Consider the following 72,089-nt stretch of genomic DNA (forward strand, 5'->3'; position numbering starts at 1 on the left):
CCCCAATACTACTACATAACTGTCCGGGTTTAACCACGATGCTCAATTTCCTCCAGAGACTTTTAGTGTTATTGTATTAATGCACACCTAGGTATGTATTTTAATTATTTTGTTCAGAGTAGTTTAGTCCCATTGTATCTATAGTTGCATATCTTGTATGATTAGATATGCCATTTCACTATAAACAATGCTCTGATACCAATCTGTCACACCCCCGAACCAGACGGCGAAAACGTCCGGGGGTTGGGTGACTTCATCTTGTAATATCATCATAGTGAATATAAATGAAATATAACAAACAACATCATCATACATACCAATTACAACCATCATTGTTTACATCAAGTATTGTATTAAATGTTACATGCCCATATAGTTAATGTATGATGATACAAAATATTAAATTCCACATGTGTCGACCTTTCTGCTTAACGATTTCCTGAGAATACAAGTTAATTTGGAAAACGTCAACACATATAATGTTTGTGAGTTCATAAGCATGTTTGAGTAAAACGTTTTGTATTACTTTATAAACACCAGAAAATCCGATATTTTCTAAAAAACGATTTGAAATGTTTGTGTCCGATCTTGTATTAATGCATGCGTGTTAATGTTTGAGAATGTATAAAATGAATGATCCCATACAATCCGATATTGTCTACTTATAAAACATTGTGATCTTAACACCCTAAGATTGAGTACCAATGCGTATATGTTACCGTGTTATCAACAGAAATTGTATTCTGTAAATTTTATAATGGAGTTAATTCCTCTAAGTGAGTCATTATAGTCATACTTAATAATGACTAATCCGCATGTCATGACTTTTTTCATACGCCAACTTCTTTAAGGTAAGGTTTGTCACCCTAGACTGGCCTAGTCTAAATGTAGCGAACAGCTCAGGTGTGGGGTGTCAACCCCGTATAGATCTATACACAAACTCCCGCTCTCCCTCCAGGAGACTCTCGTTATAACTACAAGCTACAGTTGTACACTCGATAGGTGCCAAACGACGTGTCTCACAAGATCCTTAACTGAATTTACGCGAATAATGAATTGCACAATGTATATTGTTTCCGTGTAAGTTTTAAGTTTACAAAGCAAAACGAGTATATACGTGAATGAATGAAGTCAACAAGTATGTAGATGGATATTCCAGACCCAACAAGCATGTAAATGGACCACTAAGGCCCAATAAACATGTAATGATATTCCAGGCCCAATAAGCATGTAAATAGACCACAAAGGCCCAATAAACATGTAATGAACATTACAGGCCCAACAAGCATGTAAATGGACCACTAAGGCCCAATAAACATGTAATATATATTCTAGGCCCAATTAAAGTGTAAATGACGTAATTAATCCGTTTGTTGTTACGTTTGTTGGTTAAGCTTAATTGTTCACCAAAATAACATAAAAGGCCAACTTTTTGTAGAAAGATGTTTTGGGTCCTTAAAACCGAAAATTTACAACTTAGGCACTTTTTTGGTAAAAATGACACTTTAAGTCTTTTAAACCAAAAGTTTACATTTAAGGCTAGTTTCAAATAAAATAACATTTTTAACCCTACTTTTGTCAAAAGGATCATTTTTGGCCCAAAAGTATAGAAATTATTCCTTTTGGCCCAAATTTGATAAAATTATCATTTTCAGCCCTTATAACCGAAAAATAACACTTTTGGCTCAACTTTGTTTAAAATGAAACTTACGCCCACAAAAGTCCAAAAATTTACAAATTTAGCCCAAAAACCGTGGAAGCCCAATATGAGGCCCATTTATGAAAGTTTAACTTTTAGCCCTTCTAAATCATAAATACCATAAGGATCCATATTTATCCAAGTAAATCTTTTCAAAACCATGCGTTATGCATAATAACCCCACTTTTTGATTTTTTTTGACATTTTTGGTCCTCTTATGCAATTTTCTTAGTTTTAAACAATCTTGAAATGTTTTAAACCTTTTCTTTGCATAATAAGTTGTATCAAGTGCCATGTTCCACAAATATCATCATGTTTTAGCATATTTTCGAGTTCATGAAGTCTATAACACATAATCACACTTAGAACATGAAAAACACACAAAGTCATGCATATACACATAGATCTACACAAAACAACTTGTATTCTCCCCCAAAACGTAGTAAAAACCGAAAATAGGGGGGGGGGGGTATGAACTCACATTGGTTTGATGATTTCGATTTTGGAAGGAGATTTGGAAGAGTTTTCGGCCTAGCTCACTTCTTTGAAGAGATCTTCGAATTCTAGGAGATTTCATGGACATGGATCATGAAATGAAGTGTTAAGAAGATTAAGTTTAACATAAACATGAAGTTAAACCTTTTAGATGGAAGTAGCCTACCAAGATGAGTGGATTTTTGGATGAAGTGTTCTTGGATTTACACACAAACACACACAAAAATCTTGGAGGAAATGAGAGGTTTCTTGAGAGTTAAAGAGGATTTTTGTGTTTGAAAAATGAGAGAGGTGTGAGTGGTGTTGGGGTTCTCGGCCAAGGCTAGAAGAAGAGGAAGGGAGTGATTTGATGTGTAACATACCATTTAAAACATAATGATTAAATAATAAACCTGGAGCCCGAGAAGCAATTTGTATTATTATTATTATATGTTATTATAACCCAAAACCAAATAATAATTAGTTGGGAGTTGGTTTCGGGAAGCCAAATGACAAGATCTGAATCTCCAGAGGTTAAAGTGAAATTTTTGGACTTAATTTGTAAAGATTTTCATAAGTAAATGGGCGTTTGGTATTATTTGGATTTAATATGTAAGGGTTTGGATGGCTGGGGTTAAAAGAGTAATTACGGATTTGATTTGAAAAGAATTCTTGAAGCCAGGGTAGAAATGGTAATTTCTGGACTTTAACTGAAAGAGAAAGGATAAGGGGGGACTAATAGTGTCAATATGGATTATACTTTGAATGCACGGGTATAAAACCCGTCATCTTGCACATCTGATTAAACCCTAACCCTAAGTAGTCTTGCAACCGCCACCACTCCATACGTGACCTACCAGCCGCCCCCTCCTCCTCATGGTGCTGCTCCGATTAATAACCAAGGTCACCGGCGGATGTTGCTGCCGGAGGAAACGCCCATCGCCTATATTTCATTGGCGAGATAACACAAATCATGGCTGTAGCTGCCGCCGTTCGTGGTTAGAAAGGAATGATTCCTCCTCCTCCTCCTCCGTTTATGTTCAGATGCCACCTCGCTGCGGTGACTCCGATGGCGGATGAGGCCGACACTGCGGCGACTGTGCTGTTCTAAACCACCTTTTCTTCTTCTTCCATTCGCCGGTAACACACCGCCTTGAGGCCGCTGCCGTGGCTCCTACCATCTGATACATCTCCGATGCTCCTCTCACCGGTGTAGTCGGGGCTAAAGTCGTTGATGCAACGTCAGGCGTCGGAAGAACGATAGTGGTGTCATTGTCGTCAAACACCACCAACCGCCGCCAAGATTTCGGATGGGTGGGTGTTTTCCGGGTTCTGCTCTTGTGGTTGAGTGTTTTGGTGTTGTTGTATTGAGTGGGTGTGCCTTTAGCGGGGAACCACGGAAAAACTGTTGGATTAATGTCTAAGTCCATAACTATATTTGGTATGTACTTGACCCGACCCGGCATGGTCCATTTGGGTTGCACTTCACCGGCACAATTTATATGGATAGTCTTTTGAGAATAGTATATTTATGATTTATATTAATATATTATAAGTTCTAATATATTAATATGGAATCATATTATTTAATTAGTATTGATCAAGAATTAATTTAGAATTAATTAAGTAATCAAAAAGAACTAATTAAATATGGACTCTTATATATATGGAATGGGCCAAGTTCATTTAGGTTGGGCTAAGCTTTCATGGATGGTCCATGGAGCTTTTAACCCATGGATCCTATGTAAATGAAAGGTCATGGGTATTAGGGTTTACATGGATGTAACCCTAATCCTCCATAATATATAAAGGGGTCCTTGGCTCACAAAATTGGCACAAGTGTGTGAAAATAAGAGTGGGCCGATTTTAGTGTGCATACATATTCTCTCAAGTTCTTCCAAGGTGTTTTGGTGATTTATGATTCAATTTGAGGCTTCCACACTATTGGGGCTAAGCTCTTAAAGGTTGAAGACATCAAGCTACATCAAAAGGTATGTCATCTAACTAGAACTTTGTAGTATAGGTGCTTCATAATATGCTAGTTAGGATGAAACCTTGGAATAGTTAATATTTGCATGTATAATAGAGAAAACATAGATCCAAGGTTTATAGGGTTGCATGTACACCATAGGAATGTTAGAATGCTCAAAACCCAACAATGGTATCAGAGCCAGGTTGTTTTCTGTTATATTGATGCAAATGTTTTATTTTCAAGTTGAAAAAAAAAGGAAAAAAAAACATGACGTTTGTCAAATTTTAAGATAATTACTTGTTTTGTGAAAAATGAATTATTTGTAAAATTTGAATCATTTGTTATATGAGTTGAATTAGGTCAAATTTAGTAAAAGATAAAATGATATGATTATTTTATTAGTTTTAAAAGTTTGATCTAAATGTTTTAAGGAGTTACATATTTTGTCATAAAATTTTGGAGCTCAAAGTTTTTTTTAAAGTTGTGATCTTAAGGGTTTTTGAAACTTCCATAAGTTATGGATATGAAAGTTTTTTTTTTAAAAAAAAAAAATTTGATTCAAAGTTTTTATGGAGTTACAAAATTTGGTGTTAATTTTTTAAAGAATTGCATAACTTGTTCTTAAGTTATGGAACATGGGAAGTTTCATCATAAAACACCATTAATTCCATAAGTTATGGAATCCAAAGGTTTTCAAGAATTACAAAACTTGCCCTCAAGTTTTGGAATTTGAGAAAAGTTTTTTATGAAAAAAAGAATTGAATTCTAAAACTCTTGGGTTCATAACTTAAACAATTAATTAAATGGTTTTAATTTTGAGTTTAATAATTGGAATTATGATGTTTTGTTGAATAGTTCAAATTAACTCTTATGGACTTTATTAATAGTTAATTAAAGTGTTTAATTAAAAGAGTATTATTAAATCCATAAATATATGGTTTGAGTTTAATTAAATTAAAAGTCTAGTTTAATTAATAGATTAAACCACCAAGTATTTTAAATGTCTAAAATACACCCTTATACTATTATAATATTAAAAGTTTAATATATTATATGTATAAGAGCAAGTCGTCTTACCATTAGTAGGCCTCATTCACGAAGCCGGTCTATAAGGGGGGGTATAAGGTTACTGCCTATAAAATGGCAGTTTAATGGGTGTCCACTCTCACTCACCGCTTCCTTGACCGGTGGAGGGTCGTTAGCCGAACAGGTAGGACAAGGACTATAATTCTCCCTTCATTATAAGTATAATGATAAATACTAAGTAACTAAACACTTATAAATTCCCAATCTTAGTTACTTATGAAAATGTGAATAAGGTGCTAATCCATGAAATTACACTTTGCACTTTGTTTAAGCTGTTAGTGGAGCGTGTGTGGTTAACCGGCACACTAACATGGACTTAACAAGGTAGACAAAGGGTAACTTAATGTTTATCATAGTATCATTGGAGCGTGTGTGGTTAACCGGCACATCGATTGAGGGGTAAATATTCAGGGTACCAAGTATATTTGCATGGTTACTTCACACCTTGTTTTGTGATCCTCGGCATCCCAGTCACAAAACCTGAAGGGCACACTCGAGATTGAAACATGCCATTGAAAAGTTCAATGAATCTCAAAAGAATCTAGGAGTTTCAAAACCAATTAAAACCTAATAATACATTTCGTTTATCTTGGTGGAAATTGGTGAATCGTCATTCACCTACCTTCAAATATTTTATAGCTTGGATTACGGCATCCCTCTTCCAAGTTATAAAATATTTGTTGGGTCCTAGCCTTAATATATCATATTGGGTGTTATATTAAGGACTTAAATCAACTTTACGTGAATTTCTCCCTTTGTTGATGTCTGGTTTAGACAACAATGATCTTCCCAAACCAAGCTTTCCTAATGAATATTACTTCCCGAGTTTGGCTCATGGAAGTCATACTTCTCTTCCTCCACCTCCTCCAATTATTCTCCCTAACCCACAAGTTCAAGTTCACTCAAGCCCTAATGGCAAGCAAGGTCTATGTGTGATCACATCTTAGAGATGAAGTCACATATTGACAAGCCGGGAGAGTTGGGTGTCAAAGTCTTGAGAAAGTTGGATGTTCAATCACTTTCTAAGTCACATAGTGAGTTCCTTTGGGACTACTATGAAACAGACTATGACATGAACCTTAATGACCATATCTATTTGCTTGGTGCTGCTGAATCAGCAATGATTTGGAACGATAGTAAAGCAAATTTGAGTAGAAGATCAACTTCCCAAAAACTTTATGGACAGTGACAATGGTGACACTGGAAATCCAGAAAAAGCATTCTCTTCCCAATGGAAAGGGATTGGCCATAGTCAACCCGGTTGACCAAATGGTAAAGAGAAAGGCTAAGTCTGAGATAGTCTCATTACCAAAGGGTCCATATGTTTATTTTGCCAAAGGAAGGGGCGTTGATTGCAAAGCTGCCAAATTTACCTAAGGATGTTAAAGTCAATAAGTTTGACTCTACATCAGGTAGAGCCCATTATCTAACTCTGTTAAGTTCTATTCTGAGATCCTCATTACATGATGTGACTGGGTCACATGTTGATGTTTTAAGAATCAAAGAATAGAGAGAAATCTTAAAGGAAGTATATACTGATTCTGATCGCGAAGGTGGATTTCGACCGCATCCGAATTTTGAGCAGTTGCTTAAGAAGTTATGATATATTGCTAAGGAATAGATAACAACAATTTTCCATGTGGATTGTAAGGATAAGTTTTTCCGCAAAGTTTTAAAATAAAAGAAAATTGTTTAATTTTATTTATTTGAAGTATCCTTATAATGGCATTTGTGGAAAATTGTTTCTTATATGATTCCACTGACAGCAATATTGGAAAATGGATTTGATTCTTTCATTTGTGGTAGTGTCTAAATTTACCAAATCAGGAAAGTTCCTCATCACCCAAGTTTCAATTGGACCGAAACTTGGAATCATGCAAGTTGAATAGTATGATGAATGAGAACTTTCAAGCATTGGAAAATCAAGACTAATTACTTGTTCACATGGATGTGTGAGTCAAGTGAAGGACTAAAGGGATCGAGTACACATTCTTGTGCACTGGTCATGTCCACCACAAAGCTCGTTAAGACTATTTGATTTACTAAAGTTTAGTAAATATGGTTATACTTACAAGTTTAAGTATAATTCTGAAACATTGGAAAAGTCTCAATGTATGGCAGAACGAATGGGAAGAATCAAATTAGGCAGAAAGATAAAAGTTTCTCAAATCTGAAAAGATGGGAGAGTACTTTAGTATCATGTTTGTGATCATCTTAATGATTTAGAAATCATATCACAATTAGTCCTCTAAAGGTCATCTTAGTGCATTCTTATGACTAAGAAGAGGAGTCATTAATTGTTGAAATGGTTAGATCAGGAAGATGAGTCATACTTCGTTCCAAAACAATTCTTAGAGTCATACTCCAAGATTGTAACTTGAGTGACATATCTTAAAGAAAGGTTTAAAACACTTGTCAAATGTAAGAGTAAAAGTGTCCTACTCTTGTACATTTGAAATTGGTAAGTTGTGATGTTTTGGATAAAACAAAGACCAACTAAGGCCAATTGTGTGAAGTGTTTGTCTTGATAAAGAATCCACACTATCTCTTGAATATTTGGCAAGATAGTCTTATATGTCAAGAGGATAGTGGGAGTCTTAAAGATCCTAAAAAGAATTTCAAGAACTAATCAAGAATAAAACCTGAGGTTCTTCACTAGCACACGACTTGAGGTTTATAGCCTATCGTGTTGACATATTCTGTGCCCATTCCAGTTTAAGTTGGCTTTGCATAGGAGTTCTGAAAGTTCTCAATTGGTTGCATAACAACTTGGAAGCAATGGCAGGCCCTGTACTGCCAGGTGGCAAGAAGTTAAGATTGCATAAGTTCAGTCCATATGAGTTTGGATTTGTCATTATCCTTGTCTTGTGACTATGGTTTTGACGATTCACATGGATAAGAACACATACACCATAAAATCTAAGGTTCATAAGGTTTCTCTCCGATTCATGAAAATGATGGTGAGGAAATACTTCCACCAAGTAGATTTGAAGCAGATGGCAAAAGGTCTAAACAATTGAGACTATGATTACGTCATCCCTTTTCATAGTTCTGAAATTGTTTAGACACACATGCATGCTATCTAAGGAAAGGTGTATGATTTTGATAAAGTTTTATCAAAGCATCTCGTATCAGAAATCTGAACTTTGGTAAGAAAGTCAATAAAGTATTGATTTCTAGAAGTCCAGCTGATTTCTGAGTATATGTCAAAGCTAGTGGGAGCATAAGTATTATGCTAATAATCATCATGTTAGTGGGAGCATGATAATTATTGTTAGTGTTGCAAGTTAGCAATGTTAATTATAGAAAACAAAAGTTTCAATTCGTGAGGCTGCAGGGATTGAAAAAGTTGTTTTGCTATAATTAAGGGAGAGGATATACTTCATTTCAGTTCTAAAGGCTTAGATTGAGACCTTAATCATCCTTAGTCAAGAATATATATATGAATTTCATGTTGGATTGGTTCAACTTAAGGAAATTCTATATATTGCGTTCTCAAAATTCGATTATGATTACGGCATCCCTCTTCATAGTCAAATTTTGAAAACATGGCAAATAAAAAATATTGTAGCAAAAGACTGGTCTAGAATCATGTCTTTATGTGAGACATCATGAATCGTGTACCATTTGCTTTGGGTACAGGATCGATTGCATGTGCTATAATATTTGTCATTTCTAAATTTTTCCAAATGCCCAGAGGCATTAAGAAGGGAAAAGGTCTAGAATTGGATATGACTAAAATGATTAAGCAATTGTCGAGGACAATCTGAGGTTTACCAAAGATTGGTTGCTCAGGGACAGTTGGAAGTATAGTGCTAATTTTGGAAGGACCATATTGACATATTCTGAAAAGAGGCATCTCTTATTCAGAAGTGATAGTCAAAATGAGAATATGGAGTTGTCTCCATAGGTGGAAGTTATCAGTGTAAGATTAGAAAACTTAATGCAAGAAGCATGTCCAAAGCAATGTACTTTGAATATGAGACTTAGTTTCCATGGAGTTGATCTCCATTGGAATACCTTATAATGACTGTTGACAAGTCTTTGTGACTTTGTACATATTCATTACAGGAGGGTCAGTGCATATAAGTTTAAAATCTAAACAGATTTCGATAAATGATAGGAATTTGAAATTCTCACATTTTTCGATAAGGATTTGGGAGTGTGAAATTAGAATCATTGAAATTATGTTCAATTGGTTTATTTCACAAAGTAAGGATCATAGACAAAGATAGAGTGCATACTTGGTGTATGGCAAAGCTATTGTTTAAGAAAAACATAGTGTACATGCTTGGAGCATGGGACAACTAGTGTTTTTAATTCAAGTATAAAGTTGATAAAACCGAAACAATGAATAATGAGTAATCAGTATGGTGATAAATAAAAATGTTTATTTATATTCAATAGGGTTTGATACCATATTTGATTCATTTATTCTTGTGTTTCACTTTGCATGTTTTGACTTCCAGAATAACTAAGTCGCTCTTCCTGAATGATTAAGTTATTCAAACCATCCACAGTCGGTCATATGTTGGAAGTAGATACGAATCAAGACTGTCATGGATTGGTTTGTAGAGGTCCAAGTTGGTGGACAAAGTGGTGCTACAACACTCATGAGTGTTCATAAGTTCTGAGTATTGGATTCAACCCACACTCATTTGAATCACTTCATGGATTTTATCACGAGTGATCATGAGACGATAATATCTTATATTCTTCAAACCTAGAGATATAAGTTGTTACTATGAGTTGGTTATACATTGATTGCACGAAAACGCATTTGGTAACTCGATGTTATAAAACGTGCCTTTGTGTATGATTTAACAAGTAGTAGAACAAGCCATATGAGTCAAAGTTTATCCATTCCTTTTACCTTCGGGATAAAAGCGATATCTGTGGGCCCCTCGATGATTTAGCGATGACACATGTGAGTGCTTGGCCAAGCCAGGACTGATTTGATTTGTTCAATCAGTCAGTCATCATAAATCGAAAATCGGGAAACAACAAATGGACAGAGAGAATGATTGATAATCCATGTCTCAGTCCATATGATATCTAGAATGGAGGAATATATGATCCCTTATCTAATGGACAAGTCATTGACAAGGTCAGAGTTCGACAGCGGCTTTAAGAGCTACGATTGCCAGTTAGGTTTTGAAGTCATACTCAATAATAGTTTTAGACTTATCCAAGTGGGAGACTGTTGGATTAATGTCTAAGTCCATAACTATAATTGGTAAGACTTGACCCGACCCGGCATGGTCCATTTGGGTTGCACTTCACCGGCACAATTTATATGGATAGTCTTTTGAGAATAGTATATTTATGATTTATATTAATATATTATAAGTTCTAATATATTAATATGGAATCATATTATTTAATTAGTATTGATCAAGAATTAATTTAGAATTAATTAAGTGATCAAAAAGAACTAATTAAATATGGACTCTTATATATATGGAATGGGCCAAGTTCATTTAGGTTGGGCTAAGCTTTCATGGATGGTCCATGGAGCTTTTAACCCATGGATCCTATGTAAATGAAAGGTCATGGGTATTAGGGTTTATATGGATGTAACCCTAATCCTCCATAATATATAAAGGGGTCCTTGGCTCACAAAATTGGCACAAGTGTGTGAAAATAAGAGTGGGCCGATTTTAGTATGCATACATATTCTCTCAAGTTCTTCCAAGGTGTTTTGGTGATTTGTGATTCCATTTGAGGCTTCCACACTATTGGGGCTAAGCTCTTAAAGCTTGAAGACATCAAAAGGTATGTCATCTAACTAGAACTTTGTAGTATAGGTGCTTCATAATATGCTAGTTAGGATGAAACCTATGAATAGTTAATATTTGCATGTATAATAGAGAAAACATAGATCCAAGGTTTATAGGGTTGCATGTACACCATAGGAGTGTTAGAATGCTCAAAACCCAACAAAAACCACCATGGCCGCCGACCATGGTGGCTGCCGCCACGTACCACCGCCGGCCACCACAAGGGTGGTTACGGGTGTGTGTTTTTAGTGTAGTGTGTGTGTGTTTATTTCATGAGTTCATTGTAATTGTCAAAATTGGAATAATGAAAGGAAAGTCAAACCACCACCGTTAGGTGGTGGTTGCCGCCTCCTGCCGCCACCGGCCGCCGTGTCGGGTGGCGGTGTTCTTGTCTCGTCAAGTTGATTCGTTTGGGGTGTTTGAAACCCTAATGGGCCTTGTAAGCCCTAATGGGCCCAATGAAGCCTAATGGGCATAAGGAAAACCCTAATGGACTTAATGATATTCTAGTGGGCCTAATAGGCCCAATAAAGCCCTAATTGACCTAAAAGTCCAACAAGTTGGTAAATAGGCTAGAAATTGGGTTGGAAACCCTAATTAGGGTTTGGAAAACCCTAATGCCAATAAAACCCTAATTTTGGGATTATGGACTTGGACTTATCGGGACCCACATTTGGGCCATTGGAATGGAATTGTGTATTAAGCCCAATCACACCATATGACTTATTTAGTAAAGTGAGAGACTTAATGAATTAAGTCCTTAATGGGTTGAGTGAGAAACACTTAACCCTAGTTGTCATTTTATGTGAAATCCTAATTTCACTTGGGCCTTGATTTGGGCCTTCCTATAGGGTTTTGGTGGTTAGGCTATTGATGGACCATCCAAGAACAAGTTAATGGACCAAAGTAATTAGATGGGCTTTAGGATAAGGCCCATGTGAGGACTTGGACGTAATTTGGAAGATTGGGCCATATGTTGGGCCTTGACCCATTACTTGACTTTTGGGCTTTTGGAGTGTGAGTTGGACTTTGAGCTTGGAACCCAATTATTAATTGGGTATTGTTTGATGTTCACAGTTCGGGAATCTGTCAATCTGCAGCTGGAGCATACCTGCGGGACTTCAGCAGTGCCAGGTGAGTTCTCCTCACTATATCAACAGGGTCTAAGGCACCAAGGCCGGCCCTTTATGGATTGTATTCGGATTATTGCATGTTATGCATACTGATTTATATCCTGGTAGTTAGGATGGTGATATGCTATGCTTTAGTGACCCGGTTGGGTCGGTATCCTGGTATATAGGATGATGCTACGTTAGTGACATGTTAGGTCGATATCCTGGTTATAGGATTGTTGCTATGCTTTGTGATCTGTTAGATCGGTTTGACTGTTATATATATACATGCTAGTGTTATATGATGTCTATGTGCACATGATTGTCCTGGTTATAGGATGATGTTATGTTAGTGACCGGTTAGGTCTGTATCCCGGTTATTAGGATGTTGCTATGATTGGTGATCTGTTAGATCGGTTTGACTGTTAAATGAAATGAGCCAGCGTATGATATTTATGTGCACATGTTTGTTTGATTGGGGGTTGGGTTGAGGCGGTCCTGCTTTGTGCTGTAGGCCAACATACCCGGCAAGCGGTCCGGATAGGCTGTAGGCCCTGCGTGGCAGTCCAGTCGTGCCGAAGGCTCGAAGAGCAGTGCAGATAGACTGAAGGCCTGTGAGGTGGTCCAGTCAGGCTGATGACTCATTATGCATGTTGTTCTGTATTGGTTATATGATATGGTTATGTTTGTAAGGCGTTGGTATTTTGGGGAAACTCACTAAGCTTTGGGCTTACAGTTGTTGATTTTATTTCAGGTATTTCTGATGATCGCGAGAAGGCGAAGGCGTGATCGTGCAGCTCCTTATATTTTCATGATTGATTATGGGGATACTCTGATGTCTAAAATATTTTGAAAACAAATTGTAATGACTTAATGGTTTTAAATGTTTTAAAAAGTTTTAAATTGGCTTGAATTTTTGGGGTGTTATAAGTTGGTATCAAAGCCTTGGTTTGAGTGAATTGGAGGAACAATCGTGTGAATCCAGAGTCAAATCAAGGAAAGGATTTTAAAATGAATTTTTAAATGGTTTTCAAAATAAGTAAAGGAGGATGCAAGGTGTACGATCAGCCAGAGCCAGTAAGTAGACCCCAAAATACCATACAGTTTTTTGATTATGTGATATGTTAGAACAGCATGCTAGTACTAGGCTAGGGATCTTCAGGAATTGCATGGTAGAATTGCCTGATTACATGATTCCTGCTAGCTTAGGGTTTCCTTATATGAGATTGACATCATTACTGTAGTTACTTGTGTATGCATCACAGCTGTATATAATTAAGATCTTATAGCCTTAGAATGTTTGATTTGGCCTTATGTTCTATTCTTATTAATTAGGGCATAGGGTAGGATCGAATATTCAAAAGTCTATGGGGTCCAGCGTTATGTATGGCTAGCATACACTAGTGCTGCAGGGTTGGTGGAAGTTTCATGGATGAGTGGGTTGTGTGAGGCCGGGAGGCCAGTTATGAGATATTTAGCATTCCTCTAGGAGTGAGGATTGAGCGCTCGCTATGTTTATGTATATTGTTAGGGCGTTGTGATGATACTTGAGAAAAATATGGGTAGGTGTGGAAGGTAGTATGGGCCCGTACTACTGAAAGCACAGGACCATACGCGTAGCAAGGAAGTCACAACCCCTAGGGTTCGGTTGGGAATTGGCTCTTTGTCATTATATGGGTTATCAGAGACCTTTCTGGTGTGTTACCAGAATGGTGGTTACGAGACGTCTTGAGAGCGAATTCGAGTTACGATCGGGAGCTGGCAGCCAGGATAGGCCAGCATTGTCAGTGGGTCGTGTCGGTGAGATCATCCGGGAGGAGGTGAACGAGATTTGTCCGGTGTCAGATTCCGGAGATGTTTGGGTCTATCAAGACCGCCATGGTTGAATACCTTGATGAGCGCTATGTAGCCATTGTTGAGACGGCTGCCGCAACAGCTTCAACATCTGTAACGACGGTACGGGGAGGATCTGGTCGAGCTTTTCAGTACCGGGACTTGTTACTGGGACATATTCTGATGAGCAGCGGGCTACAGTTATCTGGGATCAGGAAGACGATTTGTACTCGTTATATTTCCGCGGGAGAGCGGGAGAGGATAACACCTTAGTTTCTAGATTTGAAGCTCGGGGGTTTTGCTCGACGCCGGAATGTGAGTCGCGGGGACTCCAGAAAGGAGTAATGATTGTGTTCAGCTGGAGTTATGCAATTGGAATTAAAAATGGTTTATTGATAGGATTGGAATGTCGTTTTCTAGGGCAAGGATTGTGCCCTTTCAGTTTACGAGCTCGAAGGATTAAGTAGGCTTGTGACCCCAGGATCAGGTTGTATTCTAACTCGGGGTTAGTTGGTCGCCGGGATTGCGATAGTGGTTTAGCGCGGGTAAGCGCAGGTGGGTCGATGTGGCATAAGTATTTTGGAGGTCCATTTTGTAACGCCCGTAGATCCGGGCTAGTCAATTTAGAGATAATAGTGGTCGAAAATGACTTTTCGAAAAAAGATTATTTAGAATAAATATCTTAACCAAGTTGTAGAATATGTCTAAAGCGTTCCGTACATATAAAGAACGCCGAAATCCGAGTTATAACGAAGAAGTTATGACCCGTCGAAGTTTCGCGACGGAACCGGCACGGCACCGGGAGACGTAAACAGTGAATTTACGGTAGAAGACATTTTAGCCTTAGTAATCTAAAAAGAAGTTGTAGTATACATTAAACCGAGAACATACAAAAAAAAGAACGCCCAAATCTGACTTCGTATGAGGAAGTTATGAATTTTCTAAGATTTGGCATAGCAGTGCACGACCCGAAACTCGAATTTTAGTTCGAGCGGTTTTTGGCCTACGCGACCTAAATGAGAATTGAAGATCTCATTAATAGGAACTCAACGATAAAAAGACAGACGAAAACGGAGTCCGTATGAAGGAGTTACGAATTCTTCGCGGTCATTTAACAGTCTAATCTCCTTGTACTGTTAAATTTAAGATCGGTCGAGAATTAGCCGACGGAGTGTGAACGAAAGTTGTAGATCTTGTTTCTACCTACGCGTGGAAAAAAAGAACGTCGAAAACGGAGCTTGTATGAGAAAGTTACTGGGTTTAGAAGTCGGCAGGGTGCTGCTGCAAAAGGGGTGACGTGGATGATTATGGGCCAAGGCTTTCTCCCCAAGGCAAGCCACCAGAAGGTGACATGTGGCATGGACTCGACGAGTAGGAGGACCTACTCGACGAGTAGAGCTGTTTTCCATCCTATAAATAGAGGTGCCGGGTTCCCTCATTCTTCACACCTTTCCAAACCATTCTTTCTCTCTCTAGACTCTCTCTCTCTAGCCCCAAACCCCCTAAAAAGCCTAGGGAACCTCCCTAGCACCCGAAGGAAGCCCCGAGGCTCCTAGAGTCCCGAGAAAAGAGCCTTTCAGCTCAGAAACGCTGCTCCAGCGAAGCCCAGTTTTGAGAAAAACCCGCTGTAAGTGAGCTACGCCTAACCTATCTTTAGTATAACTTATGTTTTAATATAGTAATGTTATTAGGACCTTATAATAAGTACTTGGGCTATTATTATGGGTTATATAAGTATCGTTTAACACTTATATAATAGTAATAATAGCTAGACTATTAATTAGTCTCGGTGGATATTAGACTAAACTCTAGTGGTAATGATACTAGGTTTTGTCCGAGGAAAATTGTGTTAAGAGTAACGAAGTGTTGTCCGAGTACCGAGTCACCACCTAATCAGGTGAGTGCATAGTTACTTTCTGTTGGATTAATGTCTAAGTCCATAACTATAATTGGTAAGACTTGACCCGACCCGGCATGGTCCATTTGGGTTGCATGGCATCATGCATTTGGATAGACTATAATGAGAGAAATAACACTTAAGGTTGGTTAATATATTATAAGTTCTAATATATATTAATAAGGTTATTTAATTAGTATTGATCAAGAATTAATTTGGAATTAATTAAGTGATCAAAAGGAGACTAATTAAATATATGGGTTGATTGTGTAAATCATTCATTCTTATATATGTGGGCTTGTGATCCAAGATTCCTTATGTTGGACTAAGTCCATGGGGTGACCCATGGATACTCCATGGAGGTTAAAATCTATGGAGCATAAGGAATGGGTAAAGTTATGAGTTACATGGTGTAACCCTAATAGCCACCATATAAAAGAATCCCATGGCTCAAGAAATCGGGCACTAATGTGTAAGTGTGAGGGCTAGACGATTTCAAGGAGTGTTCAAGTTTCTCTCAAGTTATTCCAAGTGTATTTGGTGTTGTGTGAACCATTTGAGGTGTCACACTTGGGGCACTAGGCACTCAAGCTTCATGAAGACATTCTACATCAAAGAGGTATGTATTCTATCTTGTTATATTTATTATTTTGTATGCTAGATTAGGATAATACCTTGGATGTTCATAATTGTATGTATAATAGAGAAAACATAGATCCAAGGTATTTAGGGTTGCATGTACACTTAGTAGTGTTAGAATGCTCATAACCCAACAGTGGTATCAGAGCCTAGGCTTGTTTTCTTGTTATACTTGCAAAAGTAGCTGAAAAATCGAGTTGGATGCATATATTCGATTGTTTTGGCTGGAATTGGACTAGGAACATTACCCTAAGATGTTTTTGTAAACTTGTTTTTGATGTGGTAATGTTCATGCTAATCCAATTTCTAAGATAATTGTCATAATTTCAAGATTTGTATTAGTTTGTATGTTCATGCTAATTTCTTGAAGATTGATGATTTGAATTATCTTGTTCTTATGAGGTTCTTAGATTAATAGAAAAGTTGTGTGAAATAGTTGTTTTCAATCCATTTTAATCTAAGAGTTGATTCCAAAGTGTGTTTTTGTAACTTGTCCTCAAGCTATATGAAAAGTCACATTTAAGAATCATAAAACTCATAAAAGTTGGCAAAGGTTACAAAATGAAGAGTCTAGTTCTAATTAAATGGTTTTATGACTCCATAACTTGTCCTCAAGTTATGGAGGTTCAAGAGTCTCTTCAGTAAATTAAAAAAAAAGTATAACCTTAATTAGTTCCATAAGTTACAATAAAAAAAAGTTATTTTTTTTATTAATTAGTTTAAAGTCTTCCATAACTTGTCCTCAAGTTATGGAACTTGAAGAGTTTTGTTTTTTTTTTTAATTAAAACTACTTTAAACTCATAAGTTATGGAATTAATTAGTTTTGAATAGTTTCAAAACTTACCCTCAAGTTTTGGAATTTGAAAAGTTTTCACTTATGAATACTTTAATTCCAAGTTAGCCCTTAGAATTTTAAAAGTTAAAATTCAACCCTTATACTTTATAATATTATAAGTTAATAATATTTATATATATGTATAAGAGTAAAGTCAGTCTTACCGTTAGTAGGCCTCATTCACGAAGCCGGTTTATAAGGGGGGTATAAGGTTACTGCCTATAAAATGGCAGTTTAATGGGTGTCCACTCTCACCCACCGCTTCCTTGACTGGTGGAGGGTCGTTAGCCGAACGGGTAGGACAAGGACTATAATTCTCCTTTCATTAAAAGTATTAATGATAAATACTAAGTAACTAAACTCTTATTAATACCCAATCTTAGTTACTTAGGAAAATGTGAATTTGGTGCTAACCCATGAAATTACACTTTGCACTTTGCTTAAGTCGTTAGTGGAGCGTGTGTGGTTAACCGGCACACTGATTAAGGGGTAAATATTAAGGGTACCAAGTATATTTGCATGGTTATTCACACCTTGTTTTGTGATCCTCGGCATCCCAGTCACAAAACCTGAAGGGCACACTCGAGATTGAAACATGCCTTTGAACAGTTCAATGAATCTCAAAGATCTAGGACTTTCAAATCCAATTAAAACCTAATAAATTATTTCGTTTTTCATGGTGGAAATTGGTGAATCGTCATTCACCTACCTTCAAATATTTTATAGCTTGGATTACGGCATCCCTCTTCTAAGTTATAAAATAGTTTGTTGGGTCCTAGCCTTAATATTTCATATTGGGTGTCATATTAAGGACTTTAAATCAACTATCTTGAATATCTCCCAAAAAGATGTCTGGTCTAGACATTTATGATCTTCCCAAATCTCTTGAAACAAGCTTTCCTAAATGAAGATGATGTCCCATGGATATCATACTTCTTTCACCTCCTCTAATTATTCTCCCTAACCCACAAGTTCCTAAAAAGTTTAAGGTCACTCAAGCCCTATTGGCAAGGCAAGGTCTAGGTGTGATCACATCTTGGAGATGTAGTCACATATTGACAAGCCGGGAGAGTTAGGTGTCAAAGTCTTGAGAAAGTTGGTGGCTCAACTACTTTCTAAGTCACATAGTGAGTTCTTTTGGGAATCCTATGAAACAGACTAAGACAAGACCCTTAATGATCTTATCTATTTGCTAAGATCAACTTCCTAAAACGCTATGGACATTGACAATGATGACATTGGATATCCAGTAAAGCTCTCTCTTCCCAATGGAAAGGGATCGGCCATAGTCAACTCGGTTGACCCAATGGTAAAGAGAGAGGCGAAGTCTGAGATAGTCCCATTATCAAGGGTCCATAGGTAACTATTGCCAAAGGAAGGGGAATTGGTTACGAAGCTGCCAAATTTACCTAAGGATGTTAAAGTTAATAAGTTTGGCTCTACTTCAGGTAAAGTCCATTGTCTAACTCTATTAAGTACATGCTGATTCTGATCGCGAAGATGTATTTCAATCGCATGGTTCGGTGATCAGAATTTTGGGCTATTACTTAAGAGTTATGATATTTATATTGCTTAGGAATAGATAACAACAAGGTTTTCATATGGATTGTAAGGATAAGTTTTTCCGCAAAGTTTTAAAATAAAAGAAAAAGGTTTTGATTTTATTTATTTTAAGTATCCTTACAATGGCATTTGTGAAAAGTTGTTGCATATAAGATTCCATTGATAACAATATTGGAAAAATGGATTTGATTCTTTCGGTTGTGGTAGTGTCTAATATTACCAAATAAGGAAAGATTCTCATCACCCAAGGTTCAATTGGACCGAAACTTGGAATCATGCAAGTTGTATAGTATGATGAATGAGAACTTTCAGCTTGGAAAATTAAGACTAATTCCTTATGTGAATAAGGAAAGGACTAAGGGATCGAGTATACATTCTTGTGCACTGGTCAAGTCCACCACAAAAGATCAAGAAGACTATTCGTCATGATTTACTTAAGTTCAGTAAATATGGTTATACTTATAAGTTTAAGTATAAGTCTGTAGCATTGGAGAAGTTTCAATGTGAGACAGAACGAATAAGAAGAATCAAAGTATGGCAGAAAGATAAAAGTTTCTCAAATCTGAAAAGATGGGAGAGTACTTTAGTATCATGTTTATGATCATCTTAATGATTAAGATACCATATCACAATTGGTCCTCTAAAGTCATCTTAGTGCATTCTTATGACTAAGAAGAGGAGTCATGAATTGTTGAAATGGTTAAATCAAAAAGATGAGTCATACTTCGTTCCAAAACAATTCTTAGAGTCATACTCCAAGATTGTAACTTGAGTGACATATCTTAAAGAGGGTTTGTTAACACTAGTCAAATGTAAGAGTAAAAGGTTATCTACTCTTGTACATTTGAAATTGGTAAGTTGTGATGTTTTGGATAAAACAGAGACCAACTTAGGCCAATTGTGTAAAGTGTTAGTCTTGATAAAGAATCCGCACTATCTCTTGAATATTTGACCAAGGGAGTCTTATATGTCAAGAGGACAGTGGGAGTCTTAAAGCTCTTGAAAGTTTCAAGACTTAATCAAGAATAAAACCTAAAGTCCTTCACTAGCACACGACTTGAGGTTTATAACCTATCGTGTTGACATATTCTGTGCCCATTCCAGTTAAAGTTGGCTTTGCATAGGAGTTCTGAGAGTTCTCAATTGGTTGCACAACTACTTGGAAGCAATGGCAGGCACCTGAGCTGCCAAATGGCAAGAATTTAAGATTGCGCAAGTTTAATCAATATGAGTTTGGATTTGTCACTAACCTTGTCTTGTGATTATGGTTTTGACAAATTCACATGGATAAGAACACATACACTATTAAATCTAAGTGTCATAAGGTTTCTCTCTGATTCATGAAAATGATGGTGAGGAAACACTTTCACTAAGTAGATTTTAGCTAGATAGCAATTGTGATATTTGCATTCTCAAAGTCGTTAGTGGAGCGTGTGTGGTTTACCGGCACACTAACATGGACTTGTGAGAAGTGGCAAAGGTCTAAACAATTGAGACTATGATTACAGCATCTCTTTTCATAGTTCTAAAATTGTTTAGACACACATGTGAGCTATCTAAGAGAGGTGTATGATTTTGATAAAGTTTTATCAAAACAATCTAGTATCACAAATCTGAACTTTGGTAAGAAAGTCAGCTGATTTCTGAGTACATGTCAAAGCTAGTAGGAGCATAAGTGTTATGCTAATAATCATCATGTTAGTGGGAGCATGATAATTATGACAAAGGTTGCAAGTTAGCAATGTTAATTATAGAAAACAAAAGTTTCAATTCGTGAGGTTGCAGGGGTTGAAAAAGTTGTTTTGCTATAATTAAGGGAGAGGAAATTATACTTGATTTCAATTCTAAAAGCTTAGATTGAGATTTTAATCGTATTTAATCAAGGATATATATATGAATTTCATGTTGGAATGGCTCAACATAAGGAAATTCTATATATGGGTCCATTATTTGCGTTCTAAAATTCGATTATGATTACGGCATCCCTTTTCATAATCTGAATTTTGAGAACTTGGCAAATTGAAATGGAAATATTATAGCAAAAGACTGGTTTAGTCTTTATGTGAGACATCATGAATCGTGTCCCATATGCTTCGGATATAGGATCAATTACATGTGCTATATTCATCCCTTCTAAAATTTTCCAAATGCCTGGGGCATTATGAAGGGAAAAGGTCTAGAATTGGATATGACTAAAATGATTAAGCAATTGTAGAGGACAGTCTAAGGTTTACCAAAGATTGGTTGCTCAAGGACAGTTGGAAGTATAATGTTAATTCTGGAAGGACCATATTGACATAATCTGTAAGGAGGCAACTCTTGTTCAGAAGTGATAGTCAAAATGGAATATGGAAATGTTTCAAAGTTAGAAATTATTCAATCTGTGTAAGATTAGGAAACTTATTGAAAGAAGGATGTTTCCAAGGAGCTGATCTCCTTTGGAATGCTCTGTAATGATTGTTGTCAAGTCTTTCTGACTTTGTGCATAATCATTACGAGGATTAATGCATATAAGTTTAGAATCTAACAGATTTCAGTAAATGGCATGAATTTGGAATTCTTGCATTTGCAGTAAGGATTTGGGACTGTGAAAAGAGGATCATTGGAGTGATGTTCAATTGATCTATTTTACAAAGTAAAGATCATAGACAAACATAGTATGCATACTTGGTGTATGGCATGACTAGTGTTTAGAAAACATAGTGTACATGCTTGGAGCATGGGACAACTATTGTTTTAAATTCAAGTATAAAGTTGATAAAACCGAAACAATGAATAATGAGTAATCAGTATGGTGATAAATAAAAGTGTTTATTTATATTCATAGGGTTTGATACCATATTTGATTCATTTATTCTTGTGTTTCACTTTGCATGTTTTGACTTCCAGAATAACTAAGTCGCTCTTCCTGAATGATTAAGTTATTCAAACCATCCACAGTCGGTCATATGTTGGAAGTAGATATGAATCAAGACTGTCATGGGTTGGTTTGTAGAGGTCCAAGTTGGTGGACAAAGTGGTGCTACAACACTCATGAGTGCTCATAAGTTCTGAGTATTGGATTCAACCCGCGCTCATTTGAATCACTTCATGGATTTTATCACGAGTGATCATGAGACGATAATATCTTATATTCTTCAAACCTAGAGATATGAGTTGTTACTATGAGTTGGTTATACATTGATTGCACGAAAACGCATTGGTAACTCGATGTTATAAAACGTGCCTTTGTGTATGATTCAACAAGTAGTAGAACAAGCCATATGAGTCGAAGTTTATCCATTCCTTTTAGCTTCGGGATAAAAGCGATATCTGTGGGCCCCTCGATGATTTAAAGATGATACATGTGAGTGCTTGGCCAAGCCAGGACTGATTTGATTTGTTCAATCAGTCAGTCATCATGAATCGAAAATCGGGAAACAACAAATGGACAGAGAGAATGATTGATAATCCATGTCTCAGTCCATATGATATCTAGAATGGAGGAATATATGATCCCTTATCTAATGGACAAGTCATTGACAAAGGTCAGAGTTCATCGACAAGGTCAGAGTTCGACAGAAGCTTTTGAGAGCTACGATTGCTGATCGGTTCCTGAAGTCATACGCAATAATAGTTTTAGACTTATCCAAGTGGGAGACTGTTGGATTAATGTCTAAGTCCATAACTATAATTGGTAAGACTTGACCCGACCCGGCATGGTCCATTTGGGTTGCATGGCATCATGCATTTGGATAGACTATAATGAGAGAAATAACACTTAAGGTTGGTTAATATATTATAAGTTCTAATATATATTAATAAGGTTATTTAATTAGTATTGATCAAGAATTAATTTGGAATTAATTAAGTGATCAAAAGGAGACTAATTAAATATATGGGTTGATTGTGTAAATCATTCATTCTTATATATGTGGGCTTGTGATCCAAGATTCCTTATGTTGGACTAAGTCCATGGGGTGACCCATGGATACTCCATGGAGGTTAAAATCCATGGAGCATAAGGAATGGGTAAAGTTATGAGTTACATGGTGTAACCCTAATAGCCATCATATAAAAGAATCCCATGGCTCAAGAAATCGGGCACTAATGTGTGAGTGTGAGGGCTAGACGATTTCAAGGAGTGTTCAAGTTTCTCTCAAGTTATTCCAAGTGTATTTGGTGTTGTGTGAACCATTTGAGGTGTCACACTTGGGGCACTAGGCACTCAAGCTTCATGAAGACATTCTACATCAAAGAGGTATGTATTCTATCTTGTTATATTTATTATTTTGTATGCTAGATTAGGATAATACCTTGGATGTTCATAATTGTATGTATAATAGAGAAAACATAGATCCAAGGTATTTAGGGTTGCATGTACACTTAGGAGTGTTAGAATGCTCATAACCCAACACTTTCATCTTACACATAAATATGAAGTATTTAATATAAATTACGTGTTATGTGTGAATATTATCTGTATACTTGCTATCTATGCTGGATGAACAATTTTATACATGTTTTAAATGATTTAAACTGTATATGTATTTTATATCTACAAAATATGTTGGGTAAACATGGGTAGATGAAATATGAGTCGGATGATGAGGTGGGAGGTGAAATAGACCATGAGGTGAGGGTGATAGGTGGACGATGTGAGAAGCCTTTTACCCAAATGCTGGCCCCGTCATCTAGCAGAGTATGGATGACAACCACGGACTATTCTAGACAGTCCAGTGGAACACTAGCAGGCTCGCAACCTGTAGGTGTTGTGAACGATGTGTTCACCGGTGTACTCTAAAAAACCCATTGACATGTATTGCGAGTGGATTTCTCGGAAACGATACTGTTGATAAACGAAATAGCCCTGGCAGCTATGGATTTAGTGCCTGCTGAGTAAACCCTGACAACTATGGATTTAGTGTCTGTTGAGCAAACCCTGGCAACTATGGATTTAGTGTCCGTTGAGTAAACCCTGGAAACGATGAATTTCGTGCCTATTCCTTAGGATGATCCTTAGGAATGAATGAACAAGAAATAGTTGATTCTTAGGGTAGATCCTTAAGAGTAAATAAGATAATGGGGATGGGTAATTGGGTTAATTGTTTGATGATTAAACATAATAATTATATTATTGTGGGCTGAAAACCCTATGTACTCACCAGGTTTCCCAACCTGACCCACTCAACTTATTTGTATCACAGGTGTCAATATGAAGCTACTTTACACTGAGAGATTTAAAAGAGATGTAGATCACTAGTGTAAATGAATGTAAGTTCTGTTTATGCTTATGTTTCTGTATTGACGATGACATCACAGATGTTTTAAAATGAATAAAAATACATTTCTTCGGAAATGCTTTGATAATGTATTTATCATGTTTTACTAGGAACAAATTCCGCAACATTTTTATTAAAAGAAGTACTCTGATTTTTATAAAGCATAAACAAAATCGGTCTTTTCTGGCCGTAAAAATGGGGATGTCACACATTTCGCCTTGGATCTCTTGTATCGGACGGTAAGGACTGATTGAGCGATCTATTACACTTTCGGGATTGTAGACTATGTCTTGGGAGTGGTTGTAGCCTGGTTCAGGTCAAAGGTTGTTTCAGCTACTACAGTTCAGCTGTGGATGATTGAGCTGGTGAGTGAGTCAGGGTGCGAGGCCCTAAATGATATGATTTCTAGAGCCGAGAGCGGGAGATTTGTTGGAGCACCTTGGGAAGAAGGGTATTATATGGGAGGTCTGTGGACAGGGTCCCACATGATGGTTATTCAATATTGTCAGGATTCAGTGGTTTTAGTAAGCGTTATTGATTGGCGGAGGAAAGCACCAAGGGAAGTAGCTTGTTGTTGAGACATTAGTTGGAGTATCTATCTTTGGACTTTAAGATTTGGGAGTGGGATCATTCGAGCATTGGGGACTGTTGGTGTCCCTGGGATTCAGAAAGTGTTCAGCTAGTTGTTAGAAGTGTGTGATCACTGGGGATTGGCTGGTAATGGAGCACTAATTGGTAAGAGTTGGTTGTATTTGGATCGATCGTTGGTGGTGAGAAAGATTAGAAATTCTCCAATTTTCATGTATTGTGAAGACTTAGTCGAATCTAAGTGGGGGAGAACTGTCCCATGATATAGAGGCAGGTTTGGTTTTTGAAATAGGATAAGTTTCGCATCATTGTCATGAAGGGAGACAACCTAAGTGGTTGTTTGGTTTGAGGGTCGTATGAGTTGGGAGTTCGGTAAAAACTCCCCAACATGGGAATCACGTCTTCTCGGTGCTAAATAGCAGAATTTGGGAAATCAGGTTGGGATTCTAGCCATGAATTAAGTTCAGTTGTGTGTTAGGACGAGTGCTTGTCGACCAGTATGGAAGGTGTTGTAAGACTGCGGGGGTAGCCGTAACATTCACTAGCAATCAGGTAGTATGGAAAGTGTTGTAAGACTGCGGGGGTAGCCGTAGCATTCACTAGTCGTCAGTCAGTATAGAAAGTGTTGTAAGACTGCGGGGGTAGCCGTAGCATTCACTAGTGGTCAGTTAGCATGAGAAGTGTTGTAAGACTACGGGGGTAGCCGTAGCATTCACTAGCGGTCAGTTAGTGCTAGAGTGTTGTAAGTCTGCGGGTGTAGCCGTAGCATTCACTAGGTTGGTAGATAGCATGAGTGCGTTGTTAGGACGCGGAAGGAACAGTAGTACCCACCAGTTCGGGTGTAGCAATGAGCATATGGAAATCCACGGATGGGTTTAGGGGTTTCCCCAGAGGGATTAGACCTGGTTAAGCCAGCGATAAGACTGTAGGAACGCCACTACAGTTAAGAGACCAAGGAAGCAATGTCACACCCCAAAACCGGAACGGCGGAAACGTTCGAAGGTGGAGGACGTCATGTACAGTATCACAACAATGCATAATAGTAAACAAGCAACAACATCATCCATTGCATTAATAATATAATTTAATACAAGTGTGTTCTGTGAAGTTTATAAGACACCAAAAATGTAAATCAAAATAAAAGAGGAGTCTTGAACGAGCTCCATCTTCTTAAAACCTGGCATCGGTACCTGTCTACTGATGACCTGAGAATACAAGTTATTTTGAAAGATTTTATCAGCTTTAAAGCTGGTGAGATCATAAGCATTTTAGTGTCATTGATTGTATGAAAGTGTTTGTATGTTTGATGTATAAGTTTGTAAATGTTTGAATCTCCTAGAAAACCCTATGTTTTCTACTAAAAGTAGCCTTCTACCAAGGCATCAAATGTTTGTATGTGTGTCTCTTGTAAGAGTATGTATTCCCAAATCTGACTATCATTAACCAAAAATATAGTTTTTACATTACCGTTCATTGTGTGAAGATCACAAAGTGAATGCAATGGGGAAATAAAATAGTACTGTAATGTTGTATTAAGTAACTACTGATGTACTAACTACCTTAAACCATTTGTTATTTAAAGTAACATGTGATATGCCTGTACCATACAACCGACTAAAAACACGACGATGAAAGACGTCGGAAGAAATGACATTTGGCACCCGTAGACTTGCAAGTCCCACTGTAGCGAGCAGCAAGGTGTAGGATAGTCAATCCAATATAGATCTATACATAAATTCAACGCTCTCCTTCTAGGAGAATCTGGATACAAAACGGTCTATGACAGGTGATGTCATGCCCCGTTACGTGGCTCACATTTCTGTTGTAATGATCTTGTATATGTAATGTATGTACTAGTATAATGTATGCTCTCTCTGTCTAGCATGTTATGTTTGTTTCTCATCAATGTATGTTATGTTTGTTTCTCATCATAGTATGTTATGTTTGTTTCTCATTAATGTATGTTATGTTTGTTTCTCATCATAGTATGTTATGTTTGTTTCTCATCAATGTATTTTATGTTTGTTTCTCATCAATGTATGTTAGGTTTGTTTCTCATCATAGTATTAGTAACTTCCTAAACTATACCTATTATAGTTTACTAGTAATGTTGTTTGTATGAATGAACATGTGTGTATACCTTTGTTACCCAAAGGTATTGAACTGAACGAAGGAACTTTGATATCTATATACATATACATAATATATAACTAAGATTCAAACGACCTTCGGACAAACAACCGATACCCTAAGACCACAACAAAACAAGGAACAGGAAGTAGGGTGAGCTATCAGTCCTCAGTCCTTTAAATCCCACTTATATAACTATATCTATATAGATACACATTTGACAAAATATAAGTTTAAAAGAGTTTAATAAAAGTATTTAACATGTAAAAGAGTTTGTAAAACGATTTGAAGTAGTTTGTTTGATAACACAGTTTGAAAAGTAAGAAAATCCATATGTTTGATAGTTATTAATCACATGTGATTGCTATAATAACTATAATGTTTCAACTTGTATTCCCCCCATAAAAGCATTTAAAATCATTTAAAAGGTTGATTAAGTGGGTAGGAACTCACCTGTAGTGAGTGGTTTGGATGAAAGTGTTGGATAGGATGCTAAGTGTCAAGTGAAGACTTGAGCACACACACGGATCCTATTTAAAATATAATGACACATATATGTATCTAATTATTCAATTAACAACTAATTTAGCAAGTAAAGACACCCTAAAACATGGATAACACTTTGATTCAAGTGTTAGGAGTACCATAGGGCTGCATCTAAGGGGAGTATGGCCTCACATTGGAGTTTATGGCCCAAATGGTACTAACTCATGAGTTTACGGCCCATGGTAATTTCCCCATGAGTTTACGGCCGTAAACTCGTGGTATTTTGTACCATTTTGTGATATAAAGTCTTACAAGTCATGATTAAGTATCCTATGATCAAGTCCAAGCCTTAGGAAGAAATAGTGGAACAATTTCACCACCTTTTAGAGTTTACGGCCCAAGGTGATTATCTTGGCCGTAAACTCCATGTGTTCTTGATTCTTTTGTTGTTTAAGGTCCTATACTCTTCATGGAAGTGATCTAGACTTTTAACCAAGGCTTAGGAAGGGACTAGGGCTCATATTGCCCCCTTTATTAGGGTTTACGGCCCAAGGAGATTGCCTTGGCCGTAAACTCCATATGATCTTGTGTTCTTGATGTTTTCTAGGTGTAAACTAGGTGATTCAAGCACACAACAAGCTAGGGTAAGAGTACTTACAATATAGAAGCTTGTAAGGGTGTTTAAAGTCTAAGAACACTAGTGTGTGTTCTTGGTGTTCTTGGTGAAATGAAGAACACTTGAAGATCTATGAAAATGAAGAGATTTCATGGATGAAATCATGTAAGATCACTAGATAATGAAAGATATCAACTAATCAAGGCAAGAAACACTTACAATCTTGAAGATCTTAAAGAAAAGTCAGATGATACTTGAGAGAGAATGAGTTCTTGGCTTGAAAATGGTAAAAATGACTAAAATGACTAGGTGTCATATTTATACCCTTTAGAGTTTACGGCCATAAATCTATTTTGGGCCGTAAACTCCAAACTCTTGGAGTTTTGTGACTTAAATTTTGCACAAATAACTCTAAAGTACACGTACTATAATTTCCTCTTGAAGGTCTAGGCTGTAGAACACTCAAACAGGCTCCAAACAGCTTAGAAGTTAGCAGAAACAAGGCTGACTTCTATTGAAGAGAATGGTTGTACAATATAGAAATTTCGAGTTGTCACATCATCCCTCCGTTAGAGAGAATTTCGTCCCGAAATTAGAGTTTAAGCAAATAAGTAGTTACAAATAACTAAGTAAAAAGATGAGGATATTTCAGTTTCATCTGATCCTCGCGCTCCCAAGTGAATTCAGGTCCTCGCTTGGCGTTCCAGCGAACCTTCACTATCGGGATACGGCTTTGCTTCATTTTCTTGACCTCTCGGTCCATGATCTCTACAGGTTCTTCCACGAAGTTAAGGCTCTCGTTGATCTTGATCTCGTCGAGTGGGATTACGAGAGTCTCGTCGGACAGACACTTTTTCAAGTTCGAGACGTGGAAAGTAGGATGTACGTTACTGAGTTCGCGAGGTAGGTTGAGTCTATAAGCTACAGGGCCGATTCTAGCAAGAATCTCGAAAGGCCCTATGTATCTTGGATTTAGCTTTCCACGCTTTCCGAAGCATATCAAGCCTTTCCAGGGTGAGACCTTCAATAGCACTCGGTCGCCCACCTGGAATTCCAACGGTTTCCTTCGTTTATCTGCGTAGCTTTTCTGTCGGTCTCTAGAGGCTTTCAATCGTTCACGAATCTGAACGATCTTCTCTGTCATTTCCCGAATGATCTCCGGACCGGTGAGAGTGCTGTCAGGAACTCGTCCTTTAGCTAACTGTGTATCACCCACCTCAGCCCAGCACAGAGGGGATCTGCACTTTCGGCCATAGAGGGCCTCGAATGGAGCAGCCTTTATGCTCGTGTGATAACTGTTGTTGTAGGAAAATTCGACAAGGGGTAAATGAGTATCCCATGCCTTCCCAAAGTCGATAACACCGGCTCGCAACATATCTTCCAAGGTTTGGATAGTCCTCTCACTTTGCCCGTCGGTCTGTGAATGGTAGGTTGTACTCATGTCGAGCCTCGTTCCTAGGGAACTTTGTAGCGACTGCCAGAACCTCGAAGTGAATCTACTATCTCTGTCCGAGATAATTGATATGGGAACACCGTGCCGTCATACAATCTCCCGAATGTAGGTTCTTGTTAACTTCTCCATCTTGTCTGTCTCTTTGATAGGCAGGAAGTGTACGGACTTGGTCAATCTGTCGACGATGACCAATATGGTATCAAGTCCACCCGTTGTCTTGGGCAACTTGGTTATGAAGTCCATTGTGATCCGCTTCCACTTCCATTATGGTATCTCTGGTTGCTGTAGTAGACCTGAGGGTTTCTGGTATTCGACCTTGACCTTGGCGTAAGTAAGGCATTTACTCACGAAGGTAGCAATCTCTGCTTTCATGTTAGGCCGCCAGTATAGCTTTTTAAGATCCAGATACATCTTATCTGAACCTGGGTGGACGGAATATCGAGTGTTGTGAGCTTCGGTCATGATCAAGTCTCTAAAACCACCGTGTTTCGGTGTCCAGATCTGATCCATGAGATATAAGGCTCCGCCACCTCTGACTTCCAGATTCTTATTCATCCCTCTCAGGGATTCACCCGCCACATTTTCAGGATTCAAGGATTCGAGCTGAGCTTCCTTGATTTGTGTGGACAAGTGTGAATGGATAGTCATAGTCAAAGATTTGACTCTACGACCAGAGTATTCTTTCCGACTTAGGGCGTCAGCTACTACATTGGCTTTACCCACCGTCGTTGTCTCATGTTGAGCTCCTTCTGGTCGAATATGTGCTGTAGGCTTTTGTGGTTTGTAAAGATCGTGCTCTTTGTACCGTATAGGTAGTGTCTCCAGATCTTCAGAGCAAACACAACTGCTCCTAGCTCAAGATCGTGAGTGGTGTAGTTGACCTCGTGTGTCTTCAGCTGTCTCGAGGCGTAGGCGATGACCTTACCTCGCTGCATCAGAACACATCCGAGCCCTTGGTTGGATGCATCGCAATAGACTACGAAGTCTTCTATTCCTTCTGGGAGGGATAGTATCGGTGCGGTGCACAAGGCTTGTTTTAGCGTTTGGAACGATCTCTCCTGCTTCTCTTCCCAGTCAAAGGCCACGCCCTTCTGGGTCAAAGTCGTAAGAGGTTTTGCAATTCGTGAGAAGTTCTGTATGAACCTGCGATAGTAGCCAACGAGGCCTAGAAATTGACGAATTTCGGTAGGCGTATTCGGTGTGACAAGCAAGGAATTTCTTAAGGTCGTTTGTGATATAAGCCTACCGTTGGTCAGGTAGCAATCACTTTTAGCCTTGGATTTGGTGACGTCAGTATGTGACGCATGGATCCGATTGGTTGTATCAGGAGGTTGTTAGAGTCATAGAGGCATGATAACTAGTGGCAACTAGTTCCAGGAAAGGATTTCGTTCGGAAGTCGTGTAAGGCAACTATGTGGGAGTCCTTTAGCTCTGCGACCGGGCCGGAACCCGGTATTTCAGATAAGTGTCACTTGGTTGTGGCGAATCAGAGGATTTTTGGATGAGATGCAAGGATAGGTCCTTGGATTTCAAGTTACGGGTTAAACCCGAGTTATGTATATAGTGGTATTCCAACCTAGGGTATTCCATCACGAGGATGACCGGACCCTACGATTGAATGGACCTGACGTGTTTGGTATTCCAACCCGAGGGTTGATTGGACCAAACATGTGTGTGTGTGATACGAGGGTATTCCATCCTAGGGATGACTGGACCTGTCGTAGGCATGCCTGGTATTCCAGCCCGAGGCTGATTGGGCCAGGTATGAGTATTTGTGCTCATGAGCCGGTTATTATATGTATGTGGTTTGAGAACTAAAGGATCATAGTTAGCAGTGTGGGATTTGTGATTCTGTTTTCTAGTGGGAACCTCAGGTTATCAGAAGTTGAGTAGCCATTTGGGAGTTAAGTGTAATGCATTCGACAATGATCCAGTGTAGGCAGTCTGTCAGGGAGCCAGACCAGCTCGAGACTCCAGATTTCGGATTGAGTAAATGTGATCATATTGTAAGGGATTCGTTATTTTCCTGGTTTTAGAACCCTGCGAGGGTTGGTTACGGTTGCCTTGGAAGGCTAGGATTATGCTTGGGACTGTAGTTCCAGTTACTTGGCGTGTTAGGAATGAGAAGAAACGATTTCGAGGACGAAATCAAATTTAAGTGGGGGAGAATTGTAACATCCCATTTAAAACATAATGATTAAATAATAAACCTGGAGCCCGAGAAGCAATTTGTATTATTATTATTATATGTTATTATAACCCAAAACCAAATAATAATTAGTTGGGAGTTGGTTTCGGGAAGCCAAATGACAAGATCTAAATCTACGAAGGTTAAAGTGAAATTTTTGGACTTAATTTGTAAAGATTTTCATAAGTAAAGGGGCGTTTGGTATTATTTGGATTTAATATGTAAGGGTTTGGATGGCTGGGGTTAAAAGAGTAATTTACGGATTTGATTTGAAAAGAATTCTTGAAGCCAGGGTAGAAATGGTAATTTATGGACTTTAACTGAAAGAGAAAGGATAAGGGGGGACTAATAGTGTCAATATGGATTATAGTTTGAATGCACAGGTATAAAACCCGTCATCTTGCACATCTGATTAAACCCTAACCCTAAGTAGTCTTGTAGCCGCCACCACTCCATACGTGACCTACCAGTCGCCTCCTACTCCTCATGGTGCTGCTCCGATCAATAACCAAGGTCACCGGCCGATGTTGCTGCCGGAGGAAACGCCCATCGCCATTGTTTCATTGCCAAGATAACACGAATCGTGGCTGTAGCTGCCGCCGTTCGTGGTTAGAAAGGAATGATTCCTCCTCCTCCTCCTCCGTTTACGTTCAGATGCCACCTCGCCGCGGTGACTCCGATGGCGGACGAGGCCGACGCCGCAGCGGCTGTGCTGTTCTAAACCACCTTTTCTTATTCTTCCATTCGCCGGTAACACACCGCCTTGAGGCCGCTGCCGTGGCTCCTGCCGTCTGATACATCTCCGATGCTCCTCTCGCCGGTGTAGTCGGGGCTGAAGTCGTTGATGCAACGTCAGGCGTCGGAAGAACGATAGTAGTGTCATTGTCGTCAAACACCACCAACCGCCGCCAAGATTTCGGATGGGTGGGTGTTTTCCGGGTTCTGCTCTTGTGGTTGAGTCTTTTGGTGTTGTTGTATTGAGTGGGTGTGCCTTTAGCGGGGAACCACGGAAAAACCACCATGGCCGCCGACCATGGTGGCTGCCGCCACGTACCACCGCCGGACACCACAAGGGTGGTTGCGGGTGTGTGTTTTTTTAGTGTAGTGTGTGTGTGTTTATTTCATGAGTTTATTGTAATTGTAAAAATTGGAATAATTAAAGGAAAGTCAAACCACCACCGTTGGGTGGTGGCTGCCGCCACCGGCCGCCGTGTCGGGTGGCGGTGTGCTTGTCTCGTCAAGTTGATTCGTTTGGGGTGCTTGAAACCCTAATGGGCCCAATGAAGCCTAATGGGCATAAGGAAAACCCTAATGAACTTAATGATATTCTAGTGGGCCTAATAGGCCCAATAAAGCCCTAATTGACCTAAAAGTCCAACAAATTAGTAAATGGGCTAGAAATTGGGTTGGAAACCCTAATTAGGGTTTGGAAAACCCTAATGCCAATAAAACCCTAATTTTGGGATTATGGGCTTGGACTTATCGGGACCCACATTTGGGCCATTGGAATGGAATTGTGTATTAAGCCCAATCACACCATATGACTTATCTAGTAAAGTGAGAGACTTAATGAATTAAGTCCTTAATGGGTTGAGTGAGAAACACTTAACCCTAGTTGTCATTTTATGTGAAACCCTAATTTCACTTGGGCCTTGATTTGGGCCTTCCTATAGGGTTTTGGTGGTTAGGCTATTGATGGACCATCCGAGAACAAGTTAATGGACCAAAATAATTAGATGGCTTTAGGATAAGGCCCATGTGAGGACTTGGGCCCAATTTGGAAGATTGGGCCATATGTTGGGCCTTGACCCATTACTTGACTTTTGGGATTTTGGAGTGTGAGTTGGACTTTGAGCTTGGAACCCAATTATTAATTGGGTATTGTTTGATGTTGACAGTTCGGGAATCTGTCAATCAGCAGCTGGAGCGTACCTGCGGGACTTCAACAGTGCCAGGTGAGTTCTCCTCACTATATCAACAGGGTGTAAGGCACCAAGGCCGGCCCTTTATGGATTGTATTCAGATTATTGCATGTTATGCATACTGATTTATATCCTAGTAGTTAGGATGGTGATATGCTATGCTTTAGTGACCCGGTTGGGTCGGTATCCTGGTATATAGGATGATGCTACGTTAGTGACCTGTTAGGTCGATATCCTGGTTATAGGATTGTTGCTATGCTTTGTGATCTGTTAGATCGGTTTGAATGTTATATATATATATATATATATATATATATATATATATATATATATATATATATATATATATATATGCTAGTGTTATATGATGTCTATGTGCACATGATTGTCCTGGTTATATGATGATGTTATGTTAGTGACCGGTTAGGTCTGTATCCCGGTTATTGGGATGTTGCTATGATTGGTGATATGTTAGATCGGTTTGACTGTTATATGAAATGAGCTAGCGTATGATATTTATGTGCACATGTTTGTTTGATTAGGGGTTGGGTTGAGGCGGTCCTGCTTTGTGCTGTAGGCCAACATACCCGGCGAGCGGTCCGGATAGGCTATAGGCCCTGCGTGGCAGTCCAGATGTGCCCAAGGCTTGAAGAGCAGTCCAGATAGACTGAAGGCATGTGAGGCAGTCCAGTCAGGCTGATGACTCATTATGCATGCTGTTCTGTATTGGTTATATGATATGGTTATGTTTGTATGGCGTTGGTATTTTGGGGAAACTCACTAAGCTTCGGGCTTACAGTTGTTGATTTTATTTTAGGTATTTCTGATGATCGCGGGAAGGAGAAGGCGTGATCGTGCACCTCCTTATATTTTCATGATTGATTCTGGGGATACTCTGATGTCTAAACTATTTTGAAAACAAATTGTAATGACTTAATGGTTTTAAATGTTTTAAAAAGTTTTAAATTGGCTTGAATTTTTGGGGTGTTACATGATGTGTGGTTATTACATGAAGGATTACTCCTAGAGATATGTGGGTTAATTGATTGGAAATCCATTAAACAATAGTTAGGTGGCAACCCTAATTATCCTCTTATTTATTTAATTTTTTTGTATAATAAAACCGAGAATGGAGTAAGAGGGAAGAGAAAAGAATTGTTTAGGCCATTTTTGAATGTATTCGAAATTTATAAGGCCCAAAATGAAAGTTTTCGGCCCATTGGGCCCATATGAGGGTTTACAACCCAAAAATGATAAAGAAAGGGGGTTTACGACCCAATAATGTTCAAGAGAGTTGTTTACGGCCCATAAAGGCCCATGAAAATGAAGTGATACATTTTAGGCCCAACATGGCCCAAAAGGTTATAGTTTAATGAAAGTGGGTCCAATTAGAGCCCAAATGGAGTTATTTGGCCCAAAATAGCTAAATTGAAAGTTTATTGGCCCAATAGGCCCAATAAAAGGATCCTAGTCCATTCTGAGCTTACACTGGAATATTAGGGCTTCAAACCCACAGTTGAGTATATGAGATGTATTGAATGAGGTTTTGAACTTCACGAGTGAGTTTTGGTTCAAATAGTTGTTTTTGGAATGAGCATTAGTACATAACATCAACTTAGATTACAAGTTATATAAAAGTTGAGTACATGAGGACAAAATTTCCTAGCCAAAAATGCTAGTTGTGACAATAGATCACACCAGTGACTCGAAATTCACAAGTGGTTGGATTTATACTCTAGCTGGCGGTGTTATTTCTTGGGCGAGCAAGAAATAGACATGCATAGCTTATTCAACGATGGATGTAGAACTAATTTCCTTAGCAAAAACAAGCAAAGAGGCACAGTGGATTCGAGATCTACTTATGGATATCCGTCTGTAGGATATTCAAATGCCTTCAATACCCATGTACTGTGACGGTGAGGCCACATTGTATAAAGTATATAATGTGGTATATAATAAGAAGTCGAGACATGTAGGTCTGCGACAAAATTTTGTGAGACAACTAACTGAAAGTGGTACTATCAAAGTTATCTATGTCAAGACAAGTAGGAACTTGGCAGATCCGTTTACCAAACCTCTGACGAGAGATTTGGTTACATCTACCACGAGAGTCATGGGTCTAAAACCACAATAGAATCGCTTAGTGATGAAAACCCAACTTGGTATTAATGCTCCTAATTCTAAAGCTTAAAGGGTAACAATGAAGCTACTAATGATAGAAGGTACTATCATCAATGATATATCCATGTGAGGTAGGATAGTACGTCGTTGCCGAGAATGAGGTTGAGTTACAACTCTTACCAAAGTTGTGGAGACATCTAAGCAACGAAGATGTTATAAAACTTTGCCTATATGATCTAGAGGTGGTGCCGCCTCAAGTGAAGATTAATGGTTTATCTTCTAAAGGTCATGAAAATGATTTATAGCGCATGACCATATTAGTGCTCAGGGAGAACGCAAAGACGACATGTGATGTGTGGGGGTAAACTGGAGAGGTTACAAGGTTCATGGTTTAAACCTATAAGGATACCATTGAATTGGTCTCTTCTTGTTTGTTCTTATTAAACTAGGGTTTAATCTTCATGACACCCAAGTGACATCCTGTGTCTGGGTGAAAGGAAACTTTCCAACTTGGTGGGGGATTGTTGGAAATTATGGAGGTAATCTTGCAAGTTGGCAAGTTTCCTCTATCCCACATTGGCGGGGGAAGAAACCTTCTGTAAGTTTATAAGTCTTTTCCCTTGATAGGCCTTCAAGGGCTTTAGTGGATCAAAGAAATGGGCCAAACCCACACACGCGCGCCTAGCCTAGCCTACCACTAGCCGATGCTGCGAGTGTGCGAAATGGTGCGATTTAGGCGCACTTCGCACGACGCATCGGTGGCTGGGATCTGAGGAGCTTTTATTTTTGGAGAAGTTCTAGTGAAGTCGGTTTGACTGATCTGGTCAAACGGATGACTTCGTAAATATGACAACATAATATTCTGGAAGGGTTAGAAAACGGCTAGCTTGGAGAGCAAGTCGTCGCCCTAGGGTTTCCAGGGGCCGGCCCATGTGGGCCCATTTTCTACCTTCTAGGGTTTCGATGCCTATAAATACAGCTCCATAGGAGTCGTATTTGAGACTCACGAATTTCGAAGCTCTCTCTCTCTCTCTCTCTTTGCGATTTCTTCCGATTTCTCAGTATTCACTTTGCATTTATCATTTTCCATTGTTGTTCAAAACTTGGTAAATTTGCATTAAATCCTGAGTTTTTACTCTGTTGCGTATAGTCGATAGAAGCGAAGTAAAAACCTTTAAGGACAGTAGTCCGATCCGTGCAGTTATTCCACGTTCAAGATCAGCTGTCAACAGGTCAGTTTTACATTATTGTCTTGTTTTTAATTTCATCCAATAACATGAAACTCTCCTTCTACCTTTCTTATAATCGAGAAAGAGTAATCTGGTTTCTGGATGAAACTTGGTAATCATATTAATAATAATTGGATCTATTATTCGCAACTAATCGACATATAATTCTCAATATTATTTGTCGGTTTCCTTGTGTGTCTATTGGTTTTGATTTACAACAAGCAAGGCAAGTAGAAGAAGATGTTGAAAGGTGAATTCACATCCTTTAAAATGATGATATCTCAAAAAAGGCTTTGATTTACAGGTTACTTCTCTCTTCATCTTTCTCAAAATTATTCTAAAAGGTAATATTTTTCTCCTTTTAATCATAGTATATATGATACTTAATTCAGTTATACAGGATCTACCAATTGAGTTTCTTATGAAAACAACCCACTAAACAATTTGGAAGGTTTATTTTGAAATTGCAAGAATGAGACACACCTATGTTCTTTCGTTTCATCTTTGCTTCTTACTTGTCTGTTGAAACATTTACCTTATTTTCACCATTTAAGCCATATTAATATCATTATTCACAGGTTAAACGATGAATTTTCTCTTACCTAAAGCTTGAATTTGGATAGCTTCGGTTTGCTGTATCAGGAACCGATGTATGATTTTTTTCCCCTCTTCTTAGTGACTTTGCTGTTGCTGTTGCAGATTCTGAATCTGATAAAAAATGACCTTCTGAATTTACATTTAAAGTGGTAAAACTTATAATAATATGACCTTATGCATTTCTGAAAGAGTAACAAAATGATAACAAGGTTAAGTTGATAAGGTTATTATCAATCTCTTAATTTTATGGCATTTTCACCACTTCCGTTGGACGAGAATGATTTGGTTTTGGATTTTGGTATTTTTCAATCAACTTGCTTTTGGATTTGCTTGGTGGGGAAATGGCGTCATACATTTCGTTGACTCTTTAGGTAGTCTTAAGAAAATCATTTATGTTATATATCACAAGCACTTGTGAAATCCCTATTTCAAGCAAACTATCTGAAAGATACAGTGACTCAAAACCACGAAAATCCCAATTTTTTAAACCGATATCTCCGAAGAAAGTACATTCACCTGTAGAAACATAAGAGGTTGGCATCCGGATAGAAAATCATAAAAATTGTATGTGGATATGGTTAATCCAAAAAGAAAGAAATGATAAATGAAACTACTCAAACTTGATAAATAAGATTTGGTTCATTAAGTCCTATTAACTTTTAACAATATATCATCTTATTTAAAATTTTCATTTTATTTCCCTGCATTTGTAACAAGTCATTTTGAACTTTAGGCTTTGCTTGAATGTCACTTTTTAGTTGATCATAGTCTTCGCTTTACTTCTGAAAATGTCGGAATTTCTCATCATTTTGATTCATATTTTTGTTGTTTTATTGGTAACGTGTTTATGTTTTGACCAAGTCCTAATTTCTTAACATTGTTAACTATTGACATAATTTTGTAGAGTATGCACTTGAACATGTATATTCTTACCAAATACCTTCATCTGGAGCATCTCCAACTTATCGAGTTTGACAAAGAATTGTCACTTTAAGCGTATTGATATATTACTTATTTTTATATGTTAGTTTTTTTATATTTATTTATTATCTATTGTTTAAGAAAAAATGCATTTTACTAAAGCATTTGAATTTAAAAAATCACCGCATTTATCTTATCTAGGAATTTTACTTTTGAAAAATCTACCAATTACAACATTGTACATTCATTTTCTTAGTATAAGCATTTTTTTCTTTTAAAAGTCAACCCATTTATAACATTGCAGCTTGGTGTTTTTTAATTTTTTTTTATAAAAACATAAGTCAACCGATTTATCTCATTGCACATGGTTAATTTCTATGCGACATTACTGTTGGTATGGTCTCATCCACCTTCATTATGCTACAAAACTTCTACTTTCTACTCAGTAGTTGTATTTTGGCAACAAATGATGCTTCCATTTGAAAACAAGTCACATATAAGATTAGTGCTTCTCATCAACCTATCTTTGTTTGACACTTTCTAAATATAAATGTTTTATTATTGCATTTTAGATACTTAGGGGGTGTTTGGGATAGCTTTACAGACCAAAAAGTCTTTTTTAGAAAAGAACTTTTTGATTCATATCTTTTTCCAAAAGATAGTTTTAAAATATGTTTGTTTAAATTTTTGAGGGTGGAAAGAGAAAAAAGACAAAAGTTGCCAAAAGTCACATATTCGTGACTTCTTAAAAGCCTTATTTTTCTTCTTCTCAAAAAGCTAATTTAAAAGATCTTTTCTAATTACCAAACAACTTTTTAAACTTTTGACTTTTTGGAAAAGCCAAAAGTCTCAAAAGTTATTTTAAAAGCAAAGCCAAACACCCTCTTAATCTTTCTATTCTATTGGGATGTTCAACAATTAAAGCTAAAGGTGAGAAACTTTTTTGAATTAATCATCTAAATAATGTTGTTCTCTTGATTCGGCTTAATATTGATCCTTATGTTTTTTTGTTCCTAGATTGTCGCTCGGAGCTCTATGGACTTCTTTGATGGGATTTCGCATCAAGCTGTTCATTTTCCAAATTATGATCTTATTCATCAGTAGGTTGTCTTATAGTTCCTTACTTTTTTACAAATTAGCCCTTTATTACATATAAATTGTTTTTGTTATGCAAGAACTATATTAGAGCAGAATATTATAAATGATTTTTTACATGGTTTACTGTATTGTTGTACTCATTATTATGATTCCAAAATTTACAAATTTCAATCAATTCTTTACAGGTTTGGTCAAAACTTATTCAAACCCGTACCAACAGCGCGTGGGGTTTCTACTAGTTTATATTTAAGACAAAACTGCAAAAATGGTCCTTTGGTATGTATTTTTACCGAGGTTTAGTTTAAACCTCGACATTTTTGGTTTCATGGTTTTTTTGAGGTAATTTGTTTATGGAATTAGTCCCTATTAAACTTGAAAAGACTAATCTACCATTTTAATTTGTTTTTCTATTTTCTTAAACATTTTTTCTTTTTATTTAAAATTTTAAAAGTAAAAACAAATAAAGACCCCCCCACACACATGAGCCAAAAAAAATTACCACCACTATCATCTTCCTCCCTACCCTTCACCTATAGTTCATACTCCAAACCCTGTTATCACCATCACAACCATTTATGAGGATTAAAACATACACACACAAAATTAAAAGCACATAATCAACTTCAACGAGATCTATTTCGAAAATTTGAGACTTTGATCCTGATTACTAAGAATAGAACCGGCGGAAGCAACTTCAAAAACACCCACCTTTTTGAGCTCCGACCGACAGACGACAACCTTGAGGAAGCACACGACGACATTCCGCTATCGAGCAACATTGAGGTTGTTAATCTTGTAGAAATCAAGAAATATTCAAGGTTGTTAATCTTGCAGGATTGAGCCTCCAACTAGCAATTCACCATTGTTGTTCCTTGTAACAAATGATATGGGTTCATGTGGTTGACTGGAAAACCATAAAGAAGCAGAGGATGAGTTTAGTCGATGAACACACACACACACTAATTTCGAGTATGAACACTAATATGTGCGATTTCCGGTGAGAGATGGTGATTTATGAGCAACAACAATGAGCAGATAATAAATCTACGCATTTCGATTCAAAATGTGCTACCTTCTCTCTATAATTCTACTTGTATTTTGTGGGTTCTTTTGATCTCTACGCATTGGGTTCTTATGAATGTTATGATAAAGATGAAATTTGTAAGGGGGGAAATCGGAGGTAGAGTCACCATGGGGTGATGATCCGAGGTATAGTGATATTTTCAAGTTTAACAAACACTAATTTCACAAATAAATTACCTCAAAAAGACCATGAAACCAAAAATTCAAAGTTTAGACTAAACTTGGAAAAAAATACATACCACAAAATAAAAGATTTACATAGCATTTTTTTAAACATTAAAAATAAAAAAGATATGAAAAGAAAATTTTGGAATTGGGCGCGTGGGTTAACAACAACGTCGACCAGTCAACACCATCTGGACTTAAAAAAAAAAACCGCCAATAAGTTGACTAAAAATATCCATTTTCCAATGTCAAGCTGAATCGCAATAGACAAAGTTATGTACAAATCCATAAAAGTAACACACAAGCAAATAATGCTCTTCAATCCATCCATCCATCCCCAGTCGACCAACCACAAACAAGCTTCGCGTAATTCCATGATTTTCAAGATTTCATCCAAACTCATCAAAAAATTAACATGACCCAGACCACAAAATCCAACAATTTTAAAACCTCATCAAGAATTTCCCTAAATTGTTCTTGTATGTGTGTAATTTTCTCACTGAAATGGGATTAGATGCTATCAAACCATCACCGGTGCCGGCCGGAGAAGAAAACACACAAAATCAATCCACTTCACTTCTCTCTTTCGACACAGACATCACCACCACCCCAACAAAACCCTCTACCACCACCCTCCTCCTCTTCTCCCTCCTCCTCCTCTTCTCCTCCGTTACATCCACCAATCACCACCACAGCACCACTGCTCTCCAAATCGCTCGGCCACTCAGTAAACTCACTCACCCAGTCGTCATCCTCATTTCCTCAGATGGGTTCCGATTTGGGTACCAATTTAAAACCCCAACACCCAACATCCATCGACTAATCAAAAACGGAACCGAAGCTGAAACCGGATTGATTCCAGTCTACCCAACGTTAACCTTCCCAAATCACTACTCAATCGCCACCGGATTATACCCTGCTTATCACGGAATCATAAACAACCAATTCATTGATCCGATCGCAGGTGATACTTTCACATTTACCAGCCATGAACCCAAATGGTGGCTAGGCGAACCCATTTGGGAGACAATCGCGAATCAAGGGCTCAAAGCGGCTACATATTTCTGGCCTGGATCCGAGGTAAAAAAGGGTTCTTGGGATTGTCCTGTAAATTTCTGTGCACCCTATAACGAATCAGTCCCATTCGAAGAACGCGTTGATACTATCCTCCATTATTTCGATTTACCAACTGAAGAAATTCCTGTTTTCATGACATTGTATTTCGAGGACCCTGATCATCAAGGTCATCAATTTGGCCCTGATGATCCTCATGTTACTAAAGCTGTTAGTAACATCGATGGGTTGATTGGTAGATTGATTAACGGATTGGAAAAACGTGGGGTTTTCGAAGATGTTACCATAATCATGGTAGGTGATCATGGAATGGTTGCTACTTGTGATAAAAAATTAATCTTTTTAGATGATTTAGCTTCTTGGATCAAGATTCCGAAAGAATGGGCACAAGATTATGCTCCTGTGTTATCTATTCGTCCACCTTCTGATCAATCCCTTTCTGAAATTGTCGCCAAAATGAACCAAGGATTGAGATCATTAAAAAATGACGACAAATTGAAAGTTTATCTCAAAGAAGACCTTCCTTCGAGGCTACACTATTGGGAAAGTGATAGGATCCCTCCGATTATTGGGTTAGTGGATGAAGGGTATAATGTTGAGCAAAAGGACTGGAAGAGTAAGGAATGTTATAAATGTGGAGGTTTACATGGATATGATAATGCATTTTTTTCGATGAGATCGATTTTTATTGGTCATGGTCCTCGATTTGCTAGAGGTAGAAAGGTACCATCTTTTGAGAATGTTCAAATATATAATTTAATTACTTCGATTCTCAACATACATGGAGCTTCCAACAATGGGTCATTATCTTTTACAAAGAGTGTGCTTTTGCCTCATCATTGACTCAAGTTTGAGTGTTGAAATATGTGCATGTTTTGAGGCGATGCTGTTTAATTGTTGTATAGTTAGGTTAATAATGGTGCTTATGCTTAAGATGCATTGGTTCATTGGTTGAATGTAAGTTCTGAGTGTTTGAATCTTGTTTGCATCTAGTTACAAAAGATGTTACATGGTACTCTTTATAAACATTGTGTCATTTTATCATGTTGTTATAATTGGTATTCTAAAGAGTTGTATTTCATCATGTAAACGATGTAGTGAGGGCTGATTTTTGTCGAGTGTAGAAGTGCTCAATTCATGTAAATGAACAAGTGAGGCAATTCTACCTAAAGATGCTCACAGTCTACCTAAAGATGCATAAAGTCGTTGTGAAATCAATCCGGATGGGTTTCAAATAGTTTGTTTTTTTTAACCGTTCAAATCGGTTTTACAAAACCACGTTGGTTTGAAACCGGTTTGAGAGGAAATAATGTATAACCTTTGCAACCTTTTTCGGTTTAAACCGAATTAAAAAAAAAATAATACCAAAAATGAATTTATAACACTAATTTAATTGCAATCAAATATATATGTCGATTATATTTGATTTTAAATAAAAAGAATAATAAACCAAATACAAAAACATAAAACTAGGAAACCAATTACAATTTTTTATTTTTTCATCGTATCTTCAATTTGTTAATTTATGTGTCTCCTTTTTGGTTGTCTAATTCGTTACCGTCTTCCTCGTCCACTCTGGTTGTTGGAGATTATATAACCTCTTCATGTATTTGTTGTTCGACCGATTCTAGTTTGCATTTAAGCAAAACTACATATTATCTCCGATTCTATGCCATCCAAGGAACCTTTAAACAAATGCAAACTTCCATTGATTCGAAGGAGGTTCTTGACCTACGTTCCAATATTATATTGGCCCTAATCGAAGAAGCGAATTTGAATCTATTTTAGAAACTTGGACATGAATCATGGGTCATGACGACTGTTACTAGATGTTATGATTGTTTTTTCCACCGAGCCAAAATATCTAGATTCTTAAATTCATCAACAGATATATATATATATATATATATATATATATATATATATATATATATATATATATATATATATATATATATATATATATATATATGCGCTAAAAAGTTTAGAAGTCAATTTTTTTTTTTTTTTTGTGTTTTTGTAATTCGCTACTTGGGGCGTAGTTTCATTGTTGTTTCCTAACTTTCTTTAATAAAGGGTTATAAAGTTTGATATTAGCATTTAGTATCGAGACCATCTTTAGATGATGACTCTGATAGGAGTATTTTATTTACTTCTTTTTATAGTATATTTTAGCATATTTTTATTATTTATTTTTAATTAATCATTATGCACATTATCATTTGATTTATTTTATATCTATATCGGTTGCTTTCGAGTTTTTATGTATAGTTGTAAACTTTTATAAGATTCGAAGCGATGCGAAGTTGATTGAGAGATATGGGGGACATTGATGGACAAAATAACAATCCAAATGGGTTTGAGAGGAAGAACGAAGGTGTGCGCCAATTATGTGGGCTAATAAGCATAAAAAGAGTATTGCAAGTTATTGGCTAGTTGTGGTGAACATTTGGACCAAAATTTAGGTCTAAAATGGGCTAGTAAACAAAGAGAATGAAACAAGAAAGATCATGCTGAAAATGATATTTCCATGCAAGTCAAAGCTTTTACACAATTTACATAGATTTTTTACACTACAGTTTATGCGGGTTCGGGTAATTTGCAGGAAAATTTTGTCTTTTCACATTTAGAGTTGTTATATGGGGTATGATTGGTGCCACTTTATATAGATCTTGACAAGAAGACTTGAGAGCTATTCTTGGAACTTCTTGTAGGCCAGTTCTAGGGTTTTCTTCATTTCTCATCCTTAAAACTTCATACATTTGAAGTTTGGTACAATTAATCTATATTTTATTTTTTTAACTATATGTAGCTAAGTTTCCACTAATCAACAATGGAAGTATTCCATGAACAATTAGTTTATTTTGAAGGTATTATGAACTTATGTTTTTAGATCTATGAATGTTGTTTCTTATTTAATTTCTAAGTTCTTGTGTTTTTATTTCATGATTTTAAATACTTGAATGATATTAGTTAGTTGTTTTCTTAATTAAGTAACGGATCTTCAAAACAATCAATAAGAACGAGTTTTATGGATGTTTTCATCTCATTTTAATTTTATGGAATTGTATTCTCCAAAGTGGTAATGTAAGCTTTTGAGTCCTTTAAGATTTGGTGATTCTTATATCTTAAAGATAATCATTTTTGATGAACTAAATGCTTATTTGATTTACGACCTTGATTAACAAGGCGTGTTAAGAGCTTCTCTAACCACCATACTAATTAAGAATAATCTATATGTGACTCAAGCTTTTGAGTTGCTATAGCCAAATTAGATTAATTCATAAGTATTGCACCATAATTTCTAATGATAAATTAGCTAGTTGTTTATATGAATAAACTCCAACATTGATTACCTCATCTCAATTGATATATATACCTCATCTCAATTGATATATATCACTTGATGGTTACTCTTTTGCATTACTTACTTACTTTTTTTATTTTAGAATTATAATCAAACAAACTAAAACCCCCTTTTTATTTTAATTGTCGTTTTATAAATATTGATAGACTAACAAATTGAACCAATCTTCGTGGATTCGATATCTTTACCACTATACACTATAAAATGTGTTAGAGTACAAAGTTATTCATTTGTTAGCCTTGACAACCACCGACCTCTATCGATGTCTTCCTTATACATTCATGTATTACATTTGGTTGCAAACAAAATATGTTTGTATAAATATCATATAATGTTTCAAAAATATTGTTCAAAGTATCAAATTTGAATTTAGAAAAAAAAAACTAGGGTCTCTCTGGGTTAAAATCAAAGCATCAACTATTTTTTCTAATAAAGTATGTACGTCACCAACATTTATGATAGGGTTCAACCGACGGTCATATATAAACACGAGAGGTAACTCCATTTTCTTATTTTATTGGCGGGATCATTTGCAAAAAGGAGCTGCTTCGTATACAACAATTTTTCTTTATATCCAAAAATTTATGCTTTAAAATGTTGTATTGCATAACTCTATAAAACATAAATTGTTGCATACAAAATATTTCCCTTTGCAAAAAAATCAAGGTACATATTCGTTTAATTTCTTGTCATTATTTTTTTTATTAAGAATAAAAAACTAACAAGGTAATAAATGACCGATAAATAAGTGGTTGCTTCTTTAAAATCAATTAACATATTGAGTCCGACTCCAAAGTTGACTTGACCTTGTTTTTTCGGCTAGGTGATCATGAAATACTTTTAAAGAATTTATGTTCATGAAATGTTTTTAAACATTAACGCTTTTTATTTTTACGCTCCACCCTCTAAAACTCCACTTTATTTTGACCTATATTAATTAATTTTTATTATTTCTTTTTTAGGCTTTGGTAAAAAGTTACCGTCAAATTGTGACATCTTCCCAATAAATATTATCTATTTTATTTATTTACTGCACACATTTATTTGTTTTATTTATTTTTTAGTTATATATCTTTTTTTCTATATTTAAACATTCGTAGATTTTTTTTTCACATTCTTTCAACAATAATGATTAAACTCATATGTTACTATTTTATTTTGTTTCCATATATTGTTATAAAATATTATATTTGTAATAAAAATATAATTTATTTTATTATATTAAAACGAGGCATACATTTTTTTTTGAATAGGAATAAAGATTTATATTATATAATAGAAATATAATTATTGTTTATGTAAAAGAATAGAAAAAGTTTATATGATTAATGCAATATGAATAATTTATTTAATAAAATTTTAATATAAAATATTAATATTTTCTTTTTGAAACAATATATTCAGATTTTATTTATTTTATTTTTATTTTTATTTATTTATTTATTTATTTTGCAAATATGTCTCATAAATATGTTTTTATAAGATTTTTATTAATATATGTATTTATTAACATTACAATTTTGGGCTTCTAAAAATACAATCATTTTTTTCTTTAAAACACATAAAATGACAAACGATATGTTTTTTTATTTAATATTATGGTGATGTTTCCTATGAATGCTTTGCTTCGTTTGTCATTAAAAAAAATTACTTTTTGTTTAGTTTAGTTTAAAAAAAACAAACATTTTTCAAGACATATTTACTTTTTAATGTTTTTTTTCTAAATTTTGGTATTTATAATCATTTATCTTGTAAAAACATTTAAGAGAAAATTTAAAAAATAATAAAGTAAGTAAAAATTTAATTGAATAAAACAAAATAATAATAAAGTTTGAAAAAAATTTAATAAATTTTAATGATCAAATAATAAAATTAATAAAGTTAGTATAATGATTGGAAAGTGTAATGATGAAGTAATAAGGTTAGGAGAGAGAAAAAAACTTTTTCGGAAAACAATACCTAGTATATTAGAGTAAGTGTAGAATGAAGTGTCTATAACACCATCCTTACCATATTACTCATAAATATGATAATTTTGGGGTAAAACCGGCTTTAATGCCTTTTTTTTGAATTGTCACATTATAAAAAAGACTAGCATACAGGTAGAAGAAAAATAATTACAAAGAGTCGTAAAGAAGAGAGTTTTGCAACCACTGGATCCAAGACATATTACTTTTACGACATCTATTTGATAACCAATTGAAAGAATGAATGACGATATTTTCAAAAATATGACTTTTCCTCATGTTATTCATCTAGAACACCACACTATTCCTGTAAGACCAAATAACCCAAATCGTGGTGATAATAATAATTCAACAACTCTTCGTTTCGTATGGCTCAATGTAGTGCTATCAATCCAACTCAAAATCTCAGAGACATTTAGGAACAGAGGAAAAAGAAGATCAAGCCACTTTACCACTTTGTTCCAAATTTCTTTAGCCATGTCACAAATAAGAAAAACATGACAAAAATCTTCAATCTGAGAAGAATACATTGGGCATATTACAGAAGTCAAATCAATGCCCCTGTTAACCAAATTAACTCTGGTAGGAAGTCTATCAAGAATGGTTCTTTAAAGATGAATATTAAGTTTAGTAGGAACAAGCTTACATCGTGTCTCAGCCACACCTTCCTGCAAAGTGATGTTATCAATGTGGTTTCTAATGTTATTAACAGTAAAACCATCATCGGAACTAATTGCCCACTCCCAAGTATCCGACCGATCAATGCACGCGACATTAGAGATAAGCTCAATCAAACACGAGAGTTGGGAAGCCGTGACACCACTGTCCTGAATTTGACGATTCCAACTCCAAACCCAACCACTATCCCTCCATCTATCAACAACACAACAATCCTTCACCTTTTCCAAAGCATACAGTCTCAGAAACCATAAAGAAAGACTCTCTTCGCCAATCTAAATGTCATTCCAAAACTAGTATTTCTTCCATTACCAACTCGTCTAATAAAAAAAAGAATGGGGAACAATGTGAATAGCATCAAGCTTATCATATAACTTCACAAGATTGGACCACACCCCCTCCCTTCGGCTTTGGAGAATTTTCCCCCAACCCACCATGAACACCATGAATACTATGAATCACCTTCACCCAAAGTGCTTCTCCCTCATTATTAAAACTCCACCTCCATTTAATAAGCAACGCCATATTAAAAGCTTTTAAACTTCCAATGCCCAAACCACCTCTATCCTTGAAATTTAACACCAAGTTCCATTTTACCCATGAAATCTTTCTATCTTAATCGCTACCTCCCCAAAAGAACCGAGAGCACATAGACTCTAAGACACTATTCACATACCCTGGAATTTTAAAAAAGGACATATAGTAAATACCAAGGCTATTAAGAACAGATTTAATTAATGTCAATCTACCTCCCACAGATAACAAATTTACTTTCCAAGTAGTCAAGCGCTTTTCAAAATTTTATATCACCGTTTTCCAATTAACCACATGATTCAGATTTGCACCAACCGGTAACCCAAGATAAGAAAATGGTAAATCAGCTAGCGCACAACCAGTAATAACAACCATCTCTTCCGCTTGTTGAAATGGAATACCTATACCATACAAATTCGATTTTTGTAGATCTAATTTGAGACCTGATACCAAGTAAAAGCAATTAAGAATGCCAACCAAGTTAGCAATATTTTGATCATCACACTCTCCTAAAAATAAGGCATCATCGGCATAAAAAAGATGAGACAAAGACCGACCACCGTCTCTAACCACTGCACCTTGAAATAAACCATGACTTACTACATCCTCTAAAGTCACATGTAATCCTTACATAACAAGAATAAAGAGAAAAAGAGATAAAGGGTCACATTGACGAAGACCTTTCTGAGGAGAAAACTCTTTTTGGCTATAATGGTTGTATAGCCTAATGAGAAAAAAAATCAGTATTTTGTATTTTGATGATAAATTGAAACTCCAATTTAATTCGGTATTTTCAAACCGGATAAAAATATCCAGTAAAATACCCACACCTTCAAAATTTGTCCATTCCTAATGCCAAACAGCTAGTTTTTTATATCCAAACCAAATTTTCCTAAGCCTATTTGTCCTTAATCTGGATTTAGGATTCAGATTGAATTTCGATTTTCTTTTTTAGAATAACGATTAGATGTGTATCTCTAGTTCTATATATTATCAGATCCCCTTTTTTGGCCTTTTGGGTTTGAGTTTACATTGATTGTTTGGGCTTGTGTTTGTGTAATTCGAGTTTGAGAGTTTGTATTTTGTTTTACTCAGAGCATCCATAATAGGAGTCCGCTTTTATAATTAACTAAAGATTTAAATGGAAAAGGTGAAGATATTGTTTAAATTATGAAAAGTAACTAGAGTTTGACTATTTGACTAAGTTATTTAACAATATATGATTTCAAATGTTAGAGAATTGGTGGGGATGGGTTTAATGTGCAAATAGATGGTGGTAGAAGGAGTTATTAGTGAAAAGATGACTTATTAAGTAAATATGGTACAAGGAGGGACTTTAGTTGCTAAGATAACCATAATATGAATTATTTGAGCTCTCTTCCTCCATTTTTCCTTAAAAAACATGAACATCAACCCCATGGTTCTCTTTTTGGCGATTTTTCTCTTAATCCATGGTATTTTGATGATCCCTACTTCAAATGATGAAGTCTTGATTAAATCCTTTCAAGTCCTAGCACCCATAGGTAATGATTTGTCAATCTTGCTAACAAATACTTAACTCTCTCTCTCTCTCTCTCTCTCTCTCTCTCTCTCGGAATGATCGACTATAAACTGAACCATCTCTTTCTATATGCTAATAAAACACACATAAACTCCATAGAAATCATTACTCGAGCAGAATTTAAAGCTTGCACTCCATCTCGTCATGTTTCTGCTAGGCTGATGGCGATTTTGAAGAAAACATTCAGAAATTCAGAATATATAGTGAAATCCCCAAAAACTTGAACTTGTCGCTCATCTTTCTAGTAGAATTAGGTGTCGTAGTTCCAGATTCTTGTTGTGATTACCATCCTCAATGCCATAACTTTGCTCCAGTAGGGTTCTTGAGTACAACGGGCCTCTATTCAGGAACGGAGAGGAGGTGCCGGAGTTAGAGACACAGGAACCGAGTGATATGAGTTGGCTTTGTTAGCCTAATAAGATTTTGGGTTTTATCTTGTATTGGGTTTTAATGATTGGGCATTTTAGCTAGGAAACCCTATTTAGCTAGTCTATATATTATGTCTTTCCCTTTTCATTGTATTTGTATTTCTCTTTGATAATAATACAAAACCCTAGCCGTTATATGTCTTTCATTTGTTAGTTTTCATGGTATCAGAGCTCGATTGATCATCCTTACTTTCGTTTCGGGGGCGAGTTGTAGTAGGCACGACACTATTCATCGAAGTTACTATTCAATGACACTATTCATCGAAGTTACTATTCATTGAAGGTACTGTTCATCGAAGTTACTATTCAACGACACTATTCATCGAAGTTACTATTCATCAGCAATATTCATGCATTTTTATTTGCAATTTTGGGTATGGTTTTCTTGCTCGTTTCTGTATTCAGTTGGATTTGATTTGTTCGTTTCAATGGCTTCGAGGGTTTCGTTTCGTCTGTTGTTTTTGTTAATTTTGAGATCTTGATTTTTGCTGCTGCTATTCGTATTTGCTATTGTTTTGGTTATTCTCGTTTGACTGATATTGGAAATATGGCCCCGAGAGATGATTCTCTTCAGTCCATTAGTATCCAACTTGATGGCATGAACTATGCATATTGGAGTTATGTTATGAAGAATTTCTTGAAAGGCAAGACTATGTGGGGGATTGTTACAGGTGAAAGGAAGAAACCAACAGACGAGAAGGCTGATAATTATGCAACCTTACTGGATTAATAGGAGACTGATAACTCCAAGATCATTACTTGGATTAATAATTATGTTATCCGATCTATTGGTACTTAGTTGGCGAAGTATAACACATCAAAGGAGGTTTGGTATCACTTGGCTAGGCTGCATACTCAGTCTTACTTTGCAAAGTAGTTTCAGTTAGAGTTTGATATTCGATCCCTCCAACAGAACAATCTCAGTGTTCCAGAATTTTATGCAGCTATGTCGGATTCGTGGGATGAGTTGGCTCTTACAGAACCTGATGTGTTGAAGGATTTTAAGCCTTTTATTTATAGAAGGGGAGAGTAACGTATGGTTTAGTTCATGATGGCATTACGTTCAGATTTTGAAGGTTTGCGTGGATCAATCTTGCATCTTACACCTCTTCCCACTGTTGATTCGGTTGTTCACGAGTTGATTGCTGAAGAAACTCGTATCAAGTCCCAAGCTGACAAAGGTCCCAAGACATCGACTCCTACTGTCTTTGTTTTTCCACAACGACCTCAGTGTTCAAACCAAAATCGTCCCAAAGTTGCATTTGATGAGTGTGCTTTCTATAAGAATAAGAACCATTGGAAGGAAAATTATCCATTGTTGACAAGCAAGGGAAATTAGCTGCAACAACAAATGAGATCACCTGCACAGTCTCAGCCTTCACAACAAAATAGGTCTTCTGGACAGTCACGTCCCTCGTTTCCATCTTTTAGGCCACCACAGTACGCTGTTGCTACACCTTCAGTTGAGAATGAAACAGATTTTACACCACCATCAGCCTTGGATCTGCGGATTGTTGAACAGTTCAGACAGTTCATTGCTGCCAATCCAACCACCATGTCAGCTTCCATGTCTCATTCAGGTTTATCTTCATCTAACACGTTAGGCCTGCCTTCATCCTTGTGGATATTGGATTCTGGTGCATCTCATCACATGTCACCATATTTGTCATCTTTTGCTTCATTATCTTCTCGTACACCTGTCGCTGTTATGTCTGCTAGTGCTACACCCATGTCAGTAGAGGGTATTGGTTCTATTGTCACTCCTTATATATCTTTAACATATGTGTATTACATTCCCACACTTGCTTTGAATCTTGCATCAGTCAGTTAGTTGTGTAAATCTGGTTGTTAGGTCTTCTTTTCTGATTCATTCTGATTGGGATAGGCTGTAGACTTGGGGAGCTCTATGTTTTGGAGCAGCTACATGTTGTTGATGTTGTTGCATCTAGTGTCGATTTGTCATCTTTTCGTTTAAATCCTTCGTCGTCTATTTTTTGTATCTTTGGCATTATCGTTTGGGACATGTGTCAGCGTCTCGTTTACAGTTTTTGGTTTCCACTGGTGTGTTAGGTTCTTTGAAAACTGATGATATTTCTGATTGTTGTGGTTGGAAATTGGGAAAATTTTCTGCTTTACCGTTTAATAAAAGTGTCACTCGTTCTGTTGCTCCATTTGATATCATGCATTCTGATGTATGGGGTCCATCTCCGACCACCTCTAAATCGGGAGCTAACGATTATGTTTCATTCATTGATGATTATACTCGTTATATGTGGGTTTATTTTATGAAGCACATGTCTGACTTTTTCACCATATATAGTGAATTCAGAGCTCTTGTCAAGACTCAACACTCTACTATCATAAAATGTTTTCGGTGTAATTTAGGAGGAGAATTTACCTCCAATGATTTTAAACAATTATTGGCATCTGATGGCACTGTACATAAATAATCTTGTACAGACACTCCTTGCCAGAATGGCGTTGCAGAAAGAAAACATCGACATCTCCTAGAAACAACAAGATCCTTACTACTTTCTGCTTAAGTTCCCAATATGTTTTGGGGAGAAGGTGTGACATCCCCATTTTTACGACCAGAAAAGACCGATTTGTTTATGGTTATTTTAAAATAAGAATATCCTTTTTGAAGAATAATATTGCAGAATTTATTCCCAGAAAACATGATAATGATATTATCAAAGCATTTCCGAAGAAATGTATTTAATTTATATTAAAACATTGGGATGTCATCGTCAATACAGAAACATAAGCATAACGAATTATTAGAAGCCTTACAGTAATTAAACTAGTGGCGTAATACTCCTTGAATCTCTCAGCAGAATGTATCTTTCATATAGCCACCTGTGATACAATAAACTGAGTGGGTCAGGTTGGGAAACCTAGTGAGTACATAGGGATTTCAATCCCACAATCTTATATCACATATATATATATATATATATATATATATATATATATATATATATATATATATATATATATATATATATATATATATATATATATTAGAAGTCACAATATACAATTTTACCTCATATAAGCAATTTTACCCCACCCGTCGATCCTCACAACAACACGATCCATACTCTCAGATCTAAAATTAACAGCTTTACCTAATCCATACTCCCGAATCAGGTATGTCTAATCCATGCTCTCGGATCAATGAAAAATGACTATGCCCACTCCATACTCTCAGACTAGGGACGAATGACTATGTCTAATCCATGCTCTCGGATTAATGACAAATGACTATGCCCTCTTCATACTCTCGGACTAAGGATGAATGACTATGTCTAATCCATGCTCTCAGATCAATGACAAATTTTAAAGTTCTACCCTCCGTGTATATCTCACCCGTACTCATAAGAATATACTACCAATATTCATCTTAATTAATTTTGGTTTAATCCATATATTATTAGATATGCTCTTAACACGTATTTCAGGAAATATCAAATATTTCACACATAGACATATATTTAATACTTTAATTAATACTTGTATTAAAATCATGTTCATGAAAGGGACTATGCACTCACTTGATAAAGTGACGACTCGAAACTCGGACCACGCTTCATTTCTTGCAACTTTCTTTTCCTTTAAAGAAACAATGGGGTTTAGCAAGGAACCGGGCTTTGTGCGGACAAAAATTCTGAGCCGAAAGCTCTTCTTCTCAGGTCCTTCTGGCGCTCCGGGACTTGCTACTAACACCTAGGAGGTGCTAAGGAAAGGCTTAGAGGGTTTGGGGGAGTTTGGGAGAGAATGGGTGAGAAAGGTGTGAAGAATGGAGTGATTTGCGCCTTCTATTTATAGGTTGTGAATATGCCAAACACAGGGCGTTCCCTAGCTGAACGCTGTCCGTTCGTTGTCCACGTGTCACCATCCGAATGGCAATGCGTGGGGAAGAAGCAGTGACCCAGATTGCGTCACGTGTCACTCGCTGGTTACTCCAAAAACTAATTATCTTCTAAAATCCGTAACTTTGGCATACGAGCTCCGTTTTTTACGTTCTTTATATCCACGTGTTGGTAGAGATGTGATCCACAACTTTTGTTTAGATTCTGTCGACTAATTTTGACTTTATTTTTAAAATTATTTTAATAGGTTTAGACAGTTAAAGTCCGTTAAAAATTCATAACTTTGTCATCCGGCGTCCGTTTTCGTCTTTATATCATTGAGCTCCTATGAATGATATCTTCAATTCTCATTTAGGTTGTGTCGGCTAAAAATCGATCGATCTAAAATTTGATTTCCGGGCTGTATACTGCTATGCAAAATCTTAGAAAAATAGTAACTTCTTCAAACGAAGTCAAATTTGGATGTACTCTATATGCACGCTCTCGGTTGAACGTATACTACAAATTTCGTTTAGATCACTAAGGCTAAAAAGTATTTGAAAATTCACTTTTTACATTACGCGGATCCGTGCCGGTTTTGTCACAAAAACTTTGACGGGTCATAACTCCTTCGTTATAAGTTAGATTTCAGCGTTCTTTATATGTACGGAATCCTTATGACATATAATATAACTTTTGTTAAGATTATTTATCCTAAGTAATCATCTATCAAAAAGTCATTTTTGACGCTTATTATCTCCAAATTGACTAGCCAGAATCTGCGGGCGTTAGAGAAGCTGTTCATACCGCCACTTATGTTATTAATCGTATTCCTAATGCGTACACTTCGGGGAAGTCTCCTTATGAAATTTTGTTTGGACAACTTCTATATTATTCTTCATTACGATTGTTTGGGTGTACATGTTTTGTCTTGAAGCCTCATGTAGAGAGAGATAAGTTGTCTTCAAAATCAGCTCTTTATGTTTTTATGGGATATGGTATTGGTCAGAAAGGTTATCAGTGCTATGATCCATCAAATTAGAAACTGTATGTCTCTCGCAATGTTACTTTTTTTTGGAGCATATTCCATTCTATGGCATTCTTGTTCAATAGTCACATGATGCAACCCGATAGGAGTTTCGTACTAATGATCCGTTTAGCATTGACATTGATGATCCACCACATGTCACTGATCCACCACCGACTGCTGATCCACCACCTGTCGTTGATCCTCTACTTGCAGATCATCAAGACCCCCTCTATCGAGGTCTTATCTTAATAAGAAGTCCACAAAGCTTCCTGAATTTGTCTATTCCTCTTACTCACCAGTGTTTGCCTCCTTTATTGCTAATGTACATCGTCTCTCTAAGCCAACATCTTACAAAGAGGCCATTTCTGATCCCCTTTGGCAAACCGTTATAGCTGAGGAACTTACAGCTCTTCATCAGACTCATACATGAGATCTGGTTACGCTTCCACCCAAAATGCACACAATTGGTTATCGTGCGATATATAAAATCAAAACAAAGTCTGATGGATCCATTGAGCGCTATAAAGCCAGACTTGTTTTGAAAGGGTACGCACAAAGTATGGTATGGATTATGAGGAGACGTTTGCTCCTGTTGCAAAAATGATGATTATTCGCACCTTGATTGTAGTTTCTTCCATTCGCCAATGGAAGATTTATCATATGGATGTTAAGAATGCGTTCTTGAATGGTGATCTTCGTGAGGAAATATACATGTCTACCCCCTTGGTATTGCTTACCAATCAGGTGAAGTTTGTCGACTTCGGAAGGCACTATATGGCCTCAAACAAGCCCCACATGCTTGGTTTGAGAAATTTTCTACGGTGATTACTTTGCTTGATTTGTAACCAAGTAACCATGACTTGACTCTATTTGTTCGATGTATAAATGCATGCCAGATTATTCTTTCCTTACATGTCGATGACATGATTATTACTGGTGATGATCATGATGGTATAGAGTCTTTAAAGCATGATTTGGCTCACTATTTTGCTATGAAAGACTTGGGTTTGCTACGTTATTTCTCGGGGATTGAAGTTGCTCAGTCTCAAAGGGTTATCTTTTATCTCAGACGAAGTATATTTCAGATTTGTTTGAACGCGCACGACTCATGGATAATCGAGCAGTTGATACGCCTATAGAGAGTAATGCAAAGTACTCTCCAACTGATGGTGTCCCATTATCAGATCCAACCCTTTATCATACCATTGTAAGAAGTTTGGTTTACCTGACTGTCACTAGACCGAATATTGCTCAGATAGTTCATGTGGTTAGCTAGTTTGTCAGTGCTCCTACTACTGTTCATTGGGGAATTGTTCTTTGTATTTTGAGATATCGACATGGTACTCAGTTCCGCACTCTTACGTTTCCATGTACATCCTCTTTTGAACTGCATACCTATAGTGATGCAAATTGGGATAGTGATCTTTATGATCATAAGTCCACTACTGGGTATTGTGTTTTTCTTCGAGATATCATGGAACAGCAAGAAAAAATATGTTGTCTCTTGATCTTCTACAGAATCTGAGTATCGACCCATGGCTATCGTCTCTTGTAAGATTGTTTGGTTGAGATGGCTTCTTGCAGATATAGGCATTTACATCTCTCAGCCTACCCCTTTTTATTGTGACAACGAGAGTACGATAATGATTGCCAAGAATTCAGTGTTTCATGAGCGCACAAAACACATTGAGATTGATTGTCATTTCACACGACATTATATCCAGAAGGGCACTATCTACCTTCCTCTTTGCAGATTGCTGATATTCCTACGAAGTCGTTGACTGCTCCTCGATTCCATTTTCTGTCTGACACACTCTCAATGCTTATTGTTGTTGCATTGTGAGTTTGAGAGAGGATGTTAGCCTAATAAGATTTTGGGCTTTATCTTGTATTGGGTTTTATGATAGGGCCTTTTTTGTCACACCCCCGAACCAGACGGCGGAAAACGTCCGGGGGCTTGCGCGTGACTTCATCTTGAAATATCATTACAATTAATATAAATGAAACATAACATCATCATCACCATGCATAATATAATATAACTGTCATTATTTACATCAAGTACAATACTTTAATTACATGACCAAAACATTCAACGTACGATGTTTAATAGTACACAAAACAAAATCCCATATCCTTGTTGATTCTTCCGCTTAACGAGTTCCTGAGAATACAAGTTATTTTGAAAACGGTCAACATAACAATGTTGGTGAGTTCATAAGTGTATTTTAATGAAAACTTTTGTATCATTAGAAAAACACCAGAAAATCCGATATTTTCTGCAAAAGAGTTTGAAAAATGATATATCAAATCAAGTATTAATGCATATGTGGTTTCCATTGTAGAAAATATGTAAGAATAAGTTTTCGAAAAATCATGTTTGTTTCTGTTGTAAGTTGAAGGTAGTGTACAAATGTATATTTTTCCCCAGAAAATTCGATTTTTCCTGACTATAAACGTAATGTTGTCTTAAAACCCTTAGACCAGGTATTAGAGTATGTACGTTTTGTGTCGCCACGATTTGTACTTGTATTTCGTAATATTCTGATGGTATTGATCTCTATGTGAGTCGTTACAACCATACTTAATGATGACTAATTCGTCTGTCATGGTGTATCAGACGCCGACTTGTCGAAGGTAAGGTTTGTCACCCTAGACTGGCCTAGTCTAGCTGTAGCGAACAGCTCAGGTGTGGGGTGTCACCCCGTATAGATCTATACACAAACTCCCACTCTCCCTCCAGGAGACTCTGGTTATAACTACAGGCTACGATCATACACTCGAGGATGTCAACCGACAAGTCTCACTAGATCCTTAACTTGTTCACAAGTAATGTATTACACCATGTATAATGTTTACGGGTATGTTTTAAGTTTTCAAATACAAAATTATGTATATGAGTACATGAAGTTCAACAAATATGTAGTGGGACAGTTAAGATCCACTAAGCATGTGAAAGGGTAATTCAGGCCCAATAGGCATGTAAATGGACCACTAAGACCCAATTAACATGGCACAAAGGCCCAATACACATGTCATGGAAATATTAGGCCCAAAATACATTTAAATGGGCCCCTAAGGCCCATTAGTCATGTAACGAGGATATTAGGCCCAAGAAAATGTTATCAAGGTATTTAGTCCATTTGTTATTATTTCGTTGTTTGTTTTTGATTAAAGGTTTAACAGAATAACATAAAAATGTTTTATTTTTGTAATAGTGACATTTTTGGCCCACTAGACCGAAAATGTACAATTTAGTCACATTTTTGGAAAATTTGACACTTTAGGTCCCTTAAGGCTAAGAGTTTTCTTTTTATGGGCTTAATTCTAATAAAATAGCTTTTATGGCCCATTTTGGTAAAAACTTCATTTTTGGCCCAAAATCATAAATATTAACATCTTTGGCCCAAATATATTTAAATTGCTGTTTTCGGCCCCTTTATTATGGGAATTTACATTTTCAGCCCATTTTTGATAAAAATGACAATTTCAGCCCGGATTTTATAAAAATAACATTTTTGGCCCAAATTCGAGGAAAGTGACATTTTCAACCCCTATATCCGTAAATTCACATTTTTTACTCAAATTTGTATAAAATGACATTTTAGTCCACAAAAACCAAAGTTTTACACTCTAAGCCCAACAAAAACCGTAAGGCCCATTTTATGGCCCATTATGCGAAAAATTTCACTTTTAGCCCCTTGGAAACTATGAATATTATAAAAACTCGTTTTTATGTAAATGAGACCATTTTAGCCCTTGTAAAACCGTATATGGCATAGAAGTCTCAATCTTTTGTTATTTGTCAAAAATAGCCCTCTTTCAAGAGTTGTTTAGTTTCTTATGGATCTTTACATGTTTTAGCATATTTATCCTTATAATAAGTTCTATAAAGTGTTGTAGTTTCCAAATATTGTCTAGATCTATGAATTTCTTTACACAATCACAACATACACTTAGAAAACACACATAAACATGCACCAGTACATAGATCTAACACATAGCAACTTGTATTCTCCCCCAAAAACAATGTAAAACCGAAATCAAGGGGGTATGTGTAATGCCCGTGTTTCTAGCCTAGGCATTAATATTGATGTGATAGTCTAGGTTAACGTTTGTAACTCATTTTGAAGAAATGAAAAAGAATTATGTGAATATTATGTGAATTATGTGTTTTATGCTTAATTAATAGGGTTTAATTAATTAAGAATAAAAATGAGCGTCGAAAATAAATATTAGATAAAGCCGATATCTATTAAGAAACTTATAGTGGGCGTGACAAGGATTACGGATATATAAAGAATACCGAAATCCGAGTTATAACGAAGAAGTTATGACCTGTCGAAGTTTCGCGACAAAACCGGCACGGTGTCGAATGTCGTAAAAAATGAGTTTTTGATAAAATACTTTTTAGCCTTAGTGATCTAAACGAAACTCGTAGTGTACGTTAGAGTAGTTATAAAAAGAACGCCCAAATCTGACTTCGTATGAGGAAGTTATGATTTTTCGAAGTTTCAGCTTAGCAGTAGACAGCTAAAAACTCGAATTTTAGATCGAGTAATTTTTAGCCGACACGACCTAAATGAGAATCCAAGGTCTCGTCAATAGTAGCACAACGGTAAAAAGACAGACGAAAACGGACGTCAGATGAAGAAGTTATGAATTTTTAACAGATTTCCTGTCCCGGTCTGTTAAAAATAATAATATAAAATTAGTTCAAAATTAGCCGACGAAGTCTAAACGAAAGTTGTAGAGCGTAATTTTACCTACGCGTGCATATAAAGAACGTCAAAAACTGAGCTCGTATGTGGAAATTATGGATTTTAGAAATTTTGGCGCGAAAATCGAGAAAAATTGCCAAAACCGAGGAATTTCGCATAAGTGGACTTCGGCCACCTCACCCTCGCTTAGAATGTGCCACGTGTCCGAAACCGCTGAGTCATCAGAAGCGGTCCACTGAAAATCCGAGGCGTGCCCCTTTCCTCGTGTCCGAGCCTTCGCATGGTGCCACAGACCCCCCCTCCTCGGACCCGGACTTCGGTCCAATCAGAGGCTGCCAGCGAGGCCCTCGCATGCGCAGCCCATGTGACCTCTTCTCGCATCTGATGCCACCTGGAATCTTCTCAGCCCTTGGATCAGCAGCCTCGCCCCTATAAATAGGAGGGTGCGAGACCTCCCGGGTATATTTTGGAAATTTGCCACTTTTAGCCCCTTTTTCCATATTTTCTTCATTATAACATTCCCCAAAGCCCCGGTATCGATTATAACCCTCGGAATACGCCACGAAGTGCCCGAGAAGCCCATAAAATTTATCTTTTCGGTTTCGAAGCCCGACCCTTGCAGAGCCCGGTTTCTGAATAAAACTCCCGGTTTTATTAGAAACGAACGTTTTAGGAAACGAATTGCTGCCCGATTTTCATCAAATCAGGTGAGTGTATAGTCACCTTCATCTTACACCTAGATATGAAGTATTTTCTATAAAATACGTGCTACGTGTAACTATATTAATTGTTTAATTGAGGTGACTGTTGAATAGATGTTTTATACAAGTTTTAAACTATATATGTATTTTTATCTACAAATATGTTGGGTAAAACATGGGTAGATAGTTGGTGTGTGATGAAATAAAGTGATGAGAGGAATCGATGTGACTTGTGATCCAGTCATCTAGCGGAGTTTGGATGACGACCACATACTTTTTCTAGACAGTCCAGTGGAACGCTAGCAGGCCCGCAACCTGTAGGTGTTAATGAACTTGAGTGTTCATTCGCTGTACTCCATCCCCGTCATGGTTGCCTTTAGGACATGTATGGCTGAGGAAACCCCTTAGAAGTAGTGTCCATCCCGATGATATTCTTTAGGCTAGGTCCCTTGTGAAAAGTGTTTAGGGACGTAAAGTGAGGATAACGAGAACGGGTAATCAGGGTTATTGTTGATTGATGAGCTTAATAAGTTTATTATTACTGTGGGTTGAAAACCCTATATGCTTACCAGGCTCCCAAGCCTGACCTACTCAGCTTTTTATGTTACAGGTAGTGGACCCCGAGCATAGTCGGAGGATGATGAGAGATTTTTGGATTATAGGCCAGTAGTTGTAAATAACTGTTGAAAGGCTTATAATGTCTTGTTTATGCTTTTGATCTGTATCGGAACATGACATCCCGAGGTTTTGATATGAAATGAAATTATATATTTCTTAAAGAAAGGTTTTGACAAACTTTTATCATATTTTGTATTGGGGACCAATTCCGCAACATCTTTTAAAAAGATTTCTCTGATTTTATTTTAAAAAGCATAAATTAAATCGGTCTTTTCTGGCCGAGAAATTAGGTGATGTCACAGTTGGTATCAGAGCATTAGTTTAAGCGAACTAAGAAATTGTAGAATTTCTAGACTTAAACTTAGAATGCTAAGTGATGATTGTGAGATGAGTGTCTACCATATTTTAGACACGAGCACTAGTTTATTTTAGGAAAGATGCCTAAAATGCTTTTATGTGCTAAATGTTATATGTTTGCCATATATGCCATTATTTGTTCGGATCTATGGTCTGTTGCCGACCGGATCTGGAAACCTTATGTGTGTAGGATTCTAAGCGTATGATTACGAGATTAGAACTAACATGTAAACGTTTCGGAGTGATAAGGGAATTTAAATACCTATCGAGGATAAAGATCTAAATTCGCCTCAACCTCAAGTAGTTGAGCAAGAACTCGTAGTGGAGTTGCAAATGCAAACAGAAATAGGGATCAACAACCTCAACCTCAAGTAGTTGAGCAAGTACCTGTTGTAGGAGCTGAACCTGAGCCAATGACGATGGCTGGGGTACAAGCAATGATGCAAATGATGTTAGATTGCCAGATGGAAGAGACAAGGCGATTACTACAACAACATAGGGAAGAAACTACGATACCTGTTGAACAGCCCGAATTGAATGAAGGGCAATCAGTAGGAGGGAACTATAGTGGGACTCTTGGTCAAGCCAACCCACCGATAGTTAGACAAAACAACCAGGATGGAGGAGTTGATGGACGCGGATGCAAATACAAAGATTTCATGGCATCTAAACCACCATGTCTATCTGGAAGTCTGACACCAGTGGAAGTCATGAATTGGATCTCCGAAATGGAGACGATGTTTGAAAGTTGTGAGTGCAGCAACAAACAAAAGACCGCACTTGCAATTCCTCTGTTAAAATCTGGTGTATTGAGCTGGTGGAAGTTACTAGCTGATTCGATGCCCAAGGGAGAAGCTAGTAAGATGTCTTGGGAAGACTTTGTGGTACAATTGAAATTGCAATACTGCTCTGAGCAGGATCTTCTGGAAATTAATAATGAGTTTCAGAATTTAAAGAAGGGAAAGATGAGCGTTACTGAATACGCTGCTAGTTTTACGGAAAAGATGAAGCTCGTTCCTCATCTAATTCCAACTGAACTCTCTAAGGTCAACAAGTTTGCCCTCAGATTACCAGCGGACTTTGGTCCGATGGTTAAACAAACAACCACTTTGAAAGCCGCCATCTGGGCTGCTAAGAATGTTGAGATTCAGATCAAAGAGAAGGGTCTGGAGAGGGCAGAAGTTGGCGAAAAGAGAAAATTTGAAGGAACTTCAGGTTCCAATAAAAAGAACAAGTTCTAGAAGACTGGTTCGAGAAAATTCGGAGGAGGAGCCGAAGTGAAATGGTGTGAGAAGTCAAAGAAAAAGCACTCTGGGAAATATAGTGAGGGGGTGACTTGCTACAAATGTGGAAAGACTGGGCATTATGCCAACGTGTGTCCGTCCGACAAGAGGGTATGTTTTGAGTGCCATGAAGAAGGGCATGTTTTTAAAGACTGTCCAAAGAGGAAGGATGCAGCAAAGCCCAATCTACCACCAAAGCCGAAGGCGAGAGCCTTTCAGATGACACTTGAAGCTGCAAAAGAAGAAGTCGATGTCGCTTCAGGTACCTTTCTCGTAAACGAATTGCCTGCCCAAATTTTGTTTGATTCTGGAGCCAGTTACTCCTTTATTTCGCATGAATTTGGTAGAAAACTAGCTTTGCCTGTAGATAGACTAGTTAATGCTATAATAGTCGAGATTGCTAGTGGCAAGTTTGTACCTGTTAGCCATCGTATGAAAAACGTCCCCATTGACTTGGATGGGAATAAGTTCCACGAGGAACTATTGCCTATCGAGTTAAATGGTTTCGACATAGTTTTAGGAATGGATTGGCTTAGCGCCAATGATGCTGAAATATTGTGTAGGAAGAAGATAGTAAAAGTAAACCCACCAGGGAAAGAGTCGTTTATGGTGTATGGAGACAAACGCAGAGTAAACTCTGGAATCATTTCCCTAATGAAAGCCAGAAAGTGTTTGGCCAAGGGATGTACATCATATCTAGCGTTCATGATCGATGCTCAGAAGGAAAAGAAGGAGGTGCAGAATATTCCGGTGGTGTGTGATTATCTGGAAGTCTTTCCCGAAGATCTTCCCGGATTGCCCCCTGATCGACAAGTAGAATTTCGTATCGACTTGTTACCAGGAACGACGCCGATAGCAAAAGCACCGTATCGATTAGCACCAACAGAGATGAAAGAACTTATGACACAACTTCAGGAGTTATTGGACAAAGGTTTCATTCGACCTAGTTCATCACCCTGGGGAGCCCCTGTGTTGTTTGTAAAGAAGAAAGACGGGAGCAAGAGAATGTGCATCGATTACAGAGAGCTGAATAAAGCGACGATAAAGAACAAGTATCCGTTGCCGAGGATCGATGACCTGTTCGACCAATTTCAAGGTTCGAGCTATTTCTCGAAGACCGATCTTAGCTCGGGATACCATCAACTAAAGGTGAGAGAGCAGGATATCGAAAAGACTGCGTTCAAAACAAGATATGGACACTATGAATTTTTGGTTATGTCGTTCGGACTAACCAATGCCCCAGCAGCTTTCATAGATTTGATGAACAGGGTTTGTAAACCATACCTTGATAAATCTGTGATAGTATTCATAGACGATATCTTGGTCTATTCGAAAAGAAAACAGGAGCACGAAAAGCATCTGCGTGAGGTGCTAGAAGTTCTGAAAAAGGAGAAGCTGTATGCAAAGTTCTCCAAATGTGAATTTTGGATTCAAGAAGTCCAATTTTTAGGTCATGTGGTTAACCAAGAAGGAATAATGGTTGACCCAACAAAGATTGAAGCTGTAATGAAGTGGGAACAACCAAAAAGTCCTACGGAGATTCGAAGCTTTTTAGGATTACCCGGATATTATCGCCGATTTATCCAAGGCTTTTCTTCGATCGCTACTCCATTAACAGCTTTGACCCACAAAGGAGCTACTTATGCTTGGAATGAGAAGCATAAGGAAGCCTTTGAGAAGTTAAAGAAGAGATTATGTGAAGCACCGATTCTTTCGTTACCTGAAGGAGTTGATGACTTCGCAGTCTATAGTGATGCCTCTGGAGTTGGGTTAGGTTGTGTTCTAACCCAAAGGGATAAAGTGATAGCATATGCATCGAGGCAATTGAAAGAGCATGAAAAGAACTACCCCACTCATGATCTGGAGTTGGCAGCGATAGTATTTGCCTTAAAGATATGGAGGTACTATCTTTATGGTACTAAATGCAAACTTTTCACTGATCATAAGAGTCTTCAATATCTCTTTAATCAGAAGGAATTGAACATGAGGCAACGACACTGGCTAGAATTACTCAAGGACTACGACTGTGAGATACTTTACCACCCTGGTAAAGCAAATGTTGTTGCTGATGCTCTCAGTCAGAAGGTGAATCTTGAAAAGAAAAGGCCAAGAGCGTTGAAAATTGAAGTTGTCTCGACAATTGTGGAAAGTATAAAGAAAGCTCAAGAGGAAGCTTTAGAGAAAAATGACCGGAAGGAGGAACGTTTGGGTAAAACGTGTTGGATTAGTGTCTAAGTCCATAACTATTTTGGTATGTACTTGACCCGATTGTGAGCATGGTCCTTTTGGGTTGCCTTCACACGGGTGACTAGACAGGATGACAGTTGAGGAGAGAGGTTGATTAGGGCATAAATATGATTTATTTATTATATTATATGAATAATATATTAATTTGGAATCATATTATTAATTAGTATTTAATCAGAAATTAATTAGGAATTAATTTTGGGATTAAAGGAATTAATTAAAAGTACAGGGGCTGTTTTGTAATTATTTGATAGTTGAGACTTTCGGCTATTGGATCACCTTTATTAAGGCTTGAACGAAAATCCTAGAAGGATCTAGGAGTTTTCGTCCAAGAGCTTAAGGAAAGGAGTCTATGGACTTGCTTAGGCCCTAAGCTAAGGGATTAGGGTTTCCACCTTGAAACCCTAGCTAGCCTCAAGTATAAATAGCACCCTAAGGTACTAGAATTCGACCACCCCTTGGGAAAAACCTACTAGGGCCGAATTTTAGGGCAAGATACCCTTCTCTCCTCTCTCCCATATTCATCCTTTCACCTAGTGTGTTTGTGAGCCATTAGAGGTACTACACTTGTGGTACTTGCTTTCAAGAGCTAAGGAAATTCAAGGAACTAGTTGTTATTGCTATATAACAACAAAAGGTATGTATTCTATTCTCCTATGTAGATTTCGAAAATTAGAGGAGAATTCCAGGTTTCTTTTTGTGTTCATAAAGTTGTATGTCTAATAGTGAAAACATAGATCCAATTAGGGTTGCATGCACACATAGGATTGTTTGTATAAAACCCATCAGTGGTATCAGAGCCATTGGTTTTTGTTTTCAATTAGATTCTATACAAAAGTATGAATTTGACATATTAGGGTTTATAGCCAATAAACCCTAAAGGCATGATTTTCGAAATTAGGGTTCATAAACCCTAAATTTCGAAATTTGGTTAGGGTTTCTCAAATCCTTTCCTTAGCCTCCAAGATTTCGAATTCTAGGGTTATCCAAACCTAGGATTTTGAAATTGGCCTCCTCCCCAAGATTAGATCCTAATTTTTAGGGATTTGGATAATGCCATATCTTGTAATTATCTTTTAAGTGTTTAAATTTGGTAATTAAAGATTTTGAATTATCCCATCCCATAATTTTGATTTTTAGGGGATTTAAGGGATTAGGTTAAATTAATTGTTTAATTTAATAGATATCCTCCAAGATTTAATAATTCAAATTAATTGGTTAATTTTGGATAATTATTCAATCAAATTTTAATATTTAAGATTAAAAGGTTTTAATTTTTCGAAAATGTTTTAAACCTAATTGTTTTGAAAAGTTCAAAACTTGCCCTCAAGTTTTGGAATTTAAAAGTTGATTAAAAGTTTAATTTTGAAATGTTAAATTCTAAAACCCTCGTATTTTGAAAAGTTCAAATTACACCCTTATGGTTTTGTTAAGTTAATTAAAAGTTTAATGAAAAGAGAAAGTTAATAAAACCACCTAGTATTTTAAAAGTGTAAAAAAAAAAATACACCCTATACTATATATATATGACATTAAAAGTCTAATATTATATATATCTATGAGTAAACAGTCAGTCTTACCGTTAGTAGGCCTCATTCACGAAGCTGGTCTATAAGGGGTGTTTAAGGAAATTGCCTATAAAATGGCGATTGAATGGGTATCCACTCTTACCCACCGCACTCTTGACTAGTGGAGGGTCGTTAGTCGAACGGGTAGGATAGGACGAAACCTTCCATTATAAGTATAATGAAGTACAAAGTAACTACATGCTTTTACAAATTCCCAAATTCTAGTTACTTTAGGCAAAATGTGAAATTGTATGCTAATCCATGGAATTACACTTCGTACCTTTGTCAAACGTTAGTGGAGCGTGTGTGGTTAACCGGCACACTAATTTGGGATTGACATTGGTGGCGAAGGGTGGCTCGATGTTTATCATAGATCAATGGAGCGTGTGTGGTTAACCGACACATTGATTAGGTGATAGTATCATTGAGTGCATCACGTAGATTCGTATGGTTATTCACACCTTGTTTGTGATCCTCGGTATCCCAGTCGCAAATTTGAAGGGCATAATCGAGATTAAACATGCCATTGAAAGGTTCAATGAATCTCAAAAGATCTAGGAGTTTCAATTCATTTAAAACTTAAACTTCATTTTTGTTTTTCATGGTGGGAATTGGTAAATCGTCATTTACCTACCTTCAAATATTTTGCAACTAGATTACGACATCCCTCTTCTAGGTTGTAGAATGTTGTGTTGGATCCTAGCCTTGATGTTTCATTTGGGTGTTACATCAAGGATTCTTATCAACTAACTTGAATTTTCTCCCGTTTTGTAGATGTCTAAATCTTACAATGGTCTTCCCAAGTCCCTTGGAACAAGCTTTCCAAATAAAGATGACGTTCCACGATACGATCAAGGAAATGAGAGTCATGCTTCACTTCCTCCACCTCCTCCAATTATTCTCCCTAACCCACAAGTTCAAAGGCTTGAAAAGTTCAAGCTCACTCAAGCCCTTTTGGCAAGTAAACACGAAGATGGGAAACCTGTGTGTGAACACATCTTAGAGATGAAGTCACACATTGATAGGTTAAGGATGATGGGTGTCGATATCTCAGAAATGTTGGCTGTTGACTGGGTTCTTCAGTCACTTCCTGAATCATATAGTGAGTTCGTTAGAGAGTACTATATGATGGACCATGACGTGACCCTCATTGATTTGACCTATTTGCTTATAGCTGCTGAATCAGAAATGATTTGGCGTGCTAATCGAGCAAATTTTTCTGGCAAATCAAACTCCCAAACTTCAATGGACATTGAAAATAGTGACATTGGGAATCCAGAAAAAGTAAATTCTGAGATAGTTCCTTGTGCCATTCCAAAAGAGTCCATCTGCTTCTACTGCCAAGAGAATGGGCATTGGAGACGAAGCTGCCCTGTTTACCTGAGAGATCTAAGAGATGGGAGAGTCAAGACGTATGGCTCTACTTCAGGTAAAATCCAATAACTAACTCTATAAGTTCCTATTCTTTGATTTTCAATACATGATGTGATAAGATTACATTTTGATGTTTTGTAGGATCGAAGAAAAGAGAGGAAGCTTAAGGGAAGAAGTAAGCTGAATCTGATCGTGAAGAAATGGATTTCGATCGCATTGCTTGAAGATCGGATTTTTGAGCTACTACTTTAGAGTTAGAATAGATTGCTTAGAAATTGAAATAGCATAGTTTTCATTTGAATTGCATTGTAAGGACAAGTTTTTCCGCAATAAAATGAATTTTGATTTCGTCCTATTTATTTATCCTTGCAATGACATATGTGAAAATGGATGTTTATGTATTTCTAATTTTAGCAATGTTGAATTGGATGTGATTCTTGATTATGTTATTTGTGAAATGTCGAGGATTTGCCAAATAAAGGAAGATTCTCATCACCCAAGTTTCAATTGGACAGAAACTTGGAATCATACAACTTGGTTGCGTGATGAATGAGAAACTTCATATTTTGGAAATTAGACTAATTCTTTGGCAAAGTGTCAAGAGAAGGACCAGGAGATCGAGTACACTAGGTTGTGCGTTGATCAAGTCCACCACAAGAGTGACAAAGATATTCGTCATGATTTACTAAAGGTTAGTAAATATGATTATACTTATAAGATTAAGTATAATTCTGAGTTGATTGAAAGAGTTTCAATCAATAGCAGAACGAATAAGAAGAATCAAGTAGGCAGAAAGATAAAAGTTTCTCTATTCTAAGAAGAAGGGAGAGTACCTTTTATTGTGTTTTATGATAAGTCTTAATGATTAAGAACCATATCTCAATTGATCCTCTAAATGAGTCTTAGTGTAATTGCATGTCTAAGAAGAGGAATCAAGAATTGTAGAAATGGTTAAATCAAGAAGTCAATCATACTTCGTTCCAATATCAAGTCTTAGAGTCAAGATTCTGACATGAGTGACAAGTCTTTAGTAGGTTTATAACACTCGACAAATGTGGAATTTGGAAAAGTTTTCTTATTCTTCCACATTTGAAATTGGTAAGTTGTGATGTCTTGGATAAGACAAAGACCAGCCAGGACCAATTGTGTGATGTGTTAAACTTGACAAAAGGCTACACTAACTCTTGAATATTTGTTTGTCAAGAAATGGTTCTTGACAAGAGAATCTTATATGTCAAGGAGTCAGTGGGAGTCTTAATGGTCTTGAAAAGTTTCAAGAACAAATCAAGAGTAAACCTAGTTGATCATCACTAGCACACGACTTGAGGTTTAAAGCCTATCGTGGATGATATACTCTTTTTCTGTGCCATTCCAATTGAGTTAATTATGCGTGTGAGTTCTATGAGTTCTCATTTGAATGCATAAAGACAAAGCACCTTGATCAATGGAAAGTACATTGATATGAAAGGGTGAGTTGCTTGGAAGACATGGTGGGCATTCATGTTACAATGAGGCAAGAAATCAAGATTGAACAAGTTCAGTCCATATGGTTTTGGATTTGTCGCAAACTTTCGTTTTGATAAATTCACATGGATAGGAACACATACATCATAAAATCTAAGTGTCATAAGGTTTTCCTCCTTCATGAAAATGATTGTGAGGAAATGCTTTCACTAAGAGAGATTTTAAGAAGATAGCAATTGTGAAAATTGTATTCTCAAATTCGATTATGATTACGGCATCCCTTTTCATAGTTCGAATTGTGAGATTTGGCAATTGATCTGAACATTTGGGACTTAGTAACATAAATTCTGAATTGTTTAGACACACATGTGAGCTATCTAAGGCAAAGGTGTATAAGCTTAAAAAGCTTAGATAAAGGCTTATCAAAGCATTAGGTATTAGAAATATGAACTTAAGGAATTCAATAAGCATTGTTTTCTAGAAGTTCAATTGTTTTCTGAATACATGTCAAAGCTAGTGGGAGCATAAGTGTTATGCTGGTAAGAAAATAATCGTCATGTTAGTGGGAGCATGATTATTATGGTAAGTATTGCAAGTTAGCAATATTAATTATAGAAAACAAAGATTCACTTTGCAAAGTTGCAAAGGTTGAAAAGTTGTTTTGCTATAATTAAGGGAGAGAATATTGTACTTCGTTTCAAAATTCTAAAGCTTAGATCGAGAAATGTTAATAAATTTAGTCAAGGATACATAGTGCATTCTCAAAATTCGATTATGATTACGGCATCTCTCTTCATAGTTCGAATTATGGGAACATGGCACATAAAATATTATGGCAGAAGGATGATAAAGTATCATGTCTTTATGTGAGACATTATGCATCGTGTCCAATACGCTTCGAGTATAGGATCGATTGCATATGCTATAATATTTGACCGTTCTAAAATTTTCCAAATACCTAGGGCATTAAGAGGGAAAAAGGGACTAGAATCGGTTTTGACTAAAATAATTAAACAACTATCAAAGGACAATCTGAGGTTCACTGAGGATTTGTCGCTTGTGAGTAGTTGCAAGTATAGTACTGGATGTACTAAATTGAGATTATTATGAATAGATAAGATTCTATTAAGAATGAGTTGTCATATGGCAAATATGGAAATGTTTCCATTAATGGGAGTTGGATATTAAGAAATATGTTTAGATTATAAACTTTTATGCGAGAAGGATGTTCAAAGGAATGTACTTTGAATGTGAGACTTCACGTCTATGGAATTGTCTTGTAACAATTTCCAATAGAATACCTTGTAATTTCATTAGCCGGGTCTTGGTGACTTTTGTGCTATGACATTACGAAAGAATCATTGCATAAAATGTTAGAATCTGACATATTCTAAAAGTGGCAAGAGTTTGGTATTCTTATACTAATAATAAGGATTGGGGATTGTGAAATGAGTTTCATTGGAAAAGTTTTTCAATTGATCTATTTCGCAAAGTATGGACCATAGGAAACCAAAGTGTGCATGCTTGGAGCATGAGACAATTATGGTTATAATTCGAGTAATAAGTTGATTTTCTGAAACAGTAAGCAATGAATAATGAGTAATCAATATGGTGTTTAAATAAAAGTGTTTTTATTTACGCTCAAGAGTTTTGGGACCATATAGGATTAATATTATTATTGTGTTTCATTTTTCATGTTTTGACTTCCAGAATAACTAGGTTATTCGAACCTCCACAGTCGGTCATACGTTGGAAGTATGTATGAAGGAAGACTGTCATGAATCTGTCTGTAGATTGTCTAAAGTGTTTAGACATAGCACAAGTTTGCTGCAGAGTTCATGAGTGCTTTGATAAGATTAAAGTATTGGATTAAACCCACGCTCACTTGAATCACTTCATGGTTTTATCACGAGTGATTGGGGAGACGATAACATTGTATATTCTTGAAACCGAGACGTGTGAGTTGTTATTTGTTGGTCGGTCGCACATTGATGATTAATAAACACACCAGTAACTTGGTGTTATAAAACTTATTGTTGTGTGTGATTCGATTAGTAGGTGCAAGCAAGCATTTGAGTCAAAGTTTATCCATTCCTTTTACCCAAGGTGGGATAAAAGCGATATAAGTGGGCCCCTCGATGATTTAGTGATGACAAAGGAAAGTGCTCGGCCGGGCCAGGACTGATTTGATTTGTTCAATTAGTCAGTCGTCATAAATCGGAAATCGGGAAACGACACATAGACTGAGAGAATGATTTCAATCCATGTCTCATGTCTATACGATATCTTGTAGAATGGAGGAATATAGGATCCCTTATCTAAAGGACACGCGTATCTGATAAGATCAGAGTTGACAGCGGCTTTTGGAAGCTACGATTGCTGATCAGGTTCTGAAGTCATACGCAGAATAGTTATTAGACTTATCCAAGTGGGAGACTGTTGGATTAGTGTCTAAGTCCATAACTATTTTGGTATGTACTTGACCCGATTGTGAGCATGGTCCTTTTGGGTTGC

The 72,089-nt window shown here is 36.8% G+C and overlaps 2 long non-coding RNA genes and 1 pseudogene across 3 annotated transcripts; 2 read left to right on the forward strand and 1 right to left on the reverse strand.

Annotated features, from left to right (window-relative positions):
- Positions 1–25,783: 25,783 nt before the first annotated feature.
- Positions 25,784–37,743, reverse strand: LOC145125431 (uncharacterized). The gene is made up of 2 exons (XR_013715993.1): positions 37,488–37,743; positions 25,784–25,945 (listed from the first exon to the last, which is right to left on the reverse strand). It is a non-coding gene; the product is annotated as an uncharacterized LOC145125431 (long non-coding RNA).
- LOC145125430 (uncharacterized) lies at positions 37,159–39,834 on the forward strand. 2 transcript variants are annotated; one of them, XR_013715992.1, is made up of 4 exons: positions 37,159–37,229; positions 37,464–37,535; positions 39,421–39,507; positions 39,687–39,834. It is a non-coding gene; the product is annotated as an uncharacterized LOC145125430 (long non-coding RNA). The 2 variants fall into 2 exon arrangements; XR_013715991.1 differs by lacking the exon at positions 39,687–39,834 and having other exon boundaries at positions 39,421–39,614.
- Positions 39,835–41,026: 1,192 nt separating this feature from the next.
- Positions 41,027–42,904, forward strand: LOC145125780 (nucleotide pyrophosphatase/phosphodiesterase 1 pseudogene; annotated as a pseudogene).
- Positions 42,905–72,089: the final 29,185 nt, after the last annotated feature.

This window comes from Lactuca virosa, chromosome 7, assembly GCF_052849685.1.
Source record: "Lactuca virosa cultivar CGN04683 chromosome 7, Lactuca_virosa_CGN04683_v6, whole genome shotgun sequence".
Taxonomy (NCBI): Eukaryota; Viridiplantae; Streptophyta; class Magnoliopsida; order Asterales; family Asteraceae; genus Lactuca; species Lactuca virosa.